Source organism: Sceloporus occidentalis, unplaced genomic scaffold (genome assembly GCF_023333645.1).
Source record: "Sceloporus occidentalis isolate IW3139 unplaced genomic scaffold, rSceOcc1.0.p SCAF_262, whole genome shotgun sequence".
Taxonomy (NCBI): domain Eukaryota; kingdom Metazoa; phylum Chordata; class Lepidosauria; order Squamata; family Phrynosomatidae; genus Sceloporus; species Sceloporus occidentalis.
In genome coordinates, this window is record NW_028317242.1 from 858638 (window position 1) to 930726 (window position 72089).

Below are 72089 nucleotides of genomic sequence, written 5' to 3' on the forward strand. Positions count from 1 at the left end.
ACGCCCTGCTCCCCGCCCATTTTCTCTTAAAATGAGGGTGTTTCCCACTGCCGTCAGCTAGAACACCCACAACGTCAGCGGGAACGCCCCCTGATGTCAGGGGACCTCCCACTGACGTCACAGGACCGCCCGCTGACGTCAGTGTGCAGTCCTGGCCGCGTCCCACAAGGGAAGGCTTCAGGTAGCCGGAGCCCAGAAGTTCCCAGGTATGTCTGCGAGTAGCCCTTAGTCAAAATCTGCAATAGCAGAAAAATGCTGACTCAAACCCATAGAGGACCAGGAAAGGACGATGATTGAAATCAGTCCTGGCACTTTAGGGTTGGTGGCTGATAAATAACATATGTGGCCACCTGCTGGATACATATTTGCAGGGTGCGGCCTTTAATATCCAGCCGGCATCCACACATTAAACGATGGAATATTACTTTTATTATTGATTATTTTTCTATGACGCCCTCATATTCCGCAAAACAAGTAGTGCATATGCATCAGAAGTGTTACCAGAACTGGTAACTCCAAAACACTAGTTGGTGCACAATGTTTTTGCCTCTATAGGCAACTCTGTGGATTGTTTGGGGACAAGTCTTCATTTGTCATTGACTTGAATCATACTGACTGGGCTTCCAATACTGGATAAATTGTATCAACATCTCAGCGATTATACCATAGTGCAAACCCTCAAAAATACAACTGTTCACGAGAAAGATGGGACCACTACTGAGCTTTCATGGGGTGGAGGACACTATAAGAACAAAGTGAAACTACTATGTATCCATGTCTTGGCCACATCAAGGGGACACCTTTGGAGGACCTTGTCATGCCAACTGACCTCCAAGTAGACCACAATGTCCTAGACGTTGAGTTTGCTTTTAATTTGGTTTAAGGTTCTGGAGAAAATAATGTATAACAATAGATTGTAACAAACAGGATGCTGCAAAAATAATGTAGAGAAAGCACCTTTGTATACAGCGCACATACATAATGGATTTATTTTTTATGATTTTTTTTCTTTTACAATGTAAAAAATAAAGAATGTGAAACAGAAAAAAAAAAGATACACGAGTTCACAAATTCAGCTTTAATTCCAAAACAAATATTATGTATCAATGGAAAGGGGCTTGGTCTACATGCCCACCACAAAAATGAAATGCCTTGTCCATTGTGTTCTCCACAGATAAAGATTACATCTTGAAAATAATAGAGCTTTTAAAACTGTTCTCCTTATTACAGCTTGTCTGGGATGGAAAATTACAAGTGGCTTAGTGCTGAAGTAAAGTCAAAGCGATTATTCTATCACACACTTCCAGCTGGGCTAAGATATGTGACTGGCATTCACAATCAAATGGGAAATTCCTGTGTGCAGATCCGTTATCCGAAGCTTTAGCTCTCAGCTTCCCACAATCGAATAATAATAACATTCCATAGCGGCCAAACGATGATAATTAAGAAAAAGAAAAAATTTAAGATGTTCTTTAGCTTATATCAGTTTCACATGTAAGTTATATTCACAAAAACAGCCTTTCCATTGTCTTTCTTTGCCTTTTTGTTTGGGTCTATTTGTTGGCTTTTGATGAAGTGCTAGATTATGTCCTGTTTGTTCTTGTCATGTGTGTTGGAGAACTAGCTAGTGTTGTATTTTATATGATATTACAAATTATTTGGAACTATTATGTTACGTGATTTATAGCAGTAAAAATGTCATCGACGCCTCAGCATTGATTTGTCGTGGCGAGCTCCGGTCGGGTTTTTATTAACCCTTTAGATGTATTAAGGTGCATTAGGCTGCGCATAGTCAGAAGCGTCCATTAAGTTGTCTGATACAAAATAGAAAATGTGGACTCTATTTAAAGGAACACTCCAGGTGTCATTTAAAGCGAACACAGCTGGGATATGCATAAAATTACATTTTTTTCCAGTGCAAATCATTGACTTGGGAGTGTACCAGGGGTTCTAAAATGGGAGTGCTTTCTTGCCAGTGATTGGTTGTTTCAAGCACTTAGAGCTGCAGCTTCTCCTTAAGTTTCTCTTTCTTACAGGTAAGAATGCATACCAAGGTAGTTACAAAGCACTTTAATATACATTATTCATTGTATAGGGCCCCAGGCTGTCCCTTTCAAGTGTGGTATCAGAAGCCCCTCATGTTATATATCATTATACATGTAACTTTCATGGGCATGAGTTAAGTGCCCTTGATGTAGCATGCATTGGAAGCCATGGGCAGGAACTAGTTAAATGTTGGGTAGGTTCTAGATCACACCATACAGGAATGTGCCGGGAACTTTTATTATGTCAGTTAGTACATTATGTCCAATTGCCAAATAGCTGCTTGATAGTGACTTTAAATAGGAAGTAGAAGAACAAACAGTAAAACTATTTTCTTCTGAGTCATTCTACTTTCACACACAAGGGAGTTTTAGGGCAGGTGCGTCTGCAAGGAATCATTTTTGTGCAGGGCTAGGAGTGCGCGTTCCAAGCTTCGCACGCTCAGAGCTGTACAACTGGACCAGGGCCAAGGGTAGGGAGATGACACCAGCCAGACCAACAGAATACAACCGTTTTGACCAGCAAAAGACACGTGGTTCCTAACAAGAATGGACAGAGGTTAACAAGACTATCGCTAGTACCAACATGCCAGCCTACACCCATATGCCTAAGTACATTGTTACCAAGAGTCCAAAAAATAGTTGACCATCTTAACCCCATTGCACCAATTTCCATAGAAGTCTGGTATTGTGACTGCTCCTCTACCAGAATGTCTCAGCTCTGCGTTCCATGAGCGGTGTCTGATACAGAGTAACAGCTCCCTACATACAGTTGGTGACCAACAAAGTTTCTATAATTTAACGTTAAAAAGGCTGAAAATGTGTGATTTACGCAAAAGCCATTAATAAACTTCATATGAGATAATGAAAGAAACCCAAAGCATTCCATTCCATTCGGTAAGCAAGCGAGGTCACCTCTCTACCTGTTCTCTTATTGGCTGCAGCTGGTCAGGACGGCCCATTTTTGCAAAAGAGCTATTGGGGGGGGGGTCGTACAAATTCTAGGATTCGCTAATCGCTTTGTATAACGCATTGTCTGGAAAAGTACTGAAGTCCTCTCTTGCGTTCCATGTTTTTCAACAGCATCTATCGAGCCAGCAGGTCAGCAATTAATTCAACATGCGGTATCAAGGCCATTATTGTATATCAATGAAAAAAAGCACATCTGGCAGATATCTCCGGTTCATTACCACCCTAATCACCGAGCAGGGAGCGAAAGCAATCTGTGTTTCTCATCAGATGGTTTAAAAATCAAAAGCGGGAATATGCTGTATTGGGACGGGGTCCAAACACGTTTTACAAGTCACAACATGTGCCAAGAAAAGCGAGGTCCAAGGCTTCCCAGGCACCATCTATACAGCGATGTACCTGCTTCTTAATCCTCCCAAAATATGGCTGATCCCCTGACACCGGGCCGGCATCTTTCAGTGTTAGTAATGTGCCAGTTTGATAGCAGATAATCAATTGCAAACAGTTGGGTTCTGCACTTAGGGCAGGGTTCCATAATATGGTTTAAAACGTACAGATTGAATATCCTAGAAATAATCACTGAAACACTGGGAAAAAAACATAATAAAAATGTGTGTGGTGTATTCTAATGCATTAGGTTGCCTTTGTGCATTAACTAATGAAGCACAATTCCAAAATCTCAACTGTATCTATGGAGGTTTCACCAACATGTTCGAGGTCTACCTATAGAACTTCAGTCCTTCACCGGCATACACCCTCCAATATGCCAAATGGTCAGAGGTCATACTTACCAAATTTCTGTGACATTAAGTGCATGTTTCACCTAAAACAAAGGCAATGTTGCGATGTAATTGTGCAAGACATTTAGATGAATGATATATTTGATATACACCAAGGAACTGAATAGAAAAACAATAAAAAGGCACGGAACAGAAGCAATTATAGTATAGATGTGTTCATGTGCCCATGTGCATTCTCCCATAAGTACAGCTGGCATAGAGGCCACAGGCAAACAAAGTGAGGGCCATGGGCACCGAGGCCCTAAGCCGCCACACCATGAGTTTTGTACCCCAAGTTCCAAGCAAGATCACAGAAAGGGAACGGCTTAGCAGTTTTGCAGAGTATTTTCCATATAATTGTTCTGCAGGACGAAGGGAGGTTCGGAGGATACAATGTAATCATTTTAAGAATTAAAGTCAGTAATACGGCTTTAAAGGTGATTCATTTTGATTAATTTGTTTAAATAGTTAAATTATTATATTAAAATTAAATAAATGATTGAACACATGTTGAGCGCACAGCATTTCCTTTTAAATTTTATACACTAGGAAACTAAAGTCTAAATGCTGTGATATTCCTATGATTAACCCTGTGTGTTTTGCTGTTTTTTTTACACTGTTTTGAAGTGAGTTGTAGAAAGATAATAAAGTGTTTCATCTCCAATCAACACTAAAGAATTGTAAAATTGTGTCAGATTGTAACACATGTAATTTAGTCTTGGAAACCTGGCTAAATTCTAGAATACCGAGGGACATTCTTAGAGATAATTTACACACAAATACAAATTCTGTTCCAAATAAAACATGGTAATAATTAAGTTACGAGGTGGCTAGCTTACTAAAAGGGCTTTGGCTGTGGACATGAAAACAATACTACAATGTTTGGAAAATATTTATACATTATATATAATATATTATTTAAAATAATATTATATTACATATATATATGTTTTATTGTGAATTCACCTTGGTGTGCTGTATACCCAAAAATTATATTCATTGGGGTGATTCTTTTGCAGAATGTACCATTTGCCATAAGGATATCTATGTGCTCCAAGCATTGATGTTCTGGGTTACTATAGTCTCACAGGAGTGCTGTGTGGCCCTGTCCCCTACCCATCCAGTTCTACCCTCTTCCCAACCATCGTCATACCCTTGTGGACAGGGGCAAAGCGAGATCAGGTGGAAAAAACACAGATGAATCATATTTAAAGAGACAGAAAATGGATCACCTACAAAGCAAAAGGGGTATTACATATGTTATTGTCATGGAACCAGATTTACTGCCCCTCTTTCCATGTGCTGCTACATGGAGTGGAAGCATATTGCATACATGGTTGGCACTCAAATTATTTTGAGACAATCACATGCATTCATACAGCGACATCTCCACATTAATAGATACATGCACGCATCCATCCCATGTATCCCTGCTCCTGTGAATGCTGCACAGTGCAAGCAAATACAAGTGCTGCAGGTAAAAAGCAATTGCCCAAGTGCCCTGCAGCAAATGCACTTTTTTGCCCCACCATTATTCCACCTCTACCTGTGGAGTGCTAGACACACCTCTTTAACCCATCACCTCCCAGCTACCATATGGTACACTTAGAGGAGGAGAGTTCTATAAGATAGAGCAAGGTAGAACACGGTAAAAAATTGATCAGATGCCAGCAAGCAGTCCAGTCCCTATTTTTGTTGGTCTGTTCTGTCTGCATTGTTGGTATGGCTTGGTGAGTGCATGCTGGTAGTACAACCTTAGAGCTAGTTTGTGCCACATGGAGCTCTGGACATGAAGATATCATGATCGCGGGTACTGGGTCAGGAGGGAGACTTTGTGCAGAGACTCTTGAAGCTTCTAAACCCTGCGTAGGACAGGTGGACTTGTCACTTTCTGCTTGTAGACAGCTGTCTGCTACAGTCTTGGTTCTGTGCTTGGGCACCATTTGACTACAAGGTTCAAAATTGATATAGATGAGTCTGGAACAAGATCAACTGGCAGACAGCCGGACACACAGAGCCAGGAACTGGGAGATGGCTGGAGACCGAGACAGGAACTGGCAGACAGCCAGAGATCAAGACAGGAACTGGTAGACGGCCAGAGACTGAGGCAGGCAACTGGCAGATCGCTGGAGACTGAGACGGGCAACTGGCAGAGGGCTCTGAATGAACCACACAGAGGTCTGTGTGAAACCATTACAGTCAGGGCCAAATACAGTGAATACAACAGCAGTATGTACAAACATCAGAAACAGAGTCAGAGGGCAAAGAAACAATGTTCTAGCAATGGTTATCGGGAGCAGCCCCAGTATATAAAGGCCCCTGGTTACTGAATGGGCCACAGGTGTGTCATTAAGAGGTAAGGGTGCCAAGAAAATGTCCCACACAACATTACACCACCCAGAGCCGGCCTTAGGTGTTCTGGCGCCCTGTGCGAACTGCTCCTCTGGCGCCCCCCCTCACTACCCCTCCTCTGCCCCTTCAAACTACCCCCCCTCTGCCCCTTCAAACTACCCCCCCTCTGTCCCTTCAAACTACCCCCCCTGTCCCTTCAAACTACCCCCCCCGCCCCTTCAAACTACCCCCCCTCTGCCCCTTCAAACTACCCCCCCTGCCCCTTCAAACTACCCCCCCCTCTGCCCCTTCAAACTACCCCCCCCCTGCCCCTTCAAACTACCCCTTGAGGAGTCCTGCCGGCATCTCATGTTGAGCGCCGGAATAGTCCAGCGCTCAACATGAGATGCCGGCACCGCGACGGAGTCACAGAGAGTCAGGGGCGTCGAACGGTTGCTGAGAACTTCACGAGCAACCGCTCGGCGCCCCTGCCCGGGTCATAAATGAAAACATTGGGGGTTTTTTTGTTTGTTTTAACTTTATTTAACATCCTCCATGTTAAATAAAGTAAAAAAAAACTTTATTTAACATGGATTTTAAATAAAGTAAAAAAAACAACAACCCCCCCCCGATGTTTTAAGCTAGGTCCAGAGGGGGCGGCAGCGGACCCCACGGCGTCGTCGGACCCCGTGTTGTCGTCGGGCGGCGTCGGCGGACCGGGAGGCGGCGCCCCCTGGAGTGTGGCGCCCTGTGCGGTCGCACAGGTCGCACACCCCAAAGGCCGGCCCTGACACCACCACCACCAGCCTGAACCGTTGATACAAGGCAGGATGGATCCATGCTTTCATGTTGTTTACGCCAAGTTCTGACCCTGCCATCTGAATGTCGCAGCTGGAATCGAGACTCATCAGACCAGACAACGTTCTTCCAGTCTCCCATTGTCCAATTTTGCTGAGCCCGTGAGAATCGTAGCCTCAGTTGCCAGTTCTTAGCTGACACCCAGTGTGGTATTCTGCTGCTGTAGCCATCTGCTTCACGGTTCAACATGTGTGTTCAGAGATGGGATTCTGCATACCTTGGTTGTAACGAGGGGTTATTGGAGTTACTGTTGCCTTTCTGTCATTTTGAACCAGTCTGCCCATTCTCCTCTGACATCAACAAGGCATTTTCGTCCACACAACTGCCGCTCACTGGATATTTTCTCTTTTTCAGACCATTCCCTGTAAACCCTAGAGATGGTTGTGCCTGAATATCTCAGTAGATCAGCAGTTTCTGAAATACTCAGACCAGCCCGTCTGGCACCAACAACCAAAATGCCACGTTCAAAGTCACTTAAATCCCCTTCTTCTTCCCCATTCTGACGTTCGGTTTGAACTTCAGCAAGTTGTCTTGACCAAGTCTACACGCCTAAATGCATTGAGTTGCTGCCATGTGGTTGGCTATTTGTGTTACCAAGGAATTGAGCCGGTGTACCTAATAAAGTGGCCAGTGAGTGTATGGCTTAATCCATAATGTACCTTTCCCTGTTTTAGACTACACAGAAAACTTCTAACATCTTTCCAGCTGCTGTTTTTAAGGAATATATTATAAACATGATTTAAATACAATGGGGTTTTGTGTGTGGATGTCTCCCGCAGCCTTGCTTTTATAAATTGAGTGGTCGCCAAAAAGGAAAATAATCTACGATCCCCAGGTCAACAAAAAAACGCTTGTTGTTAAAACTGCATCTCTAGTCCTAGCGGTCAATGGACCGTGGATCAAAATCATTTGCGGGGGATAAATCTTAGAATAAAGGCATTGTTGCCGTACATGTGTTCTAATCAAATAAAAGCTTAACTCTGTGCTTATGTCATATCGCGCTTTTCCTTTCTAACACTTTTCTAAACTAAAACTGTTCCCAAAAATTTTATAAATGATCCCTGCACTAACGTACTTCTTGACCTAAGTTCTGATTTCCTTATCGAACGGACAAACCATACATTGTGTAAACTATATCCGGTCTTATTAACGATATACCGTGTACTGCTTTACATGGCGGAATCGGGTATTTACGGAGCATACTGTGATGAGGTTGTCTAGAACATAGAACATCATTGTAATATAATATATATCCAAGTATGCCGCCATGTAAATTTAAAAAAGATCTATGACACTTAAGTCCTGTCCATGTAAAATGAGACCCGTCTGTAATTGGGATGCCTATGAGGTCCAAACAATTTTATTTTAATACATTTTATAGAAGTAAATGTGCATGGATTTGAAAGTCCCCTGACTTAAAGGGACACTGCAGCCATGTGCAATTTAATGTATGTGATGGTTAAGGGGTCCCTATAAACTTCTGTGTGGTCCCCGTTGCAAATGCATGGGGGGGAATTCTGCAGAATCTATCCATATAAAATTGCCCCTTACCCTGCCCCCCTCTTTTTGGCATGCGCTTGATATACTCACCACCAGTCAGCTCCAGCACTGGTTCTGCAAGCATAATCGGTTTGTGGAGGTCTAAGGAGACCCCCCCCCATGCTTTCCTGCCCCTGATTGGCTGTGAGAGGAAGCGGTGTGCTTCAGCTCTATTGCTGAAGCTTCTCCCTACAATAGTTTTTTTTTGGCAGGTTGCACATTAAAGTACTTACAAAATACTCGTAGATGCATTCTTTTTTCAGAAGATTGCCTGGAACACTGGCGTATCCTTTTAAAAGACAGTATCTCAACCCCCTTTAAAACTGCAAAAAATTGCTTTCTTTTTAATATGTTATTTACTATATGATAAAATGCCTACTAGTCTTAAATATTTGATGAAAGTTACCTACATATTCACTATTTACAACATATATATATATATATAGCTGGCAGATTTGTTCTGGTAGAACTGATAGAAGTCAAATTCCCTAAAGAGCCACGATGAGGACGGAAACATTGATCTCCCTTTCGCCGGGGCATGTAAAACGGTATGTGAAAGGTTTGTCATGGCAGAAGACCTCTTTTGATGGCTGTTTCTTTCACACCTGGCAACTGGTGGTGGAACTAACAGATGGGTTTTGGCATCAATAATTTACTTAGCCTTTTTTTGAAGAGAAGCCAATTTAATTCAGCGCTGTGGAAAAAAACCTGGACCAGTTCTCTCCACTGCGCTGTTTACTGTATCGTTTAAGGAGAACATCGTATTTTGTGCTTGTATGTTCTTTCCAGACATTTAGATTCGTTCCTTCGTTTTAGCTCCATTGAGGATGGCCTGAAAACCCATTATATATTTAATTTAATCTAGACCATTGGATCAAGCTTTACAAGTAAATAAACCATCTCCAGACAAGTTTCTGTTCCCACAGGTAACCTTTTAAGGTTCCGTTAGCAGAATCATTATGGGAGGTATGATGGCCACAGAAAGGCTGCCCAACCCCTGGGGTTGTAAGAAGTCTACTAGCTGCAGTCAGGCCCGGACTGGCCATCGGGCAAACCGGGCGTTTGCCCGGTGGGGCGGGCCGCAGCAGGGCCGGATTGACTTAGGGGCTGATGGAGCTGCAGCTCCAGGCCCCTACCTTAAAATAGGCCCAGTCAGGACCGAACTGACTGGGCCTATGCGGCCTCTACGGCCGCATTAACGCAGGGCATAAGGGGCACCTGCCCCTTAAGCCCGCCGCAACTGCGTCCGGGTCCGCCACTCTAAGGGGCCGGGAATCCCCCACCAGGGCCGGCCTTAGGGGTCTGCGGCCGCACAGGGCTTCCATTAAAACATCGAGGTTTTTTTTTAAACTTTATTTAACATCCTCCATGTTAAATAAAGTTTTTGTTAAACTTTTTGTTGGCCATTTGGTGAGGTTTTTGACCATTGACTCAAGGTCCATCACAGGTCAGGTCATGTGTTGTGTCAGCGTGCTGAGGCCAGTCCCTATAAAATAAGGGACATTCTCTCTAGACGGACTTGAAACGTTAAGAAACAATAAAGAGAAGACTTGAACAGTCGCAAGCAAGTGCGGAGGAATGACGGAGTTTGGGGTGAACCGGTGCGAGAGAAAACGCCAAAGGATAGAGTAGGAATTCAAATAACAAACCAAGAGGAGTAAAAGGAAAATAAATGAGAGAGAGGAGACAAGGGAACTGAAAAGCAACGAGAGGAGACAGGCTTTGAGGAAAAGAAGAGATAAAAGCATGAATATCTAGGGAAGGGATGAATGAAATATAACTAAGGGAGGGAAAAACAAAACTTATGCAGGGAGGCAAATATTACAAGTGAGAGCTACAGTAAATATTATCTCCAAATGTCACTCATTCGTTACCTGCGTTCAGGAGCACTGACTTCTGGAAAAGGAACCCGGAGATATATAGTATTTGCTTAAAAAATATACATATTACTATTGTCATGTTTTTCAAAACCCAATAAATCGGTTTACCTTTGGGGGTTTACATTGTGATTTACCATTTTATCACCAAATACTATAACATCAAACTTACAAATACGACATCAAATATATTGCACAGTATACACTATGTATACATTTTTATGGCTTCGTTTAACTTATTTTCCTTTTTTATTTTCATAAAGACCAACCAAGAGCAAATTCATCTTATTGTGTTAGAATTTGTTTTATATAGCGCCATCATATACCACAGCACTGTACGGTGGGCTTAAATCCCCCCCCTTTTCTGTCACTCCAAACTCCAGGAAATAAATGTATTTGTTCAAAATCCCCAGGTGTTTCCTTTTCAAATTTCTTAAATGAGAATATATGAAGCTAGTATATTTTGTTTATAGAGATATTTCCTATGATTTTGTCTGACCTGTATTATCATGTAATAAAGAAACATGCATAGTTTATAAAATTGCCAAAATGTCCAAGATTGGATTTGGCATCATTCACAATAGTGTTAAAACAATAAAAATCCTCTGTTTCCCTAAAAAGAAAATAGAAATATTTTTTACGTATCTGTGAAAGAATGAGATTCTAGTTCCTTCCTTCCTCTCTTTATAACATTGATTACAGGGATGCTGACGGCGACTTCGAATACTTATTAGAAATATCCTCCCCCTCACCGCTCACTTGCCGGGGTCTCTACAATTCTACAATTTAGCACAAACAGAACACAGTTTTTTTTATTTACATTTTTTTTTTTACTTTTAAGTTCGGTGTGAAAAACAGAGCAAATATTGTTATTTTATTCTACGATTTATGCCGCTAATTCCTTCCTCCCACATTTCCCATGTCAAGTGAATACCCCATGGTCTCTGTCATGTAGAATGAAAGCTCCTTTTGTAACGTTGAGGCAATTGTTCATTTACAGGCCATGTGAAACAAGGCATTGACTCAAGTTGGCACCTAGATTGCCTGTAGGGTGACCACATCAGCCATGTTTTCCAGGACACGTGTAATGTTTTCTCATTGCTCACCAGCCCAGATAAAAGTGCTGCCCTGCAGTATGGCGGATGTATAACTGACTAACTGGTTCCCTTGCATGATTCTATACATCCCACATACTGCAGGACAGCACTTTTATCTGGGCTGGTCAGCAATATCAAAACATTATTTGTCCTGGAAAAACATGGCCAATACCCACTCAGACACTAACATACTCACTCAGACACAAAAACTTACCAAGACACACTTCACTCACTGCGATGCCTCAGCAGGCACTCACTGCAGCTCCCACAGGGTCACGCAATGACGCTCCTCCAGAAAATGAACGCGATAAAGAGGTAAATCCAGATGTCGGGACTTACATCTTCATCTCTATGGGAACCACCAATGACTTTGGGGCATCAACTGTCACCTGGGTCCCATGGACCTACCAGGACCCATCTAAGGACCGGGCCCTGCTTTTAGAGTGCTGTCGGTTAGAAGGCGATCAATAATCTACCCAACCGGCATGGGACAGGCAAGCTCACTGCGGAGGAGGCAACCCCTAGGCTGAGTGTGCTCTAGGCCAGTGCCTGCCTTGCCTACAGCTAGCACCAGGCCCTGCACGCAGTCAACACCACAAACTATACGGAGTTGAAAAAGAAAAGCAATACAAACATCTTAGTGGCATCATAGTTATAATCTACACCTTCTGAAGTTGGGGGACCCCGGGGCAATTTTCTTACTGGGGGGCCCCTTTGCTTCTAGTTACGCCCCTGCAGTAGATTATCCGCGATCTTTTTTCTTTATATTCACAACACTAAACCTAGACTGGGTGCAGACCTAGAAATATAAAACCAAAATACCAGCTCGATGTTTATTTACCACGCAGAAATCTATTTTGGCACAGCTTTGGCCTTTTTTTTTTTTTTGCGAAAAACAAATATCTTTCTGAGCTTTTTTTGTAGTGTAACTCTGCACAGTTTTCTTGTCCACAAAAAGGCTATTGTCTCTACTAATAACTTTCCAAGTGTGTTTATGCCTGTGAAATATGTAGCAATTATAGAAAACGAACTCCTGCTTTTAAGCATGTGGGTTTGATTAAACCTTAATGTTTTGGCAAAGCGCTCGCGTTTTAATGAGGGGTAGGCAACCTCTGGCGTTCCAAATGCTCTGGACTACAATTCTCATAATGCACAGGCAGCAAAGAGAGGGCTCTGGCAGTGAATACTTTCTGTCTAGAGACAAATTCCACATGATCTCTATGATAAAGGATAAATTATTAGATGCGCCAATTATTTTGTAAAGGAGTTTTGGCCTCTTCGAGAAATAAGTGAAGACAAGAGGGAGGTCAGCTATTTTTCGGGGGAAGTTTCTTTTAATGAGACGTTAGAACCTACAGATTGATAGGCTTCTTTTTTTTCTTTAACTCTTTATGGAAAATACAACTGCTTATGAATATTTTAGGACCAGGGACTGACTTTGGGTGATGAGGCGGCCTTGGCACTTTAAGGCCAACGGCCGCCAGGTGGCCAATGGTTGGATATGAGAGGCTGGATGTTATGTTTTTATGCTGCAGCACCTGGTCTACCAGTAGAGCGACATTTGCCCCCGTGTGCCAGATGGCCACTTTGTGCGAAAACAAAGCCTTGAAGGGTTTGGGAATAATACCTAAATTCTGCATTATTATGTGTGATCTTCGGCTTTTCTGCAGCTGCACGGCCATGGAAACCCATTTCATGAAGCTTCAGACGCACAATGTGCTGACGTTGCTTCCAGAGGCAGTTTGGATCTCTGAAGTCAGAGATGTTACAGAGGGCCGGCAATTTTTACACGCTACGCACATGGAGATACACCTGAAACACCTGAGCTCAATAAATAGGAGCGGCGTTCCCATACTTTTGGTTGTATGGTGGGCTATCATGCTTTGACTATATTTAGAAGAATGCGCAGGGAACTTTATTACGAAAAGTTTGTTTTGACGACTTGGCGGATAAAGCAGAACATATTAGGTGAAATGTGAAAGTCAAAAATAAACTTAAATGACCAAGTCGGGTTTTAATAATTTCAAATATTTTCAAAAACAACGCGATGCTGGAAGAATGCCATCTGAAGTTTCGTATTACAGGAACATATCACAGAACCTTGACAACACGGAACTATTAAAAAGCACACTTTAAGAGTAATAGTATATTTTATCAACGATGTGCGATGGAGCAAAATAGATGTGAATATTTATTATGGAAAGAAAAAAAAAACTGTTGGTCTGGATCCCTTCTGTCTACAGTTGAAAAGGTTAGTACCATCTATTAGTCAAAAATGTAGGTGATGGACCCAACGAAATCAGTTTTGATATACAGCTGAACGTTCTAATTCATCTAAAAAGCCAGGGCCGTACATTTTTTTAATGACTCAATTTGGCTTCTTGGCTGTCAGTGACATATGAACATAGAAACACATAAACTGACAAAAGATCGGAACCATTCAGAACATCTTGGCTGCCCATTAATGAACCATTGACCACATTGGTCTTTACGGGAGTGCAAACTTTAGAACATACATCCTAAGTGTCCCTACCAAACAATTCTACCAGTCACCTTTTGGAAACAAATCCCTCTGTCCCTCTTTAATACCCTGGCAGAAGCTCAGAATGTTTGCTGGTATGAGCTTATCATAGTGTTCTACAGTCCCAAAAAACACAAAGATGGTTATAGAAACACCAAAAAAATGTATTTATAATCCAAAATATAAAAATATACACCTTATCTTCTAAATCCCCCCCAATAACTACCAATTTCACAAAGTCTCAGCGAAGCCCAACCTTATTACAACACCTCTAACCAAACACCATAAAAAGTGTCCTTCTTATATCCAGTTATTGAGACAAAGGAAGCTCAATACATGATAAATGGAGTAGTATGGGCATTGTTGCATCATCCAAGGTGGTCTTGAGAGATCATATACAAAAAACTCATATCCTATGGTGAAGAAACAATAATATGTGTTTTATCATAAAGAGAAGAATACCGCTTTATTGGTGGAAGGAAGGCACAAGAACTCTCCATTACCACTTGAGCCTCAGCCTTTGATAAATTGTATATGGGAGCCATAACGACTACATAGCCTTTTCTCATCTACATCAATGGCTTGCTGTGATGTTTACATTGCAAGTATGCAACTGGGTTATTCTAACTTGATGTCTGGGCTATAAAGGGTTATAAAGTGAAAATGGCTGCACTGTTTCCGTACTCATTCTATGTGAACTACACTGTCCAAGGTGTTATTGAGTGTTGTCCATCATAACCATTTCTATGTCACCATATTCTGGTTAAACTTTGTTGAACTGGTGTTGATGCTAAACCTCCCAACGTTTGAATGGAGATTACAACACAATTAATTAACCCATTAGCACATACTTTTTATAGACTATGGATTGCACAATCCTGCCTGGGGCTGATTGTGTTAATGATGCGCAGGTCGGTGTGTTCCTAATGACTCTAGGTGTGCGATTTCTGTTGTCTGTGATTATAGCAGGAGTGAGTATAACCGGTACCTTTTGACTTCCCGCTGTTACACCCTTCTTTGTGCTGTTTTTAGCAAAACCTGTCTTGCGTTTTTTCTTTACTTTGAATGTTGAATGCAGGCCATGTCATCATTTCACCATTCCTGGCCGGTTTCGAAGAACACCAACTTAACATATTTTTTTAATCTTTAAATATTATTTTGACTACTATTACTTGCTCTTGGCCTGCAATACTGTCTGCTACCAAAGGTCTCTTCTTCAATTCCATGCAATCCATGATACAAGAAGCATCTGTATTGCAATATTTACATTTTATTGAGTGCAGTATGAAATGCTAAGATACTACAGATAATGAGGATCAACTTTTTAAATTTAGAGTTATTAGAGTTTTAGGTTATATACGAATAATGCTAAAATAATAATAATAATCATCATCATAATAATAATAATAATAATTAACAATATGTATGTGGTTACACCTTGAATGGGTTAATAGGATGAAAATGACAAACCTTTTTGGCCCACGTCCAGTGAAAACTTTTATTTTTTTTTTTTTACGTCGGTGGCACTGGTCCAGATCTCAAACAGTTTGGTAGTAATTACTAACAAAGACTGAAAATAAAGAACTAAATCTGATGATATAATTGGATAAATCCACAGGGAGTTCACATCTTGATTATCAAACATACTGTAATTGAGAAAGGCCAAGTGAGTCTAGATGCGTGGAAAGCCAGGACTGATTAAAGTGAATAAACATTGTATCCCTTGAGAAAAGGTTTGGCACACAACCAGGGGCATACCTAGAGTATTTGGCACCTGGGGCGGATCCTATATGTAGCACCCCCCCCCCCCCCCAGACACACTTTAAAACTGCATAGCTTCTACCGTTATATACCGGCGCAGACACTGAAGGTGGTACAGCATTACTGTTATCATTATATACTGAGGCAGACATTGACGGTGGTACATTACTGTCCGTCTCTGGAGGGGTGCCGGGTGCCGGCAAGTTGGCACCCCCTGATGAGCGGCACCCGGAGCGGACCGCCCCCCCCTGCCCCCCTGTCAAATATATCATAAACAACACAGCCACAAACTGTACTAGAAGTTCCAGGGGCATACCTGGAGTATTTGGCCCCAGGGGTGATCCTATATGTAGCACCCCCCACACAATTTTAAAATGTATTTAATAAATTAAATAAGGTTCAATAAATAATATTTACGGAACAGATAAAACTGCTTTCTATAATAACAAAACCCAACATAGGTCCAAAATGACCACTTTATTCTGCGAAGGAAAATGGATTGACATGGAGACTCTGCTTTGGAGTCTCTATTTCTGATAATTGATCAATGACTTCATCAAAGCTATATTCATGTTCACTATATACTAGACATGTGCAAATGGGCCAAAAAACGATTCCGGTAAACTTTTGGTTTGTTTTTGGCCCATTCTTTTTCAGGCAACAAATTACATTCCCTGTCTATTCGGTTCGGATGAAAACTGCGGGGGCATTTTTAATTTGGGAAAGAAATTCGTTGCCCGGTGCCCACATTCACTCTCATTCAATCTCTCTCACACTCTCTCATTCACTCTCTGTCTCATGCTCTCTAAATGTTTCCTTCTCTGCTGACCACTTCCACATCTTCTTGTTCTTCATCTTCTCTCTTCTATCTTCTCTCTTTCATCTTCTCTCTTTTATTTTCTTGCTAATCTATTGGAAGCTACTTACATCTATGTAAAAAAAGACATGGACTGTTATTGTTAACTATGATGTTTATTCATAAAACGTTAAGAGATTTATACTGAGCTGACATTTAATCTCACCAAGTTAATTATGTTCTATGAAGGGATAACTCTGCCCTCACTCCAGCTCATTGTTTAGCGATGGAACCACTCTGACACTTGGCTTCAGTGATTTGGATGACCAAAGAATTGCTTTGTTACAGAGCAGGCATCAGTCACATCTTCCAGACAATGATTTCCATCAGGCTGAGCTACCGATATTACAGCAAATTCTCCTAACCCTCAAAAAGGGCTGTATGAACCAACGGCTGTTACCAGATGGGACCGGTAACCTAATAAAATGGCAAAGATAACTGGTGAGACAACTAATTGGGAAGAATAATCATGCAGATGAGGTCTGATCTCCGGTTACATAGACATGGTGGGTTTCTAATGCACACACATACGTGGTATTTTAGTATGTATTTATATAGAAGAAATTTAAAATGCAGCATTCAGGAAACACATCAGCTTTAAAGCCCCCATTAGCGATGTCTAGTCCTATCTATTAAGAACACTTGGAGTCGATGAGGATCTCTGATATTTATAGGTCAAATCTTCCATCTCCATTGGATTATCAAGCTGTTCTCTTTCGTCTAGTATAACAACGACAAGTGAAGACCAAAGACCCTGTGAGCAAACTCATTATTACTGGTTCATCACAATAAACCTTTAGCATCCACTTTGTTTTTGCACCGTCTAATAAAAGTACCTCCTAAAGTGTGAACCCCAAAGACCCCAGGGCAGTAAAGAAGAGACATCTGCCATCTGGTCCCTGTGGCACCCCATGCATGCTAAGCAAGGGTTAGTCTTGAAAATGGTTAAATTCAGTGTTCCTAAAATCTTGGGCTCTTCTGTATAAACTGCTCTTATTTACATACATAACAATTTTTTAACCCTTTGGGGTTAATCAGAAATGTATATATATATATATATATATATGTGTGTGTGTATATAGGACTAAGTATATAGCGTTAAAATGATAGCAGGGATCTCAAGCCGTTATGAGGAGCGATGGAGACATAACTGATTTTGATTTCTAAATGTAGGCATTGTATTCAGTGCAATGATGCCTGTGAGCTGTTCTCTGCTTGTGTTACTCACTGCTTTCTGACACGCAGGGAGACAGTGGAAATTTCCACTCTCCTGATAAGGCGAGGAGGAGGCGTCTGAGAAAAGCTGATTGCTGTCCTTGTGGCTTAACATTCTGTTCCGCACAATGTAAACGATTCTAGGTCTGAAGTTATATACAGTTACATTGTATTTGGATCGCTGATAGAATTTGGAATGTGCCAAAAGCATTAAAATGATTTAATATAGTTCACAAAAGATGTAGAAAAACAATGATGGGATATTTAGACAGGTTATGAAGGCGAGGGCTTGAAGGGTCGAAGCTGTTTATCCAAATATTATTATACAGAAGGGAAAGTGGGTAGTTTGCATAGTCTTCCAGCAGAGGTGGTCAAGGCAAAATAGTGCTAAGGCTACCCTGGCATAGAGCCCACCGATGGAGCCCATACCAGCTCACCAAGCCATACCAAGAAGAGGACACCAAGCAGCCTAACATGTGGAGTGTTCACTGTAGCCATGCTGACTTTACCAGTAGATGTGGTGATTAAAGGGACTCCTTCTTCGTGTTAATACCCTTTTATAAGGATGTATCTGGGCTTTTTCTTGAAATAGGTTGCCACCTGTAACAGATAAGAGTAAACAGCATCTGCGTGTAAGAGATAAAAAGTCCACATAAAGAGAAGGTGCCGGTTTTATACACGCTTGTATCAAGTCTGATAATTAATAATTAACAGAAAGGAACAGGGCCTGTATCATGCAACAGCACGGACCTTCAATCATGTTACAGTTCTCCGGGCCAGTCAGGGGAGATCAAAGGATCTCTCCAACTGGCCCATGATCCCCACTACCTGGATGGTGCGCCTGTAACTGTCCTGCTAGAACCAGGACTGTTGGGAGGTTAGGGACCCGGGGACCCTGCCGTGCTGGGGAAGCCTCACTAGTGCACCTCTGCTTTCAATGAGATTGCCTTTGGACCCAGTCGATCCTTTGGACCCAGTCGATCCTTTGGACCCATTCGGACCCAGTCGACCCTTTCTACTCAGACACAATGAGACGATGGTGGGTCTGGACGTTGACCGGGGACAATGTCTTCATTTCGCTCTTCATTTCGCATTTTAGGGCTGTAGAACCCTGTGATACCCCCGAGCCCAGCAAACATTTTATACTAGTTCACTGTCGTCGTTGCACTCCCTGCTCGAGGCCGGGGTATCATTGAACGCGGCTCACTTTATGTAAATTCATTTAGAGATATAAGCCAAGTTTTTGTTTTTTTACTACATTGCTAAGCTCGGAGACAGAGGTGTCACTGAGGAAAAATGCAGGAAAATTCCATCCCAGAGCTCTCAGAAGAGGCAAATATTTTGGTGGATGTGCCTCGTCATAAATAGATGTTATTAAAATATTCACCACACTGCAGCTCTGTGACATTGAAACATCCAAGCAAAAACAAACCAATCCTCAACAGGCCCCAGTTAATAAATCTAGGTATTTTTATTACATCTAAAGACTATAATTTGCCTTTTTTGTCTGCTTCAGGGGCCAGTAGACTTTTGTATTTCTTTTTTTTGTCTTTTCTGTATGTTTAATACAGTAAATGAGTAATTTATTTTATTGATGGAAAATGGTGACCTCATATAAATGATGTTTCTGTAACTATGTATTTCCGTGTTTGCGATAAAAAGTGTTGATTATCTTAATATATGTTTATTATAAAAAGTCCTGAAATGGGGATTTTTGCCCTGAATGCCAACCTTGGAATTTGAAAATGAACAAAAATGGAGGTCTACTCTCATACATGGGTGATGTGCAGAGACAGAGTTGGGGTAAGTGGCAGCCAATAGGCGTGCGCGTACCTAGGAACCTCCGAGGGTTTGCTGCCCAGAGAACTCCCTTTTCTGAGCGCATGGCTTGATGAAGGGGCCAGGTTAGCCACGCATTAGGGCGTAACATGACATTGTTTGTCATGCAGTGGCGGGGCTGGAGTGGGAGGGGAATTGGACAGGGAGTGGGTGGGGCTAAATACCGCTTAGCAGTCCCAGAGAAAGAAAAGATTGAACCGGAGGTAATAGGAATTAGTGCTTCACTAGGAGACTCCGGGTCAAACTTATTGAGTTCCCAGGTATGGGCATACATTAGGCTGTAGCTAGCTGTGCCTTGGTATAAGAAAGCTGGAATGTGGGTGTATCTGGCAAGGAATGGTAAGAGCTAAAAAAAACAACAACCCCTCACCCACAGATCCACAAACTGCCCCTGAGTCATGCAGCTTATACCAACCGTATTTCAAAAGGGAAGTATATGATAAGCAAATAGTAAGACACTTAGCATGACAAATGCTTGGAGGGAAAGTTTGACATAAAGGGAAGTACCGACCACATAACAAGTAAACAGCCTTTTATTGCTTTCAGTTTCAAAGCGGGAAATCTTTGATTATTTTTGTAAATTTGCTTCTTTTACCTTTTTTTATCTTAAACATCTCAATCTGTTCTGTAAATACATTAATGTTTATAAAAGTGCCAAACAATGGAGCGAACAATATAGAATCCAAGTGAATGTCCTTTTACTTGCTTAACATTTAGAACATGATCCAGGGCTTAATGTTCTATGTTGTCCGCCTAATTTCATGCCTTTCAGGTACCCATCTTTAAGAGGCAGCTCCTCTTTAGGATCCAAATACCTTTGTCCCTTTTTCAACCCCTGATTGGCCAGTTAGGGAGATTGAATCACTAGCCTGATGTCATTGAGTAAGATCTGAATAAATGAGCTGTGCAGAAAACATAGAAACCAAGAATCTGACGGCAGATCAGACCCATTTGGTCTGTCCGTTTTTACTGCAGGACAAAGCCTGTACATGTACGGGCTCACAATGCATTGTCATCAATGGGTTTAAGGACAACAGTTGTCCTTAAGGGGTTAACAACTAGGTCCTAAGTAAATCCTGGACATAGGGCAGCTGTCACTTTTGCCCCATGATAAAGACAGTCCTTGTGTCAGAAATAACATATTTGTATGCAAATATATCTTGATATAGAGTCTTCAACCATAGGTAAGGACATGAGGGAAGACGAATAATGGAATTAAGGGACCTTTTTATATTTTAGAATGTAAGTGAAGGTTTTATATGACTTATAGTTGTATTGATAGTGTCCCTTTAAACTTTGGGAAAGTCTCTTTATGAGTTAACCAACAGCCAACAATATAAATAGCAATCTCTCTCTCTCTCCGTCTCTCTCTCTGTGTCTCTCTCTCCCTCTCTCTCTGTCTATTTCTTTCTCTCTCTCTCTCTCTGTCTATGTCTCTCTTTCTCTGTCTCTCTCTCCCTCTTTCTCTGTCTCTCTCTTTCTCTCTCTCTCTCTCTCTGCCTCTCTCTCTCTCTCGTTCTGTCTCTCTCTCTGTCTATGTCTCTCTTTCTCTGTCTCTCTCTCTCTATCTCTGTCTCTGTCTCTCTCCCTCTTGCTATATATATATATATATATATATATATATATATATATATATATATATATATATATATATAGGTCACTATCTATTATGCAAACACTGCATTGTGCTTTGTGTGCTTTGTTTATTTTTCATTTTACTGGAAGGAGGCTGAATGTCTCTTGAGTATAAGAATGTGCAGCTAGATATTGAATCTACCTGTTTGCCCTGCGTATAATATATATATATAATATATATATATATATATATATATATATATATATATATATATATATTACAAATGATTTGGAATTTTTTCCGTCACCAATTAAATTGGGCATGGTTAAATTTGATAACATTTTACAAACATATTTTCAGAAAGTTATTAATTTAAAAATGTTATACCATGCTATCTTGGAGAAAAGTATGTGACTATGTTTACACTGAATGGAGAATTACTATCTCCACCTTTTTTGCCCCAAAATGAATCTAACCAATTACGTACCTGTAAGTTATTAAGATACAGAATCACAGAACTAAAATCGCTTTCCCTGTTTGCAATAACAGTTAATAAGTCAGTTCCAGGTAGTCTGTCTTCTTCTAGAAGCAAGGCATAGACACATTGGTCAAACCTCCACAGCACCCATCTTTAGGAAGGATAGTCTGTCTTTGGGACCTCTTTCTTTTCTTGATGTCTCTCTTTTCTAGGAGCTCGGAATGTTTTCTGGGTATGAGGGTATCGCAGTGTTCTACAGCCATCAAAGTCCTAATAATGTGCATAGGGACAGGAGATAATCAGGTTTATTAACTGTGTAAATGGAATTGCTCTTTGGCTAAATGCTTTGGTCCCATAAGCAGCTATCAATAAGTCATACAGATTTAGTAGAGCCCCGGCCTCCTAGCCTTTCTAAAACATAATTGTCCCACTTCGGTCATTTGACATGTTTGACAAGTGCGATATTTGTGGAGTAGGCTGCATGCATGTGCCTTCCAGACTTGGGTCGTTCAAGGAACCCTCGGTGTCAGGAGGAACCTGGTGTTACGTTCTCTACATGCAAATATCAACTTAAGAATGAGGAACAATAGAGCAAAAGGGGTTATTTTAGCTGAGCTAAGAACCCGTATTTTTACCAATTTACCGTATGCCAATAAGTATACCGGTAATTGCTTTGGAGATGTTCAGTTTTAAAAATGACCTATGTGTAGCTAAGGTATGAGGTTCTACAGCCATGAAAGTCCAAATAATGAGCAGGTTATCCGGTTTATAAATGAAACTGTGTAAATAAAATAAATAATTAGCATTATCTAACCTTATTTCACTTCCTCCCCCAAGCTTACAATGACTGCCAGAAGCAATCAACAACAATCAGCAACCTAACAATAGGAGAGAGATAAGGAAGATTAATCATACAGGCCCTGAGAACATAAAATTAAGTTGATTGCTTCCATGGCATATAAAAGGTGGGCTTCCACAACATATAAATTACATATTTTTTATATAAAAACGGTATTATACGGGTTTATTTAGCGCAGAGGTACGCAGCTCCAGTCTGAAAACAGGGCCCAGTTTATATTAATTTATTTAAATTAACTTAATTACTTGTTTTCATGCAAAGCTACAAAAAGAAATCCCGGAGGACTGGAGTTGTACACCCCTGATTTAGTGTACGGAACCAAAAAAAATATTGCCAGGAAAAAGTTACAGACGTGTTTTAATGCTCAAAGAGTACAAGAAGACAAACTAATAATCAATGTACATTTCCACTGATTACTTGTCTCATAGTGACTGTTATCATCTGTGTTATCACCATGTGTCGGCCGAATTGATGTTAAAGATGAACTCTTACCATTTTTTTTATTAATAGTATCAGATTAAAATAGATTTTCAAAAATATTTTCGGGCAGGTGTTTCTTAGCCGTTCATATTTGCTGCCAGCAATAGAATAACTCTGTCTTAATTACCCGCTTGGACATTCTGACCAATGAAAGTCTATGCAGACCTGTATTTAACTCCGACGCTGCCCGGCGGCCAAACTCAGGGCAGCGCCGCCTGTTGCACCGTCCGAGATGTGACTTCATATCCGGGCGATCTACTGTTAAAGGAACCATGACGCACCCTTAAAATGTTTTTGCTTAGAGACCCTAAAAACGTCCTCCCCGCTGATAAACTTTTGCTTAACTATTAAGAAATATCAAATAAATAATATTGTTATGCCGTCCTTATATCCTGAAAGAAAGTAATTTGCCTGGCTTTGTATGAATCAAGTTTCCTTGTTTATTTTGGGCTGAATATAACATGTAAATTTTGTGTGCGTTAAGCGCAAACAACAAAAATTCTTATCTCGCTCAACTTTAAACAGAAACAGTAAAGTATATGACTTGGATGATAAAAAAAATAATTCAGACCACGATCTTTAGCCAGAAAAGGACTGTCTAAATTTACCAGCTCAGTGTGGTGTTTGAGCAGGGAAAGCCACCCAAAATATCACATGACTGACAACAATGGCCGCCTCCAGGGTCTGCAGATAAAGGGAGTTTATTGGGACAAAATTAAATAATACTAAGTATTTTCTAAGTTGAACCCAATCACTGTATCCAGTATTGTAATTAAGGTTCAAAGAAAGATATTTTTATCCTTGCAACTTCCCATGAAGACCTCGCTGCGCCCCCACTTTACGCCTGATCTCCTGTAACATCGTGGGAGTCCCAGCCTTACATCATAAACTATGGCGACTTAATGTAATGTGTGGGGTCGCGTCTATTCAGTCTCCGCTCTGTGTTATGATGGACGTGATCAGATTATCTCTCCTATAATTGCAGTTTGAACCCTTTAATGAAGCACACTTTACTTTATTATCATTATTTCTTTAAATATTTTATAATAATAACGAAGTTGATCATACATTGTGTTATAGTCATTTGCGTAAAAAAAACGATCTTTGTTCAGAAAAGCAAATTACATCATTTGGGGTTTTTTGCAATATTTATCCTCAACCAACATTCCAATGTACATCCCCTTTTCCTGGGAAATGTGACATGTTGGAAATTAACTGTTTAATAGCTTAATCAATACTCATGTTCAGAATTATCTGTGGGTTCTTAAGAGTCAACAAATGCATTTAAGGACCTCACCCTTAAAGCGGTCCCTTTAAATCTTCATGTCCCTTTTGCAAATGCATGGGGGTATTAACCCCCCTCATATGTATTTAACCCTTTGCTTGCCTCCCAGCTATCTTCTGTGCAGGAGATGTGTTCAGCTGAACATATTTTTAACCCATGGTATACTTACTGCCAGTCAGGTCCAGTACCGGTTCGGCAAACACTGCATGCGGGGGGCTATGCAGCGCAGAAAGCACCCTCATCACTAACTTCTATTTAAGGTATTTTTTTAGACCTTTGTATAATGAATATGAAAGTATGCACAGACTATCTAATATGCATTCTTTCTAGTGAACCGTAACGTCATTTGAAAATCCCTTTAAAATGTGTTTTTGGGGGTTTCTGTGCGTGGTTTTTTTTATTATTAATTTCTTGTCCTAAATTCCCCTCCCGCCCTTAAAAAGGCTTTCTCAACAACAATCAGCAACTTAACAATAGGGGAGAAACAACTGAATGATAAGTGGGTGTGGCCAGTGAGGGTGTGTGTGAGCGTGTGTGTGTGCATGAGTGTTGGTGTGAGTGTGCAAGTTTGTGCAAATGTGAGTGTTTTAAAATCTGTACCAGTGCATACGTTAACTGGGGGGGGGGGCATGGGGGAGGGTGCTAAATACTCTGTTTGGCCCTGCATTGATATTATAAAAACAAACGCACAGAAGGACATCTGTTCCTATAAACCTGAGGCCGACATCCGTGAGCATCTCAGTACATCTATAAATAGAGTTAAACGTTAGTGTGGCATTAAAAAAAAAAATGCAAACATTCCCCTGCAGTTATCTCAGAAAGGAGAATTTATAAAACTTTCCATTGCGGTCTGTGTGATAATTAGAATTTTATTACCTGTGATAAATTTCTCTCAGGTTATTGAACCCTTCCCAATAATTTCCGATGCAATGTCCTCTCGCATGGAGTCTAAATCAGTCCTTGCTTACCGAACCCCCCGTGGCATTTTATTTTTTGAAGGTTGGCATTGCCCATCGTTGAGCATCCTTGAAACCAATTGCTTTAAAGGACACCCCTAGAGCTCTTCCCAGCGTAAAGGGGCACGACCATGTCCCGGGCAGCCTCCGGAACAACTAACACACAGTAAAGTAATTCAATATCCATTAATTAAACCTAAAAATAAAATGACTTCACTTTAGTAGAAGCTGTCCAATGATTCTTGGCACTGATTGGCTGCTTGTAGCCCCCAGGAATGATTGAGCTGATTGGCCGTAAGTATTACTATATCTGACGTGTTCAGCTGGGGGGCTGCAGAACCCCCCACGCATGGGATATTGTGAACATTTAACATGCATGTGATGGCTGGAGTGTTTCTTTAAACCTTTATTGGTGTTATATACACGTAGCAGCTGATGTTTATGTCGCTCACTATTACTTAATAGTAAACAATTCTTATCAGTACTTTTTTTTTTTTTTTACCGTGACACTTTATTAGAATCCATACAAGAGTTTGTCCTAGACCAATCAAAGTGGAACGTTTGTGTAATGATGGTGGTCCCGGGGCCTGCGCTGTCAAATCTCTGATCACATCAAGGAGTTAAAAAGTGCATAGAGAACACAATATTTCTCTCAATTAGGTTTTTGCGGAACTTCGGATACATTGATGCTTTCCTGTTACCTTGTAGACATGTTGTGCTTGGTGTAGGTTTTAAAACCATGAATGCATTTTATTCTTCTTTCTGAGCGATCCAAACTGTTTGAAGGAAAAGCCAGGAGCAACGGATGCAAGCGCCCTTCCAAATGCTTGCCTTCTCCGGTTTCCGCAGCATACCTTCTCTTCCTCAGGATCTGGAACATGTATCAACCACAGCTTTGTGATGTACAGTTGTCGGAGTTGCCCACGGGCAGATACTCTGCTGCCCAATCAGGGCCGGCCCAAGACTTAATGCTGCCTGGGGCGAAGTTTAAAATGCCGCCCCCCCCCCCCCCAGCCGACGCCGGGGGGGGGGGGCGGCATTTTAAACTTCGCCAACGCCATTATCTACCCTCCCCCTTTGTACTTACCGTTAAACAGTCCTGCGGCGAGTCTCCCTGCTCTGCCACGGTGCCGGCTTGTAATGCTGAGCGCCGGAAATTGACATCACTTCCGGAGCTCAGCATTACAAGCCGGCACCGAGACCGAGCTAGAGGGCACACAGAGGAGAGAGAGGGGCGCCGAACGGGTAAGCGAAAACCACTCGGCGCCCCTCTCTCTCCTCCGCTTCAAAAAACCCACTCGGCTCCATTGTAGGGCCGGCCCTGTGCCCAATGCTTGGAAACCCTAAAATGTTATATTACCGGCAGGCCGTCCAACGATGCAAAATAATAAATATGGTAGCAAATTGTGAATGAATATAGGTTAAATAAAAGTGAAACCCAAAAGGGAGACAATATCTACATCAGATGTGGATAAGATAAACCGTGTCTTACAAAAAGCGGACCCTATGGACAACCCAAATTTCCAAAGAAAGGCTAATTTTGACAAATTCACGCTTAGCCGAGTGTTGAAAAAGAACCGATTCTGTGAACGTGTTGCTTTCAGGAATATGAATTTATTAAACATATATAAAAAAAAATATATATATATGATCCATCCATTACTACGCCTTCTGTTTCATACAGTATATCATCTCTTCCTGCGGCTGAATTTTGCCTCAATGTCAGCAGGGATAATTCCTGGGCATTCTCTCTCTTCTGTCTTTGGTTCTTGCTTCAGAATCGTCGGTCTGATGACATCAATATCACGAGACAAATGATCCAACACGCTTGGAATGATGGCAGGAGGTGAATAGAAATCTACCAAAAAGTACCTAGAAAAAAAACAAAATAAAAAAATAAACACTTGTTAAAACCAATGTTTACAATACAGGAGGGTAAATTAACTGCATATACTGAATAGGTGCTAATTTGCGGAGTATATAGACGCGCCAACAGCGGGAATAATTGGCAGACGCTGTATTCACCAAGTTAATAGGGACTCGATACTAGAGTATCCGGTGGGTTTGGACGCTGTATTCTGCATATGGCCCCCACTAGGTTAAATATTTTAGCGAACAGCTCAGAATTAAAAATTTTCACCCCAGGGGGTGTTAGTAAAGCCTGCTTTTCGATCATCTCAGAGACTTTAGGAATAAACTAAACTTGGGTTTAGGGGTAAACGCAGCGAGGCATGTGGGCGACGGATCGGTTGTGAAACGTAGTTGCGTAGATAGGACAGAAGAAGTGGTGATTTATTAAACATGATACATCTAGGAAGGGATGGAGGGGTCTATTTGTGTTTCAGTTACTTCGTTTCACTATACATTACGAAGGGCTGGTGAGAGGTCTTCTCATGCATTATATTATGCATTATACAGGGCCAGCTCAGCCCCTCACACTGGGGAAACATGCAGGTGTCAGCCCTTCGTAATGAATAGTGAAGCGAGCGAATAGAAGCCCCGACTCTCCTCCAGGCTTTCCCCATTAGAAAATAAACCCCAAAGATTAACTACAAACCACCTTAAAGATGCAAACGGACTGACAGCCAAAGCATCCGTGTACTACAGGTTTATATACATTTTTTGGGCAACGAGTCTACCTTAATGCAGGGATTGCTGGACTGCCTGGGTTTAAGCAGCAACGATAAACTACATTAGCTCGGAGCGAAGAGCGGGAGACGACGGCGTAACAGTTTCTATTGCCAAAGACGCAATGAACTGATTGGCACAGCGGCGTCGGTAAGGAGCCACCTGAGACTAAGCAGTGGGTGGAAGGTTATGATTTGGGGACAAGTGATTCATCTCCAAAGAATCCGGGTGGCATCGTTAGTGTAGATTGCTATAATTGGCCGTATACTGGAATGCATAAACGTCCAACTCTCATCAACCTCAGGCAGGAATCAAGGTCCTTTCTGATGCTCTAGAATTAGATATTTTAACTATGTAACATAAGAATATATATATATATATATATATATATATATATATATATACACACACACAGATATATAAATAAAAGATATGTTGCTTTTATCTATTAAAGCATAAACGTCATAGCTCGGTACGGTTATATATAGAGTTACGTGTTATATTTTACAATGTTGACAACAGGTATCATTTTGTCCGGGGGCTTGTTAGAAGCCGGATACACAGACCCCCCGTGGACCTGTATGATACCCCGTAGCACTCTTATTAAAAAGGGACTGACTTTTATATGAAAGGCCAATAAAAAACCCGGCTTCCCAGAGCGCCTGCCATTTCACACGAGGCTCACATTCTAAATCCACGGCGCTGGGTCTCTGGCTTTATGGTTATCAGGCTGTAACACCTTCGTTTATCAGAAGCTTTACCCTCGCGCAGGCTGCTCCTCACACACAAAAGGCAGTGGAAATTTCCACTTTGCGGACGGCAGGAGGAGGGGTGGGAGAGCGAGCAGTTGCAGGGTTCTTGTGCGGCTGCACGTTTCCTTCTGCGTGTGCGGTTTATAGCAATTCTCTGGGTATAATAATACGACTCATTTGTATATTGCCGCAGGTGTATTAAACAAATATATCCACTTGACTGAATGACAGACAGACAGAAACGTACTTTCCAGCACCATAATACCAGTATAAGACTGAATATATAAAGCGGGATCTATATATTCCCACACACAGTAGACACAATAGCTGACTGTTCTATGTAGGACATATATATCTGGGTAATCCAGGCATTTTCCTGATGATCTAAAATGTACATTCTTAGTTATATTTGTTATTTTTTAGTTATATATATAAAAAATAGTGGAAAAAAACAATTTTTTTATTTTTTTTTTTAAATCGTATATTGGTACTTAAAGGGTTAAAGTCACTTGCCTATATTTATACTGATATAAATGCGTACCAAGTGTCTGATACGCTCTTACAAACAGTCTCTCCCCCCCCCCCCCCGATTTCCTTTGAGATAACCCTCCACTATTTATAGGCTAGGAAAGGACGAGCCTGCGAGGGCTAGCATGATGGGAGTAGCAGTTCCCAGACATATGGATGAGGATGCATTCTATTTTAATAGGCAGCCTGAGCATCTATAAAACATAAATACATTTTTTTTTTTTTTAAATAAAAAAAATGCAGTCATAGTGGATATTCTGCCAGACATGCCTTGTTCAATACCCAAAAAGGTCATTTTTGTGGTTTGTGGCGTTGGCCAGGCTGTAAGCGGTGAATTCCCGGATATTTTCACAGAGCGATATACGTATAATGTGATCTCTTTCACGCAGTAAAATTCCATTCGGAGCGCGGGGCCTGGAGACCGTCAGCGACCGAGCACAACAGCTCTTTACAAGCGAGCGCTTAGTCGTACGCGAGCCGTAACGTTACACGCGGTGAACCAGCGTTATTTGCCGATTATCGCACTGATCCGGCAACGCGTTAATAGCGGGTTAATAGCGCTGTGATGGTGTCGGTTGTGCAAATACGTTTATTTACTAATAGAACGGAGAAAAGTGCTCATAAAGTATCGCCCTTCACGGCGACCTATATAATAAGCCAAGATCCGCGTTCAGTAACAAGCGCGCTGTTAATCGTGTCAGATACAAATGTAGTAATCCTGTCCGCGGGGAAGGGCTTTACTATCTGCTTTTAAATATAGGTGTGACGGGTGCCTATTACTCTCTAATTAGAGAGGAACCGTCACATCAGAGGCCGCAGCCGGATAGCAGTTGTGTTTCTGTAGTTATTTCTCGCTCTGAGATCCACCGATAGCATTTTAAACGTATATAGATGTACAAAATAAAGAGTTATGATATGTCCTTTACCCTTAGAATGGAACATTATAACAGGCCCGGACTGTTGCCCGGTGGGACGCCGGCCAACAGCACCACGCGCTCTCCCGATCCACCACCCCAGCGCTATCGCGAGCCTTTTTGACTCATCAGCATTGGCTTAAAGAGGCAACCAACACAACCTGATAATACCACAAATATTATTATCTGATGAATTAAATCATCCATTTACTGTAATATAAGAATTCCCCTACTTCTATTCAACCCAGGGTGCCAAAAAGGCTTAAATTAGACTAGCTTTATTTTACCGTTTTGGAAATTCTAAAAGTGATCACAGAAAGCAGGGAAAAAACAACAATGGGGTTATTGACCAAAGACCTGTGGAGACTTTTCAGCTTTTTATTATGAAGGGCTGACCCTGTATAATGTATAATCCAACGGGTGAGATAGGGGACAGCCAACTCTTCCTGCAGCAGAAGCTCACTGGGGTCGGCCCTTCTTAATGACGAGTTACAAAAAAATAAACATATTTCTTTAAGACATACTCCACCGGTGTTATAAGCCTAGCTCCAGCGTCCAGGACATGTGGACATATAGTACCCAAGCCGTGCATATACTGTTCATGGGTACTATTGGCTTGTTTGGTACTTCCGATTCACAGCATTTTTCTACCCGCATTTCGCACGTGTGTATACTATATGCATGCTGCGTCATTAAATCCAGTACATTTTTTTTTAAAGTTATCATGGAAGCTAAAACTTGTGGCTGCATGTGGCAGAACTAGCATTACCTAATCATTTTCCTGATATTCTCGCACTCCAACCTTAAAAATAGGCTGCCTGAACCAATCAACAACAATCAGCAACTTAGGGAGAGATAACAGGGAGGAATAATCATACAGATGCTGAGAATAGAAAGTTAAGACGGCTGTTTCCGTGGTATGCAATTAAAGGGGTTATTTTATTTTGCAGTATTTACTATTATTATATTAAATGAATATGTAAATAATATCACCATACCTGGGAACTTGTGCGCTCCAGCTACCCCTTCGGCCAGGGCTGCCACTTACGTCAGTGGGCGGTCCCGCTGGCATCGCGGGAAACACCCCCATTTAAAGGGGAAGTGAGCGGGGAGTGGGGCAAGTCAGGATAACATGGTTTTATTTCATATGCATCACATTCAATTTTTATTTCAAGCAGCATCATCTTTGCAGTAATTAACCCCCTCGCTGACTCAGACTTTAAATTGTCCCCACTGAGTAGGGGTATCATAAAAAACGTTGGGTAACGTAAGCTTTTACAATTTCCGAGTGACTTCTGAGATGATAGATGCTGAAATGATATTTCCATATTAAAAGCACGGACCCACCACACATCACAAACAACTATTTATCTTTAACCCTTCGTTTTACACCTCTGTGCCAGCCGTACGTACCATCCTTGTCTGTGGCTCTGGTTGTGCTTGGAGATCTTGTACGGAAGGGCTTTCTCTCCCAGGTTTTCCAGATTGCGCACAATCGCTCCCCGCTCCATGAGAGCCTCTATCGTGCGTTTCAGGGTGGCTGCTGTTTCGGGCTACAAAAAAAAAAAAAAAAGAGAACATAAAATGAGAAGCTGGGTTAGAGACTTTTTTTTTTTTTTTACTGTATTCCATTCCACACGGGAAAGGTTAAAGGGAATTCATAGTCAAGATAGGTTTGGCGTTTCCTATAACTAAAGATGCGGTGCCTACCGTAATTGCTACTTGGGCACGTTGCTTGGTTGCAGTGAGCCATTTAACATATAAACGGCAGCTTCACATTAATGTTACACCAGCTGTGCTCCTAAAACAGCCTAATATTTTGTTCTTTACCTTCCTCACGTACTCAAAGATTTGGTCTCCCCTTGCTGTGAGGCTAAATAAGAATATTTCTACAGTCGTACCAAGCGTTAGGAAGGACAGTCCTTCTTTCCTCCTCTTTTCTAGGAGCTCGGAACGTTTGCTGGGTATGAGGGTATCACAGGGTTCTACAGCCCTCAAAGTAACAATAATGTGTATAGAAAACTGCAAAAAAAAAAATATTTAAAATAATAATAATATACATTATACTTCTAAATGCATTACTCCGTTAGATATTCACATTTCATCAAACGCCTACTTTGCTCTAACATCTGAAAGCATGTAAGGTCATCTCAGTGACCATAAAGAAGCATTCTAATATTTTTCATTAACATAATGGCATGAGACACTAGTTTTACCAGGCCACAGTAGCCTTCATTGGAGAATGACTTAAGGCAAGTGGGCCCTCAGATGACTCTAAAAAAGGACTCTGGGCCACTAGATGAGTCTTTATCGGGACATCAAAGTCCCCCAACCCAGCCGAGTCCACAAGAATACTACCTCCCGTTACTAGATACATAATGAATGGACAGTCTTGAGCAACCACAAGAGAAATGTGACAAGCATATACATCAGCTGTTGGTGTCATCTGAGGTTATGGAAAAAAGGACACAATGAAGCTGTGTGTTGGGACGATGGTCGGTTTACCATGCTGGTATTAATGGAGAGGCCCGAGAGAAGACCGTCATTGTAAGACAAGCAGTGGTGACGCTCCTTTTAAAAAGTATTAAAAAAAAAAAAAACTAGAAAGATCAACCCTTCCAAAAACAACGTGATGAACATTCTGATAAAACAGGTTAAAAATGTGTCCTAACCAGCTTCTGTCACAAGGTAGTATCTCCACGTTCTAGAATTCGACAGGTAGAAAGATAAATCACATGATCAGTTAAGGGCATTGGGAAGAAGAAATCAGAGATCACGTCTTTAAAGGGTCCCTTTTTCCAGTGGGCCAAGTGGATGTCCACCATCTAATGCAAAACCAATTCTTACTGTGGGGGGGGGGGATGGGTAAATTTGGGGCAATGCACTGGAGCCACACAGGGTCAGCCCATCTAATTTTGTGCTCTTTTTATTAATAGTTCATTTGTAAGGGGGTTAATAATCACATTAAAGTGTCGTGGGCATATGTGCTTGGCCCCACCACCAAGTTAACCAGATCCTAAAATGTGGTGCCACTGCATTAAAGATTAACCATTTGATTGCCAAGCAATGTGGCATCTCATCTAGAATTCTGTTTCAGGGGTAAACAAAACGACTTAGTGGCTAAAAATATATAACTATATATAGTTTCCTCAAGAGTTGTGCTGCTCACCTTCCCATGCTGAGGAATAATACGATTTGCCTTGATGTCCTAAAATAAAATAATAATACTAAAAAACACCATTGCTAAAAAAAAATTAAAAGTATGGAATACTAGGCAACTGGGTCCGGTGGATTACTGCTCTTGTTTAAAATTTGGCAACATAATGATGATGCCCTATACGGTCTAGATATACATTCACTCACAGAAGAAACAACGTTGCATGCACCGATTCACTTTGGTCAACCTTGTAGGAAGCCCAACGTCTCTTTTATCGGTTATCACACCAAAAATCCTGCCTTTCTTGTTTTTCTCGCACTGTCGCAGAACGTTATCAGGAAACCGCGGCTAACGGTTGGTACTTCAGATGGTTTCTCCTCTGTTCTCACAGATCACCGACATTCTGTCCCAAGACATTTGTTTGTGCTCTTAAGCCACTTAATCGTTTCTTTGTCCCAAGGCACTGGTTCGATGCCAAGACTTGGCACAGAAGCCAGGTTATGAGTCAACAAAATTGGTACAGAAGGGACTTGTGACATACAAAGTCATACGGATATGCACAGGTGTTTTGAGTAATAAAACTCTGTACCCACCTTTTGTTCTGAAGAAAAGGGGGGGGGAAATAATTTCTTAGGAGCAGAGAGACACCCACTACGGATAGGAGCGTAGAGAAAGTTTAGCTATATGGCGGCATATCAGAGATGAGAGTTAGGATGAGCACAGAAGATAAAGGAGAGATTTTGAAGGTGATACATTGTTTCATAGGAAGCCAAGGAGGTAACAGAGCATTCTGAGAACAGATTGTAGAGGACATATATGTGAAGCAGGAAGACTAATGAGATTTAGTCTAGTTTTGGTTACAGCGTGGGAGAGAAATGAGCAGATTCTATAACGTTTCCCTCAGGAAAACAAAACTGGGAATTTTCCCCATTCATCAAGTAGAGTGTTTGTGAGGTCAGGCACTGATGTTGGACGAGATGCCCGGCTCGCGATCTCCGTTCCAGTTCATCCCAAAGGTGGGGTTGAGGTCAGGGCTCTGAGCGGCCGGTCAAGTTCTTCTGCACCAAACGCTTCCAACCATGCCTTTATGGAACTTGCTTCGTGCACCGCTATATGGACAAAAGTATTGGGACGCACCTTTTAATTATTGAAATCAGAATTTGGACCCCTTCCTTTCAGTGAAGGGAAACCTTAACGCTTCAGGATACCAAGACATTTTGGACAAAGCTCTGCTTCCAACTTTGTGGGAACAGCAGGGGGAACTTATCTATTCCAGCATGACTGCGCCCCAACGCACCAAGCAAGGTCCATAAAGACATGGTTGGTTCGATGAATAATCAGGACACACAAGATTTAACAGGGGAATAAACCCTGAGTTGATGAAAGGACAGACACAGAAGAACTCTTCTAAGGAAAATTTAGGCTACCGCTTAATGCCCCAAGGGAATGGAACAGGATGGAAATGGCCATCTGGCACACTGGGCAAACGCACAGCTGCAGATTGGGTGCCGCATAGGATGGATATACCCTGCCACCTCGTCAGCACAGCAATTAGTGTTCACTGTGGCCATCTATAGATTAATTTCAGGGGTACATACCAATGTAGAAGCTTAACCTATTCGTCTCCCAGGAGGCACTGTGGTCAATTTTGTTCTTTTTTGTTTGTTTTTAAATTTCTTCCTTCCGTCACATCGTCACCCGAGCCCCACTGCTCTGCGATAGCGCTCCCGCTAACCACTTGAGAAGGTTTTCCCATCATATTGACTGCAGTAACATGTTTATGAGGAAAGAGCACTCTAAAAATAACGAGGATCTTTGGGGATGACCTGGGGAATTATGAGAGGTCTGAGTTTAAACTATTTAACATCTGTTTAAAAACTTCCTAAAATTACATCTAAGCCTCCGACCCTCTGGTTCTAACATTTCTCCTCCTTTGAAATATGTATTTAAATCCCTTTATGTATTTAAATGTTTCTATCACTTCTCCTCTTCTCTTTCCTCCTGGCTATACATATTAACATGCTAGCCATTTGGATTTTAAAAAAAAAGGCATTTTAATTATATGTACCGTGATTATGACTGACCCCGTTTATTCATAAAAACCACACTGCACAGAATCCGGGTGTTTATCGTACCTTTATTATTACACCTCGATTAGAGCGATGGAATCTGGAAAGAGGCGGAAGGCTGAGAGCTCATGATAAGCAACAAGAAAAACCTATAATGTTGCTTTAGAACATTACTAGCAGTTTTGTTGCAAAATAAGAAGCACTCGGGTATAATTTTTTTTTTTTAAATTGTTTTCCCCAAGACGCAAAAAATACCCATTTAACCCCCACCCACCCAAAATGCTGGGCTCAGGCAGGCGGCTCCAAGTCCGGAGACACCGTCATTACGGTCCTAAATGTCATGCCAGGCGTAGGTCTGGTATATACACGAGATATTTACTGGAGAAGCAAAGCTCTATAACCCATTAGAGCAACCAATCCAGTGTTATATTTGATGTGTGCTGAGGCTCTTAAAAGAAAAAAGGAGAAAACGTAAGAGCCGACTGACCAGAGCCCACCCTGAGTTCTCACTCTTGAAATCCATCCTGAACTTGGAGAACCTGGAGATGACTCTTATGGTCAGAAGTGCCACCTAAATAGGTTCTGCAGCAGCTGCAAGCCAAGTTATAGCCCAGTATATACAATATATCCTGCCTCAATTCCCCTAAACATTGTAATAGATTGTAAGCTCCCAAGGGCAGGGCTCTCTTCTCTTTTAATACAATAATGTCTTATGTTATTTTTAGGTCAGCTACATTTAATTTCTCTAAAAGCACACGCAGACATTTCTGCTTTTATTTTTATTTTAGGTACGACTTTTACATAAATCGGAAATTGCCCAAACTATCCAATTTGAAATTTGTCTTTTTTGAAAATATATATATATATATATACACATATATATATATATATATATATATATATATATATATATATACACACATATATACACACACACACACACACGATCAGGGCTTCTGTCCTCGAGTTGTTAGAGTTCAGCAAAGGAAGCAGACTATATGAACAAGCCAAGCTTTGGAATGAAATGGATAATGATGATAGTGGGAGGGTTCACTTTAATTTGGCACTTAGGAAAAACAGAGTTTACTCAGCAACATCATTAACAATACAAATTTACAGATCGACGACAAAAAAAAAATAATATATATATAGTACTAAAAATACAAAGCAATACAAAAAAAAATACACCATCACACAAACTTGAATTTCATGTTTCCAGAGTAATGTGCCTTTTAAAAATACACCCTGTACAAATAATACAGAATCTGCTTGTGCTGTTCAGGCACTTTTTAAAGGCAAAAATACAGGTAAGAACGCATTTTCCTACCGGAGAACTCTTAACATATGGATGCTTATGAATGATTCATCGAAATTGGTGATTAATAGAGGACTGTTTGGGCTAAATAGGAACAGCTCAACCCCTGAACGGTCCGCCCAAAACATTTTCACCAGCACATTTACCGTTACTTAGCTCATTAAGTATCCGACAATGCGCAATCTTGGCGCTAAATAGTATACGCATCCCTATGTCAGGGCTTCTCAGCCAGAGGGTTCCTCAAGTCTTCAGTTGGTAGATCCTTCTTTATACAAACAAATGTGCCTTTAACCCCTTAAGGAAATGGGATGTCCCTAAACCCATTGAAAACAATGCATATTAAGGGGTTAAATAAATTTGTTTGGATTCAATCCAGTTATATGAGATAGGCAGAAACTGTATACAGCACAACGTATCATGACCCTGAGGGAGTTGTAAGATGAAATGCGTTGGGTTTTTTTTTGGGGGGGGGGCTGTGAGGACACCATAGCTTGCTCACGAGTTCTCGGGAAGCTGGAATCAAGGCATCAATAGACACGGACTACCGCAGACCTGCTTTATATGTGCATTTATCATCATTAAACAGCCTGGATCCACATTGTTTCTGAATCTGTTATTTAAAGTGGAATTCATCGTTTTAGTCAAGGAGTCCAATGCGTTGCTCAAGATGTAATTCTAGAGCCCTGTTTGTGTGTCTATTAAAGTTTTTTTATATATTATTTATTTATTATTGTTATAGCGTTTATCTTTTCAGATTTTATATTGCAATTGATATATTACTGCAATCTATTGCTATAAAATCACAGTTCATTCATAATTTCAATCAGATTTTAAATGCGCGTTATTGGGCGTTTCATGGGTTTGGGTGTCATTCTTGCGCAGGGTTATTTTTGTTTTGTATGCAGTAGTTTGTGCATTATTGTGCCTGTGCTGCAGGTGTCAACACTTTTCATTGGCCATTCCTTCATTTTTGTTTGTTATCTCAGTAGATCCCTCATTAATATCCCAGTGCACTTCATTATTTTGTAGCTCCTTCGTCTCTAGCCCTTGTGGTTTGGGTATCTTTTTTTTTTATTATACACATAAACCCAAAAAGAAACCAAGACTACAACGTGACAGATAAATACATATCTGCAAGCGTTTAAGTCTTGGCTTCGTGCGTAGGGATTTTGGACACTAGCTGCTAACCTCTCTCTTTATTATATATATATATATATATATATATATATATATATATATATATATATATATAAATGTGTTTTTTTAATGAAACATGAAACAAAATAAGAATATTTTAAGCTTTTTTTCCGCCCCTTTTTCATTTTGGATTTTGGATAAACGGCACTTTTTTGTGTTGTAGGCGCGTATTTCGCGCTCCTTGGTTCCAGCCACCCAACTACATTGGTGATCTCTTGGCACACATCATTCTCATCACTCTCTTTAATGTATGAAGACAGATCTGCACACTTTACGCATTGAAATTCATAAGCCTGATGTCCAATGTTAAAATGTAAAGGATTTACTTAAAAGCTTCTTTTTCTTTTAAGATCATTTACATTTCTTCAAAGGTCTAAGGTGCTTTGTTGAAGTCTGATACGCTTCCCGCTTTGTACCGTATCTCTTCCGTTTCCCTTTTCAAAAGAGTTCCAGGGAATCGAAGGAAGACGTTTTTTGTTCTATGCCATCACCCCTAGCCTGTTTCTCTTCATTCGCAAGAAGCGCTTACAATAATTACTATGTATTATGGGTCTTATTTACTTATCTTGCTAAATGTACATAACATAGGAGAACAGGAATTCAGAAACCTTCACGGTTCCTTACCATAGAAGACTTGGATAAAAGGTAAAATGTATTTGGGTGAAAAGAGCGTTGTTATAAGTTGAATAATAATAGTAATCCTGGAAAATACAGTCACTGTGCCGACTAACAATCTAAACTCAGAAGCAAAACAAAAACAAATCAATATAATGGAAGAAATATATATTTTTAAGTGGACCAATCACATTAACAAAACCCTATATTTCAACGTTTATTATACGTAGCAAACCTACATAGTAAAACAATAGAATGTTAATGGATTTAAAACCTATTTGTTCCTCTTCCTCTATTTAAGCACTTTTTTTACTTTCCCTTTAACTATTTTTCTCGTAATTCAAATGGTTTTCCTCCATTTCTGAAGGAAGCGAACGAGGACAACAGGGTCCATTCCCTAAAGGAAGGGATGGCAGGAGAATTGTTGTTTCAACTCCCTAACTACACAATACATTATGAAGGGCCAAACCCAGTGAGCTCCGCATGCAAGAAGGCCAAGTCGGTCATGCGCAATGCATAGTTCCATTAGAAAAACATTAAGAAATATGATGGATTTATATGAGCTTCATACAGATCAATCCAAGTTATACTCAAAGCCGAGGCTTACTGGGGTTGGTCTTTTGTTCATGTAAAGGTCAAGAACGACAGCTCTTCTGCCAAAAAACCCACTAGTGAATAAACCCCACGGACTAAAAAAGTGAAATAGGAAAGCTGAACTCCGGCGAATTATCTTAAACAATTAAACAAAAAAACAAAAACAATATATAGAATGTTTAGATATTTACACTTTTAACCCAGAATGAAAAGAAAATTGGTCAATAAAAAAAAAAAAATTAACAAAAAAATTATTTTTTATGATCTCTTTACAAAGGGGATAGTAAGGCTTTAAGTTGAATTTATTTTCTGGAGTTTTTTTTTGGCTACTAATTACTAACAAAGTCATCCATTGACAGAGACAAAGCTTTAAGTTTATCAGATAAAAATATTACACAGGCACAGCTTGATTTTGTAGAACCGACTATCAATACCAGTAACGGCATCATTATTACAGCAGGCGTCTCGTTTATTAAATTTCCCCCAACACATGGGACAATAATAGAGTTTTATCTTAAGAAATATCTAAAAATCGGGCTACGACTTTCAGAAGCATATTTTTTGTCTTATTACATATAAAACAATAATTATGTTAGTATCCAAAAACAAAACTATGATGATGACAGTTTAAGGCAAAGTTTGAGATTGAAGAATAAAATACAAAATATTAAAACAAAAAATGAACTTTTGGCATGCCGTATACTTCACCATTTGGACCAAGTAAGGAAATTGCTTTGATACATTTTACTTCCTACCAGTAAAACGTTCCATTAAAAATAATAAATTACATATTTGGTAGAAATAAAAAAAAAGATAGGACAGTTTTCTTAAGGGATTTCCCTAGATTTAAGTGCTTTACGTTCTCTAATTGCCTTGACAGAAAAAACAAAAACGTAAACAATGCCTTGCAAGAGTAAAAAGTCAAAATCTTGTTCTTGCGTCACAGGCTTTGCTTTCATTATATAGTCATGAAATCTTCTACTGTAGAAGACGTTGCAATCACACCGAAAAATAAACGAACATGAACAGTCCGACGGAGCATACGCAAAACAATCCAGTGTTGAGAATCAATTTCATGACGGGCGTCTCTTCCAACATTTTTAAACAGAGCGCTTCGGCTTCCTCCTCTGCTTTGATGGATTTTTTGGCGTCGACAGCCTCGCCTTTGTACACGCAGAACCAACGGAAAATCTTGGAACACTTGCTATTGTTCACCTCATCCTCTTCAGTAGGGGTTTGGCCCATCAGAGCCGCTTGTCCGTTAGAATAACAATCCACCGGTGTCTCCGCTTCAGAGACACTTAGGGAGCTCAATGGGTTATTGTCGTCTTTGTAAGTCACCAGTAGAGTTACGTCCTCGTTTTGGACATTTTTAAGGTGCTCATCCGACTTCCCGTTTGGTACCTGTTTAATGTTATCATCAGTGCAATGGATAATGGTTTTCTCCTGTTCTATATAGGAATCTTCCTTGGGGCTCTTTTCTTTGAAAGCTTTGTTTTTAAGGGCCCAAAACGTGGTGGTCCTGATCTGCTCTTTGGTTGGAGGCGATGTTAGGAGACTGACGACGACGGCGATGACGGTAGTTATCCAGAACAAGCCAGTGGCTATGTACATATAATGGACATTTTTAATGAAGCTTGGTCTGTTATCAGGCTGGTCGCACTCCGGGACACGATAAACGAAAGCCAGAATTAGACGGGTGCCTCCCAAAACAAAACCCACCATGCCTCCATAAAATGCACCTTGCTCATTGCATCGTTTCCAAAATACGCCCAGGAGAAATAACGCAGCGACCGGAGGAGTCAGGTAGTCCGCGACCTCTTGGATATACAAGTACATTTGACCTCCTTGCATTTCAATAATGATCGGCACCCAAGCAATGCTGATGACAACCATAAAAGCCACAAAGACCCTTCCAACCATCACAAGTTCGCGAGATGTTGCAGTCTTTCGCATAAATTTGTATATGTCAAGGGTAAAGATGGTGCTTGCACTATTAAATATCGAGTCCAAATCGCTCATCAGAGCTGCGATCATGACGGCCATCATGAGTCCTCTCAAACCTACGGGTAGAACTTTCATAACCAAGCGGGGATAAGCAATGTTAGAACATCCAGCTCTGCTTCCACAGACCTCCATACAGTGCTCGGGGTTTATGCAAGCGATGTCATCAGCAAACAGTATTCTTGAAATCATGCCCGGAATGACTATAATGAACATTGGCAAAATCTTTAGAAACCCCGCCATGAGAGTTGCTCCCTTAGCGTGCGCGATGTTCTTTGCAGCCAAAACCCTCTGTACTATTACTTGGTCGGCGCACCAATACCAAACAGAGGCAGGAGTCTGACCGAGCATAAATCCAGGCCAAGGAATGTCCTCGTCGGAGGCCTCTCGTAACATCCTGAGGGCATCTGGCTTTGGTGTGACGTGGCAAACGTATGAGCTGGTAAAATTATGGGTGAGCAGAATGGATGTGACATTTGGTGTCGCCAACATGTATCTTCTTTTAACCTCTTCAAATCCACCGACTTTGACGAAGCTGACAATGCTCAGAGTGAGGGCTCCGGCGATCATGAGGAAAGCTTGGAGAGTGTCCGTGTATATTACAGCCACAAGTCCACCCGTGACAGTAAGGACCGCCGTCATTCCGATAAGCAAGATGACAGACAGGTAAAGGTTCCATCCGAGGGATTCTTGGATAAACAATGCCCCTGAATACAAGTCAACAGAGAGTTTGGTAAAGATGTACAAAATCAAAGATAATATGGCGAAGTACACTTGGATCCTGTGTCCTCCATATCGTCTGGATAAATATTCAGGCATAGTGTATACTCCAGAGCGTATATAAACTGGAATGAAGACCCATCCGAGGAGTTGCAAAAGCAACAATGCATTCAGTTCCCATGCGCCCACTGCAAATCCGCTTGCTGCTCCTGACCCCGAGAGTCCAATAAAGTGCTCGCTACCAATATTGCTCACAAACAGCGAGGCGCCAACAGCTGCCCAGGTCATAGACCGACCGGCTAGGAAATATCCACTTACAGTACTTCGGTTGGACTTCCACATGGCAAAAAATCCCAAGCATAACACCAGCACAAAATACAACGCCACTATGGCAATGTCCGCCGCTTCCAATAAAGCTCTCATGGTTACCGGATGCCGTACTTGGCCACGTTTAAAAAAAAAAATCCTTCTAAAAACCACCAGTCTCACTTTAATACAGCGTAAAGACGTTTTAAAGGGCTTTGTCCTTTGGTTTGCTCTCTTGATGTCAGTCCCGGCTATATCCCAGTGCTTAGCATGCACTTTATAAATGCAATATATATAGTTATATATATATTTTTTTTTTTATTATTTTTTTTTTAAATCGACAATGTCCAAGGCCAACGGCTTTTAACCATGTAGTGAGGCCTATGGTTAGGAGCCCTGCAAGGTAGCAAAAACAAAAGACAAAGATACAATTAGATCAGGAAGCCACCAGAAATAGTCAACATCGTCGGAATACATACAAGGCTGGACACAGCTAACATTAGCACCTGGTAACATGGGAGAAGCTACGCGTGGAACATTGTAATCACACGCCGTCTTTGGTCATGACATATTACAGGATAATGTTACACAGAACATAAAATTATATATATATATATATATATATATATATATATATATTATATATATATATATACATACATACACAGCAATATAATCAACATACTTTTTACACAATGGAACTTTTTTTTAAAAATGCGAGAAAAAAAATAAAAATTATTATTTTTTTTAAATGCATGAGAATTTATTGCAAATCTTAAAGGGAGACAGAATAAGAATTTGCGTTTCTGGATGCAGCGGTGCGGCACATTGTGAAAACTCACATCCAATAAAGAAGAATCAATGATTTAAAGCAGGGCTGGACAAACAGCCAGGTAGATGAATGATGGAGACGGATACATTTGTCCAGCCCTGCTCGAAAGTAAAGATTCAAGAATGAAGATAAAATAAAACAAGAAAAAAAAAAAAAAAAGTTATATAAAAATAATAATGAGCAATAGCTCAGAAACCAGTTGATTGGACTACTAATCCCATTATCTGTACACATTGTGGATAATGGGAATAGTAGCCCTTGAAGCAGCTAGTGTATGGAAGGTAGTAAATGCTACTCCATCCGGCACACAGAAGGAAGGTTTAGTTATGTAAACGATAGATTCAGAGATCCGAACGTAGAATGTGATCTATACGTGTCTCTAACGCAGCCCATCACATTTAATAATACATCCTATGGGAAAACTATCTATAAGTGATCAGCAAGTTTCAACAAAGGCCATCAACCTGTCGCTATAAGAAGAAGAAGAAGCATGCGTGTCCAAACGATGCCAACCCCTAATTTTCATTTCAATAATATTTTTGAGATGCTCGCTGTATATATGTGCGCCGTATTCAATATGTACAGAAAATATATATAATATGTTTTTATATTTTACCAGTATTATGCAGGGTAAGAAAACAGTCCATATAAAAGGTGTAACACAAATAATATCTCTCTTTAGGTTTAAAAACAAAGCCAAAACTTTTAGGAATGTTTTCGGTTTCTATGGCAACACCAGTGCTTGTCTTGTGTGTAAAGTGATTATTAAGCGTTCCCAATAAAAATGATGAAATAAGGCAAACATTTTACATGGTTGAAGTACGTCAGCAAGGGGTTTTATTCCCACTTAACAGTACGAGGAAGGATCCGGTAGAGGTCCTCTTATTCACCTGCCCCCGACCCCGCTCACAGGTGTAAGTGCTGCTGTGTCCGGTCCCCATCGGCCTCACTTCAACACCCGAAACCTCCTGGATCGCGGGAGCGGGGTCTTGACACGCCCCACTCCCCGCCCATTTACCCTTTAAATAGGGGTGTTTCCCCACGATGTCAGCGGTCCCGCAAAGGTTAGGCTCCGGGTAGCCGGCGCCCACAAGTTCCCAAGTATGCACCAACATGAGCTGGTAAGACACAACGTAGAAGGAAAGTAGGTCTACGTCACTTTCCAGTGTCATTTATACCTCCAGATCGTAAGCTTGCGAGCCGAGCCCTCGTTCTCTAAGGTATCGGTTCGTCTTAGTCTGTCGGTTCTAGTTTTATCAGATCCTTTAAACGTAGGGACTGTTAGAATCCCCGTATAAATAAAATAAACAATAATAAAATAAAAAAAATTAAAAAAAATCTTGCGTATAATCCCTGCACGCCCAATGTTCCATTTGTATAGAATTAGATCTTTCGGGAAAGACTGCTACCCTGATCACGCCATCCCCCATAATGCACCACACAACTCGCTCGCCCCACGCAGCCATAAAGTATCCTATGCTGTTTATTCCTTCAAAACGGCTCCCAAATCACCGCTCTACTCGTCCGCACTGCAAGTATTTTCAGTTTAAAGGGGCATTAATAAGACCGACTACAATATATTTATTAAATATAAACGCACCGTATAGATATATTATTTTTTTTTTAATAATCCTGGAGACAACATTTTTAAACTACCCTGTGAACATCCGGGCACTTTGGGCACTTTCCAGAACCTCCTCTCCATTTCCTGTTTTCTGCACCAATTCTACAACCTCATGAATATTTAAACAGCCCTTAATCGAGTAAATAAGCGTGGCTGAGACCCGTCTGTACATTACGTTTGTCTCAATCCGGCTGAGAGTGATTAGTAGGGCATCAGTGGGTCATTTTCATAAATTGGGCCCACATAAAGGATAGGAAACTTCAGGGGTGGAATTTATATACATTATACATACATACACACCTTCAGCTTGTTGTTGTTTTTTTTTTTAAACCCTCATAATCTGTATTTACCGAGTAAGCCCTCTTTTCGACTCTTTATTAAGAAAATAGTGAGGATTAGGAGCTACTCCTGCAGGGGGAACTTATTGCAAAAACGAGTGCCAACATCATATTGGATTTCACCTGCCAGCCCGGCTTTATATACGGTTTTTATTTGTTTTTTTCCGCCAAAGTCAGACGCGCGGCCGGCAGCTTCATATTCTACCTCGATTTAATGACATTTAATGTTTGTACCAACCACACCAGATGCAGACATCAGCATCACAATCACTCCGGTCGAGCCTGTAATATGATCCTAAGTGTGTAGTCAAGAAGGATAAGTCATTTGGAACGGGCAGCATATTTTAAAGCCCCAGTCCGCAGCACTATGTTTCCAGATGGCCCAAATTACTTTACTGAGAGGGTGGTAGATAAGTGGAACAGCTGCCCAGCAGAAGCGGTCGAGGTTAAAATGGCGAGGAAACGTAAACATGCACGGGATCGGCTGCTGAATCTAAGATGAGACCAACGACTGGTTAATAATCGTAAAACACACTTATGGTGAAAGCCTCGACTTCCCTATGCAAGTAAAATGATGTTGTGATGCTATTCCCCAGAAAGGGGCCTACTAGGCCCCAGAGCCTAGACATGAGTAACCCCAAGGGCCCAGTTCCTGGGACCCATGTGCAGGTACTGGTTGCACCGGCTCTGCCGGTGTTCTTTATATTACTGCAGATGTCAAGCGAACAGCGTTTACCAAAAACATAATCGGGTAGCCTTGGAGACGTTATTAAGAGCTTCTGAAGTTTAGAATAACCCGACGCAGGTCCAGTATACATTACTGCAGTGCTGATGACAATACCACGGTGACTGGCAAAGCATGATAGGGGTGGGAGTTAAAAACAGCTGTCACAGTGGAACTGTTGCTTTAACAGCCGAGCTGGTCACAACGCCCTTTCCCGTTCGGGAGCTACACCAGCGCAACGTCACTTCCATCCCAACAACCGCGGACAGCACGACGCAGTCCTAACAAAACCCAATAGGAACGCAGCGTCGCAAGAACAAAGATGGTTTTAGGACACCCTTATAGTCATCGAGGCGGGAATTAAACGACTCTTGTTGGAGCTTAATTTAGGGGAGAAGCAAACATTTCTATCCTTTTAAAAAAAAATCAATACTGCCAGCCATGTGACGTAAAACACACAACGGACTATAAACCGCACCGACAGCCCGAGGACACTAGGGGGAGCACAACATGCCTTGGTTATAATATATACCCACCTGCGGAACATACATACATACATATATATATATATATATATATATATATATATATACATATATATATATGTAGCGGTTATAATAAAATCTTACATTGTGCAGATTTTAACCATTTCATGGTAAGTCTTGTGGAAATCTTCGTGGCATTCTGTCCATCACAGAAGCTGTCCATGCGCGCCCGGTTATCTGTATTATATCCCTCCCTTATCAATAATAGGTTGTGCAATATACTGAGGTCATGTATTAAAAGAAGAAATAAAATATTGCTGCAAAGTTTTTAAAGTGGTACTATCACCATAGCAACCAACACGTTTCGTGCTTTGACAGTCGATTGCTATGGCAATAAGCCAAAATTTGCACTGGAATCACTTTTGATACACAGTTAGCGTCACGTCGGAGGAGGAGGTCACAGTTCGGTGTATTAATAAACCTCTATTTGTTTCCTACAACATTAAACATTTTAAAAAATATTTATTTTTGGAATAAAAAAAAAAAAATTTTAAGATACAATGTATGTTACATAATGCTTTTGTGGTTAAAATGTTGCATTTATTAACTGTTTGTGTAACTCAGACGGTCCAGAGGAGATAAATATAATTTGATAAAATTATTATTGTGGGGCGATATAAGGAAGGGCAGAAAGATGAATGTTATGTCAAGTTGTAGGGGCGCCGGGACCACCTTCTGCATGAGTACGGAGGGGTCTTTTTAGGGTGAAATACGAATGGATCCAGCTTTTTATTCTATACGTACCACAGCGGGCGAGCAAATTGCCCGCTGGTACTCGCGTAGTTAAACGGGAAGCCTGCCTTTCGTATAGGATAATAGAAATTTGGCGTCTACGCACTTCATTCATTCGCTTCCACCGCACTCGCCAGCCCAAAAACACAGACATTACAGAAGGCAAAAGCAAATCTAACGAGATCATCGCACGCACCAGAACCACACAAAAACGCTGAATTTATTCAAAGGGGAAAAGAATGCAAAACAGACGACAAACCTGCGACTGTCACACAAATGTAAATAACATTTAAGAGGAAGCGTTTGGTGGAAGCCGCGCGTTCATACACAACGTTTAACGTATGAAAATGGGGACACACAACACACAGAGACAAACATACACACACACAGAGACAAACATACACTACACAGACACACACATAGAGACAAACATACACTACACACACAGAGACAAACATACACGACACACACAAACACACACAGAGAGACAAACATACACGACACACACACACACACACACAACCAGGGTATGGGGAGCAGCGGCAGGTTCGAAATGTGGAACAACCAGATGGAACGCACCAATAGTTTCCATGGTGACTGCTCCACTTTGCACACAACTGCCCTTAATACATATGACCTTTTATCTCCAGGGGAGGAAAAAATAATCAATGTGTTGAGAGAGGGGTGATAAGACACCTACAGGGGGCATTGTGGCTACCAGTGTGGGGCAGAATTAACCTGCGCAATGCATTGGCCATATGATTGCCCATGTGTTTAACCGTGAATGGGCACCGAGCAGCCGCCACTTACCTCTAAAGCCCACCGAGCACTGGCGCTGAGCCCCTTTAACCCATGAAGGGCAGCTATGATCAGCGGGCAGCACGTTTTCTGTAAAGGAAGGGAGGGATTGTGTGGGATGTCACTTACCCTCTGCATGGCCTTAAGAATCAGAGACAGCTCGTATCTGGGCATTTCCTCGGCGGCTGCGACTGATGGGAGTGGAATCTAAGCAGCGGCAGCAGGCGGAAGACTCGGTCCGGACTGGGATCTGCGTTCAAGGTGCTGGCTCTGCCCAGACTCAAGTGAATAAATCCGGAGTGTGGGCTTAAAGGACAGACGGCGAGCTGACAGGGACACGCCTTCCTCCGCCTCTTCCTCTCTAAGCCCGGCCTCCCTCCAGATCTGGGGCACGCCCACCCACACCATGTAAGGACATAAGAAAAAAAAAAGAATGCGTTCCCGTGTTATCAAAATATACCTCCTATTATACCCAGAATATACCCCGAATATATCCCTTTATATATCTCCGGATATACCCCTAATATACCCTCTATTATACCCCGAATATATCTCTTAATATGTCCCCGGATATACCTCTAATATACCCCTTAATAAATCCCCGGATTTATCCCTTGATATGTCCTCGGATATACCACTGAATATACCCCTTAATATATCCCTGAATATACCCCCCCAATATACCCTAGGATATACCCCTGAATATACTCCTAAATTTACCCCCTGATATTACCCCTTAATATCCCCCAGGATATACTCCGTAAATACCCCCCCCAATATACCCCTGAATATACTCCCCTAATATACCGCTGAATATACCCCTGAATATACTCCTTAATGTAACCCAAATATACCCCCTAATAAACCCCTGGCGATACCTCTGAATATACCCTTGAATATGCCCCTCTTGTCGTTGCAGCTGGCGGGGTGCTGTATCTGCCGGTTTCATTATTGCTGTAGCCCTGCGAGAAGCAGAATAAATGGCGACTCCTTTCCTTTCAATGGGATTCTATTTAGCTGTTTTGCATGTATTTTCTTCTGTAAGAAAGTTTTACTTTACTCAGAGGGTGGTAGATAAATGGAAAAGCCACCCAGCAGAAGTGGTAGAGGCCAATACACTGAGGGGATTCCAACATGCACGGGGTAGGCATACGGCTCCTGAATCTTAAGATGCGACCCACGACTGTTAAAGGTCTGAGCCGGCAGCGACTGGGCGTCCAGACGGGCTGAAGGGGTCTGATCTTTCGGCAAATTCTGTTTCTATTTACAATATTTTGTGTTTCAATTATGAAGACATCTGGAAAAAGGAAAAATGTTTCGTTTAAACTGGGATAAAAAGTGTAGTTTTGGGTTTGTTTTTATTTATGCATGCCCTGTAGCCAGCACACGGACACAGTCACTGAAATCACCATATTATATTAACTTTTACACGATGCGGCCGGTAGCCGTACGAATTCCACAGCCGCATGGATACATCATGGATAATGGAAAACCCTACCCTGGGGTAAGATCCTGGGGTAAATAATAACTTGCAATGTATAGATCTCAAGCACAACGTATACACGCGATATGACCTCAATTCACCATTGGGCAGAGAAGGTCCCTTTAAGGTGAAGCCGTGGGGTTGTTTAAGGTTAATGTGTCACTCTCACGATAGAGAACTTCTGAAACTCAGGCAGGTTAATAAAAGCTGTTTGCCGATAATGATGGCGGATGTCAGACTGACCTTAGAAAAAGTAATCGAGAGGTCATAGAGGTCATGCCCGGTGCGGGAATTAACACCATCCAACCCAAACCGCTCCAGAAAAGTATTAGCAGAGTTATACGATCTGCCCCGGGCAGCATATACTCCAGGTACGCCCCTGACTGATATATCTGACTCACAAGCTGATACGAGCAGCAAATATCCCCGCTATTAGAACAGTCATAGAACTGTGATCAGTATTTTAGCATATTTCTGCTTGTACGTACCGCTGTAACCGTATGATCACTTCCCACATGTTAAAAAATGTAACTCCTACTCGCAAACGTGACTTTTATGAAGCACCCAAACATCATGCTTTTCCGAGATGCTAAGAGACAAAAATATCTTCCCTAAAAAAAATATCTTTCCAGAAAATCAAACCTGAAAATCAAAAATCCAATTTTACACCAATCAGCAGTAAACTTTACAAACAAGCAGACTGGTGACATTACAGGGGGCAAACCAAATTCTGCACTCCTTTTTTCCACCTCTGCACTTCTGCCCTTCTTATCCTAAATGCTCCATCGCACTGCTTTTCTCTCTCCACCGTCTAGTATTCTTTCACCTCCTTTTTCCTCCTCTTATTTCCCCATACCTCCAATTTTCCTCTATTCTGTCTGCTGGCTGCCTTCTTTCCTCCATTCTAGATTTTTACTCCTGCCTATCATTCTCCTCCCTTTGACCTTCATTCTTCCTCTTTCATGTCTATCTCACTTTTATCTTTTTTTATTTTGCTTGTTACTTTTCTTCCCCCATTTCTTTTCCTACCTCTATTGTTCCTTTGCCCGATACACACTTTCCTTTTCTTCCCCATTTTCCTTATCAATCACTATCATATTCCATTCAATCGCCTGCACTTTGCCATACACGTTTTCTCTCCATTCCACTATTCTTCTTGTCTGTGGTAATTTTCCCTCTGCTCCACTATTCTTCCTGCTTGGTATTCTGTCAATATTCTCTCTTTTCTGTTGGTTTTTGTAGTGTCTCTCCTTTCCTCTCCTCTTGTTTTTTTTTTTCCTCTCCTTTTTCTCTCTCATTTCTTTTACACTCTGTTTACTATCTATTTTACCTTACAAAGTTGGATTTGCACATCTCTTGCTTCCCTAACTTTAGAGCAATAGGGAGTTGGTCAATCGCCACCCCATGCATGCCAATGATAGGGCGCGATCCAAGTCCGACCCCAGGCCCACTCACTATGCTGTGCATGAAACAGGCCACTCACTTCTGGATTTCATAGGAGAGGTTTAGAAAACTTTGCCCAATCGTCTCCCCTCCCGATCCAGCTCTAGTCAGAGATTATAACCTCATGTGCTGTGGAAAATTTAGGAAACGTGAAAAACAAGTAGAAATTGGGTTGGCAGGAGAAAGTGATTTCTGTATTAATTATCACGATGAAGTCAACTGAGATACAACCAAAGATAACCAGGCCACCAGTCCATCAATAGTACATACATGCCTGAGAATGGAAATAATTTTGTTTTGGGGTCTCTGTAAGCCCCCCTTGAGGTACAAAAAAAGGGGTGAGCAACCCAGCAGGTTAATCCAGGCATCCTATGCACATTATGGATATGAGTGGGCAATTTATTTTAACATACTGTCCCCCATGCAAATACATTTGCCCCTTCCTCCAGCTCCAGCGCTTGCTTAGCGACCGCTCCTGGTTCCGATATACGCATGTGCGGAAGATGCTCCTATTAACTTTGCCTTTTACTGAGTGGCTACTTCAAGCAGCCAATCGGTGGCCTGGCTCACCAGACCACAGAGGACGTGTTCTGCTGCAGCTCCGGAGCTGCAGATTCCCCCACAAGGTAACTGTTTTTATTATTGTAACCTTTCACAGAATGAATATTAAAGTTCTTAAAATTCTTCTTTGGAGAGGCAGCTTTAAAGTTTAAACTGTACCTTTAACCGTTTATATTAAAGAAAAAAAATATCGTTCCTCCTATTTATTAACTAAAACCAGATAAATACATCCCATGATGATTTTTTTGAGTTTACTATAATCCATATATTTCAAAAGTCCTTCCAAAAAGTTCTTAAACAAATTAATGGCTACAATTTAATCAAGAGAATTTTAGTAACATTTTAGTGGAAAGGATTCAGCTGCAGCTTTAATGAGAGTACTTTTCCATCAAATATACTGAAAAAGTAAAAGGCTTTTTTTATGGACAATGGAAAAAAACTTCATGTAACATTATGGGTAAAGTACGGTCCATCTCCTTCCCATGAACCCTTCCCCATGGACGGCGGTCAGCGAGGAAGAAGTTGTATCAATAAGCAATCTTTTTGGAAGAAACAATGAATGTTACCTGATATCAAATGTTCTATAAATGCTCCTCGTATCAAGAACTTTAAATGTGAACTTCCAGTGACCGATAGAATTATTTCAACGTCTCTTGTTAATCCCTCGGTAACTCTGTATTATAGTTCTCATATAATGATTCCCAGATCCCTCTTGCATACATGTTGAGGTCATCTGACAAACTGGGCAAATGTCCAATGGGCCGGTTCCAGATAAATCCCCCCCCATGCATTTGTATGGGGGATACCACAAAAATGTGTGGACCTCTCAGCGATCATATGCATCAAAAATGGATTTGATGGCTGTGTCCTTTTAACCATTACGATGGGGAATTATATGACGGAGAGCACTCATGGAGTATGGATGCTCAGATGACAAAGTATACTTAGATGCTCTCAACGTCCCGGCCCTTTCAATGTTCATGTCCGTTTTGCAAATGCATGGGGGGATTCTGCAACCCCCTCCCAATAAGCAGTTGCCCCTTTCTACATCCCCAGCTAAATGCCCTGCGGGAGATGTGTTTGGCTGAACACAGCTCCCTCCACGTTATACTCTCACCTATAGTCAGGTCCAGCGCTCATGGTTCAGGCCCCCGTGGACATGTGTGGAACTTGCTGCCATTGATTTCAGGGGGGGGGGTTCCCGTCACTGATCAAATCATGAAGAGGGCGGCTGTCGTTTGGGAAGAATGCGTATAGGGTTGGGGTTACTCACAGAGTAACCCCAATTCTGTTAGAGTGGGGCACATTAGACTGTCCCTTTAATAATAAAATGTTTTGGAAAATATTCACATAAATAATAGTTATTTTTTTTAGTTGACATTACCTGAATTCATGCCATGGCGTAGATACCGTACCATAGACAGATGAAACAAATTTTCATGAGTTTAAAATTTGTTTTCTAAAATAAGGAATTTTGGGGGGCGATGTATACATATAAACAAGGGTGCTGTTGTTTAAAGGGACACTCCACTGTCCCAGGAAGGATCTTCACCTCTTATTGAGAACAAATAATATTGTTCTAAGATTTTTCTATTTTTCTGGGTAGAGAGTAAGCAGTCCTTGGCACTGGAACGATAGGGGAACTTTCCAGTCGGCATCTTATGCAAAATGATCATCGGGAATCACAATATGAGACGATAGAATTATGATGTTTAAATCACAGAAGGACAAATGGAAATATACAGGAAGGGGGATTCGGTAATATTAAGATAGGATTGTAAGACTTGAAGGTTCTCATTGCTGTACGCATCGGGTGTGGGACAGGTTAGTTAACCAAGGCTCATTACAGAGATACCCCAACTGGCAACCCAAAGCCACTCAACGTATCTCCACTCAGCTAACAAACAGAAACTCATCTAGTCATAAAGAGATGAGTTGCTTTTGAGTCACTTTGTTGAGTTGGACGACGTGAGTTGGTCAGTCAAGGTGGTGGTTTGGTTGGGTAGCCCTAGTCAGTTTAATAAGAGTTCTGGGTCAACTCACCTCTTCCTGAGGGGTCATGTTGCTCTCGTTGAGTGGACGCACCCAACTTATAACATGACCTATTGTACTTGAGATTTCAGTCAAATTTACCTTAACAACCAAAGTGTTCGTTTTCAGCCAACTGTTGAGTTGGCTTTTAAATCTCAAGGTCAACACTGGTGGATTCTTCTCGTCAGTTCACCCCATAGGTTTTCTATGGGCTTCAAGTCAGGGGACTGGGATGGTCATGGTAGGACCATGATTTTATGGTCAATAAGCCATTTTTGTGGTGATTTTGATGTATGTTTTTGGATCGCTGTCTTGCTGGAAGATCTAACCAAAGCCCATTTTAAGCCGTATATACTTGTGGTACACTTTATACATTGCCATACAATATGGAGTAGAAAAGGATGAGAAAATAATGTACATGTTTTCCGGTGAACTCAGGTATAAGGCAGTATGATTGTCGTGTAGTTTGGAGTTTGGACTAAGATCAACTAAGACGCAAAAAAAATGACTAATACAGAGCAGTCTGTTATAAAAATGTATTATGGCTTAAAAAAATTATTTTTTAATAATAATTTCATTTGGATAACCGGCTAGCATTTAGTATTTTTCCTTCCAGTCTTCCAGAAAATTCCAGATAAGGGTCCCTTTTCGGTCTCAGCTAGAAGCAGGTTTATTCTTGGGTCCTTACAGGAGGGGATCATTATATTGTGAAAAAGCAATATTTGATGCTCACAAATACCAACACGGTGTTACATATGATTTGGGTTTTGCAAAAATATTCCTTATAAAAGGTTAGTAAAAAAAAATTGGGGGAAGATAACTTCTTATTTCGATCGTCTGACAAGCCCTCTCTTTGCACAAAAGTTTAATCCTACCTGCCTTGCACTATGTTTCTCCCCGGCACATAAACTTAACTGTTCAGATGCTGGGTAAGAAAATTGCCATTTAAAAACGCACGCAAACATCACCGTTCAGACCAATGGTACAGAGGGATCAGAGAGACGAAAATTATAGGGGTAATGCCAAACGTGAAATGTGAATTTATTTATTTGTGCTTTGAGAAGGGTTATGGATAATTTGTTTAATTTTCAAATTGTTGCAAATGGTGTAACATATTCTAGAAACTTGATATTTAATTTTAAGTTGTAGAAATATGATAGCTGGAATATACTTCAGTAAATTTAGAGAAAGTCCAGAGAGGAATATCATGTTTTGCTGACTCAAATCACGCTTTCTGTGATAATGAGCAAAAATAAAGAAAATCCATCTGAGACCTCTTTTACTTTTACCTTTTTTTTTTCTTTTTTTAGCCGGAACTGTATTTACGCTTCTGGGCATAAAACAAAAATACCGGTCGCAAAAAAAAACTATATGGATAAAAAAATCAGATATTGCCAAAGCCCAAATTTCCCATAGTCTCGCAGCCTAAAGTGATAAAAGACATAAACAGGACTCGGAAGTTTGCCTACTTATACACAAGCCTCCACTGCACAGTTGGGTAATTGGCTGTTGTTGGACTGTAGCTAACATTATCCATATGCAGACAGACTGGGACTCTATAGCTCCCTTCATCACTATTAACTCTTCAGTACCCACAAACTGGAAGATCACTTCATTTACCCCCAAGGTCAAACTAAACTAACTTTACGGCATTGCCAAAAAAACAAAACTATATCTCCCAACATTTTTGGTGCCCGCTTTACCCAATGAGCCACCTCACGGCACTCAGCCAGGCAATTTGTTGGCACTTCCAGGTGAAAGCATCCACTTAAAAGCTATTGAGCTGGCAGCAGAGCGCCAAATCACCTGAACGGACGCGTGTGTCAACTTCAAAGAGAAATTTAGCTCAACTGCCAACCTTTAGTAAATAGTATTTTCTTCTCTATAAATCGCCATGGTTACATGTGGAAATATAAAACACTCACTATGGGCCTGATCTGAACCTATATGGTAGACAAGGATGCAAAGTGGGAACATCTGTCAATACGTGTTATACGTGTAATAAACCCAAATGCGTTTTATGATGTAAACAGAAGTGGAATAAGAGACTTCAGAGCAGATTATCCCCAAAAAATTATTGGCCTTAACACACCTTTGTTCCGGGGGATGACGATCGTCCTCTCCTATTTAAACAAATAAGGCAAATCGGGGAATAGACATCCAAAGAAACATTAAAAATGCATTTCTGAATTCCACTAATTGACAAAAAGTATGTGGACATCCCTCAGAATTATTGAGTGCTTCAATCGCACCCATTGCCAACAGGTGCATAAAACCAGCACATCTCCATAGATAAAAATTGGCCATAGACTGGGTCGTACCGAAGGGCTCAATGACTTTAAATACGGCGCTGCCATAAGATGCCGCCTTTGCCATTTTGGTTTGGGCCCCTTAGTTCCAGTGAAGGGTAATGTTAATGCTACAGAATACAAAGACATTTTGGACAATGCTCTGCTTCCAACTTTGTGGCTCCAGTTTGGGGAAGGCCCATTCCTGTTCCAGCATGACTGCCGCAGCACACAAAGCAAGGCCCATAATGTAACGTTTGGGAGAAGGCAGAAGCAGCCAAGTGTGACACAATCGAGGAAGGAGCAGGGGAAGCGGCACTGGATCTGGTACCCGCGGCTAGCGGGTACTCAGGTGAGTAACTCCGCTGGGAATCACGGATGGGGATCCCGACACATAAAAACATGGTTGGATGAGTTTGGTGCAGAAGAACTTGACCGGCCGCACAGAGCCCTGTGAACCTCATCGAACACCTTTGGGAGGAACCAGAACTGAGGTTGTGAGGCAGGCGTCTCGTCCAACATCAGTGTCTGACCTCACAAACACTCTACTGGATGAATGGGCAAAAATCCCCACAGAAACTCCCTAAAATCTTATGGAAATCCTTCCCAGAAGAGCAGAAGCTGTTATAGCCCCAAAAGGGGGACCAACTCCATATTAATGCCCATACTTTGGATGAGATAGTGTATGTAGGTTGTTTATGACTGGTCTGAGAATTTTGTGTCTATGTTGATGCCACAGTTTTTGTTAACAATAACACATGAGAAATTAAACCAAGTGACACTGATTTGAACTATGTATTCTGAATGGCTTTTTAGTTAATCGGATAATAGATGATAAGTCCACGGTGTCAGTTGCAGAAAAACACAGGAAAATTCCATAACTTTTATAAATATGTTTTCAATTCTTCTTCAAGTCTCCTTTTATATGAACCACTAATGTTTAAGCAGAATTTCTGCTTTCATCCAAACTTGACTTTCATTACGGGAGGTCCTAAACCCCTAGTACCCATGATTGGGTGTAGTTTAGTAGGATCAGGGTATTAACGTCTGTGTTAAATCGTGCCTTTGTTATTTGTACCATAAGATGTGTAAATATGTTTTTTACTTTTTAAGGGTTTTTGGGTAAAAATAGAAAATATATATAGATAAATAGATAGATCTATCACCTGTATCCGTTTATACAAAAAAAGTGATTTTCAGCTTTTTCTGTCGATAACTGGGACTCCTTCTGTGGCATCAGCAGATCCGTATAAGGGTATTATGGGGTTTATTAACTAAAGGGAGCGTTTACTCACTCACCATGTGCTTATGCTTACTGTTAGCTGCACCAGGGCCGGCCTTAGGGGTGTGCGACCTGTGCGACCGCACAGGGCGCCATGGTTGCAGGGGCGCCTGACCGGGACTTAGATTAAAGCATCGTTTTTTTTGGGGGGGGGGGGTTAAAACTTTATTTAACATCATTCATGTTAAATAAAGTTTAAAAAAAAAAACGATGCTTAAATCTAAGTCCCGGTCAGGGGCGCCGAGCGGTTGCTCGTGAAGTTCTCGGCAACCGCTCGGCGCCCCTTACTCTCCGTGACTCCGTCGCTGTGCCGGCATCTCATGTTGAGCGCCGGACTATTCCGGCTCTCAACATGAAATGCCGGCACCGCAGCAGAGAGAGAAGACGGATGCCTCCCGCTCTCACCGTAGGACTCCGGCAACAAGGTAAGGGGGGGGGGGGGTGTAGTTTGAAGGGTGTAGTTTGAAGGGGCAGAGGGGGGGTGTAGTTTGAAGGGGCAGAGGGGGGGGGTGTAGTTTGAAGGGGCAGAGGGGGGGTGTAGTTTGAAGGGGCAGGGGGGGTGTAGTTTGAAGGGGCAGAGGGGGGGGTGTAGTTTGAAGGGACAGGGGGGGTGTAGTTTGAATGGGCAGGGGGGGTAGTTTGAAGGGGCAGAGGGGAGGGGTAGTTTGAGGGGCGGTAGTTTGAAGGGGCATGGGGGGGTAGTTTGAAGGGGGAGTAGTGAGGGGGGGCGCCAGAGGAGTAGTCCGCACAGGGCGCCACAACGCCTAAGGCCGGCTCTGAGCTGCACTGTATGATATCTACGTCTGGCTAACTGTATGATGATGAGGACTCTGCTATAACACCTGCGCGTCCATAATGGGGATTAAAGCGCAAAACCTCTACAGTGCCAAAGGTTACTTTACTATCCCATCGTCCCTAATATCCCATCAAGCACCCCAACCAGCACCAAATGGGAATGAATCACTGGGATTGGGGAAATGTACTATTATTTTTTATTTCTCCGCAGTTGTAATATTATTAACGTCCTCGTTACTTATTTATCTACGTTCCTCAACATAATCTCTGTAAAGGTGAAAAAATGCACCTGCCTCATATAGATGTCGAGCTGCAAATGTATCTACAGCATACCAAGCATGTATGGCTCATAAAAAAAAACTTTTCCTGAAACTATTTCCCAAAAGAGCAGGAATATATAGTGCAAAATATTTTGAAACTTGTAAATAAAAACCATTTTGCCTCTCGTTCTTTTCGTTAGCCTTACTCTGGAGCCTTCTTCTTTGCCCAAAACTCCCTTGGCTCGGTGAGGTCACTGTGGAAATGCCATAAAACAAGGTAACAGACCAGACTGTCTCTATACAGCAACGCAGATTGGTTCAAATATCATTAAATTTCATTTCCAGAAGTCATAATCCCTTTTTGGATTCGGGATACTCGATGAAAGACATTAATACACGCCATATTACAGTTTTTTTTATTTCTTTTTTAATGCAGTTATGGGCATCTTGTTATTTTTTCTTGTCTATTATTGAAGGGCTAACACTTTCAGTTCCATGGAACAAACACCAAGTTCTGGGTAAGGCTGGCAATGTTCCACCCAGGCGTCAATCGCGCCTTTGGTTGCCAACATGTATAAAATGCCCCTTTTCAGCACAAATACACCAAATGGCACTGCACTGATAGTCCGGTATATGAGCCCAGAATTACTCCATTTGGAGTCCTTCCATGGGATAATAATGCAGCTCCTGAATCGAAGACGAGATCAATTACGTCAGGACTAGATGTTTCTTAGTATTCTAGAACTCCTAATGTAATACATTTAATACCGTATAAAACAAACAGACAAAAATCATTTTTTTGCCAGCCAAGGTGGCAGACCCCCCCCCCCTACTCTCCATCTCCATGCCAGGCCTTTCCCAAATGTACTGCAGATTCAGCCATCTTTATGCCAGGTCTGGATCACATTTGCGGCGGATTAAACTCAGGGCTAATGAAACAAAAAGGGTTAAACTGTCAGCTCCTCGATGGTGTTGTAATGGCTGCAGCACGCTTTTATAGTAAAAGGAATTTTTTTAATCTCGAAATTGTTTTTTTGGAAATGTTGAGCCCAAAAATAATAAAAAGCATGTGGTGTTGTTTAATCCTGGGTTGGCGTCTCCACGCTGCTGGAGGGTAATGGTAGCAGGAGTACCCCACTGGACCCCTGCTGGGATCGGACGCAAATGGAGGATTAAACAACATAATTCTTCTCGTTTACTGACTTTGTCGCTGGCTGAAACGCGTATTTTATATTAAAGAAAAACAGTGTTTGTTGCTTTCTGTTTTCGTGTAGCAGGAAGAATGTAACTGTAGTAGTTCGTAAAGGTATTAGCATATATGCTCTTGGTTTAAACTCAGGTATATTGAAATGATTATTACGGGATGTGAGCTTGTTCTCTACTGGGAAATGACCGTAGGGGTTCACATATAATAAAGAAACTCACCAGTGTGGGCTAATAGTCAACTGCCAGCTTATATCAGATCTACAAGTGTGGAGGGGTAAGAGCTGGGGCCAAGTGGGTTCAAGCTCATCCTCTCCTTGGTATTTTACTTTCCTCGTGCTACTTTCCTCGTGCTGCTGAATTGGTTTGGTTGAGGTAGATGTCCGAACCTGTGTGTGAGCATGGATGTCTAACTGTGGGGGGGGGGGCATGGATGTGCAATTATGTGTGTGAGCATGGATGTGTTGGGGGTATCGCAGTGAGTGAAGTGCTAATATTACACACATTACATTGAGCGTGGGATGATGGGTGTATGGGGAGATGGCTGCGGAGATGTAAGAAGAGAGGTAAAGTTGAGAGCTGGAGTGGGATGGAGAGGAAAAGAGATCAGAAGAAGAGATCCGGAGGGTCCGTGGTGTTTGTAGATATTCAGCTAATCACTTTTTTAGGAAACGCCTCTTTATGTTCCAGAACAATATATTTAATTAAGCCAGTCATGCGTGAATCAGCATCAGAACTTGTTATCCCAAGGATTAAGCATCTGGAATGTTAAAATCATTATCCTTGTGGATGTGCTTAAGTATTATTTGAGTCACAGAAAAACATTGTCTTGTTTTTACCCTGCATACAGAATCTCCTATCATTACCCATGTACCAGGGATTAGCAGAGCTGGTAAACTTAATAACTTGTATCATTACAATCACAGCTAGAGATCGGAAATGTTTCAAACGCCCGGTTAGATAATCACTATATATACAGTGTCTTTGCTACATTATAGCCGCAATATTCCTGCAGGATGGAATTTACTGCTGAAGCCTTAGAGACATCAAAGCTTCAGGATGGTCCCACCATCAATCAATCAATCATCGATGAAGCGCAGTTAACTGCGAAACACACCTGGGTGGAAGGACTCTTAATGTCACCTCAGCGGTCTGTCTACAGAAACGGCCTTTGGACGTCAATACATCTTTCATTTGCTTATGTGCCATTGGAGTGAAGAGCCCATGTCTTGGTGCGTTCCATGACATAAAGACAAGGAATGAGAATGTGACACGTCAGATGGATCTACCCATACTTTCATATTCCATGATAATTGCTCTATGTGAACAGTTTATACTTAACCAACAGCATAGGATTCCCAAAGATTCAGGGGGTCATTCGTGTTCCTTGTGTTCCACTCATTTGTATCAAGCCATCTATGGGTGTGAACGATGGTCCCAAATCATTTGAGGAGCCCATTTCCATAGAACGCTTCTACGGGTTCAGTCGGAAAAGTAAAGCAAATTTATCACCATTAACTAAGATTGCACGGTCTAACTTAAATAAAAATATACGTTTTAGTCAAGAGAGAAGTTACTGGTACACAACATTCCTAATGTGCTGGAGACATGTGGACCAGTAGAGTATTTTACCACGAAAACCCCCAAGATGGAGACCATAAAGTCAAATAGGATAATCTTAGCATCCCCAGTTATCCTCTTTGACTCCATCAGATGTGTTTAATAGCGCTCACAGATGCGGTGGGCAAGATGTTCAGCAAGTAAACCAAAGAAATGACTTTTTCATCTAAAGTTTTAATGGCGTACAATCATTAAAAATAAAAGCGTGTTCATTTTCTATGGCAATGACCTATTAGCGCCTGCTTTTGTGTCATGTGACAAATAAACATCCCCCCCCCCAAAAAAAACTGTGAATAAGTTAAAATTTGAGATGATCATTTCTTGGAACAGTTCAAGGAATAATGTTTGGAACGGTACATTTTGTTACTAAAGTGTTAAAGTACACAGAACGGTATTTCTCGGTTAATTATTACATCTTATGGTTAATACAATGTAACGGTTAATAAAATGTGCCACGTTTGGCATTATTTTATCCCCCCACACTCTATCAATCATAGGGTTAAACACTGCCCGTTGTTGTGGGACGTCATCTCTCTGCTTTTTGTCTAAACGCAGTCACTGTGCCTCAGTCAGGAAGCCTGTCCAAGATATCGGAGCCTAAACTTGGCCATAAACAGGGTTGATTTATTACGGTTCAGGCTTTCAGATAGTTCCGTGTGCCAGATGACTTAATATGCTGAAATAATGTGGCATATTATACCCACTGTAACCGTAAAACTAACTACTTTTGGACAAACAACACAATACCCTTGCTGAACATAACATTAAAAAGAGGAGCAGAAGTATGTGGATCACATGTGGAACCATGGACATTAATATGGAGCCCCAAGGCTGTTATAGCTCTGCTCTTCTGGGAAGGATTTCCTCAAAATTTTGGGGGGGTTCTGTGGGAATTTTTGCCTATTCATCCAGTAGAGTGTTTGTGAGGTCAGACACTGATGTTGGACGAGACGCCCGGATCCCAATCTACTTTCCAGTTCATCCTAGAGATGCCCAGTGGGGTACAATGCTCGGCCGTAGAGGTTCCGGACGCACAGAACTTGTGCCGATGGTGCTTCCAGAGGCAGTTTGGAACGGCTGAATTCTACATGGTACACGCTTCGGCACTCGACGGCACTCGACGGCACTCGACAGTCTGCCTCTTCACGGCTGAGCTGTTGTTACTCCTAGACACACCGGAATAATAGCACTTACAACGGATGGGAGCAGATCTAGTGGGGTAGAAGTTTGATGAACCAACTTCTGATCTTATGACAGCCATGGGGGTAGGAACCCCTAAAAATCTGGGGGGCGGCAGCATTTTCCCCCCATCAGATCCCCACTTTCTCCCCATCTCTCACACTATCTACCCCCTCTCCCCCTTCTCACACTATCTACCCCTCTCCCCCTTTCTTACTATCGACCCCCTCCCTACCCTCCCTTCTCACACTATCTACCCCGTCCCTACCCTCCCTTCTCACACTATCTACCCTCTCCCTACCCCCTTCTCACTAGCTACCCTCTCCCTGCCCTCCCTTCTCACTAGCTACCCTCTCCCATCGCCCCCTTCTCACTAGCTACCCTCTCCCTACCGCCCCCTTCTCACTAGCTACCCTCTCCCTACCGCCCCTTCACACTAGCTATCCTCTCCCTACCGCCCCCTTCACACTAGCTACACTCTCCCTACCCCCTTCTCACCAGCTACCCTCTTCCTAACCCCCTTCTCACTAGCTACCCTCTCCCTACACCCCCTTCTCACTAGCTACCCTCTCCCTACACCCCCTTCTCACTGTCTACCCCAGGGGTGTCCATGTTTTTTCTGCAGTGGGCCACTTCATCAGAATTGTATACGTGCGCGGGCCGCACTCATTTTTCACTGTGAGAAAATATGCAGATTAAAATAAAGTAAATTGTACAAAACCTTTACTTTTCCTCTCACTGATTTCTGGGCCTAGAAAGTTTTGTGACTATAAATTCAGGACTCAGGATAATTAAAAATGAAATTGTTCTATTTATTCTAGGGATGCACCAAAATGAAAATTCTGGACCAAAACATTCACGGTTCACTTAGCCAAAACCGAAAATGACCCCCCACCTTTAAAAATAATAATAAAAACTCACATTTTTAATAAAAGTAGGTAACACACCACAATTGGACAAACAAAATTAGCAATATGACTTGGCATGATAGGAGTGTGATTGCTAACAGCAATCACACTCCTATCATACCCAGGCAGCCAGTACATGCTGGTACAGGGTGGCTGTAAGTGATGTGCAGACCCCATATTGCTGGCAGCATCAATACACAAGGGGGGCAGCTAGCTAGGTTTCAGCATGTACTGGCTGACTTGGCATGATATGAGTGTGATTGCTAACAGCTAACAGCAATCACAGTCCCATCGTGCCTAGGTTCCAGCACTTACACATCCAACCAGTAAATGCTGGAACCTAGGCATGATGGGACTGTGATTGCTATTAGCAATCATACTCCTATCATGCCAAATCAGCCAGTACATGCTGGTACAGGGTGGCTGTAAGTGATGTGCAGACCCCATACTGCTGGCAGCATCAATACACAAGGGAGGCAGCTAGCTAGGTTTCAGCATGTACTGGCTGACTTGGCATGATAGGAGTGTGATTGCTAACAGCAATCACAGTCCCATCATGCCTAGGTTCCAGCACTTACACATTCATGCTATCACACACACACACACACACACACACACACACACTCATTCATTCATTTATTCATTCATTCACAGATTCATTCCCTCAATCACGCATACTGATTCAAACACCCTCCCCACCCCCTTATCTGCACTGCAGCTCCCTCGATGCCGCTCACAGACAGAGAGGAAGCAGGATGTGATGTCACGTGAACTCTGCTGGGTTCCGCTTCCTCTGTGCAGTACAGCAGACCCTCCCACAGGTAAGTAGCAGGGCTCGAGGTGCGGACCGCGTAAGATCGGTTGCCCTGGCTGCCGATCTTACGCGGGCCGCACCTCGAGATCTTGCGGGCCGCATTTGCGGCGTTTCTATTGGGGGGCCCTGGGGGGGATTTCTTCATTATCGGTCCCCCCCGCATGAGTTACTGGGGGGGATCTGTCCCCCCCGGTTCTTACACCCATGATGACAGAAGCACGATGAGAGTTACTGAGACCTTCAGTACGACCCGTTCTTCTGCCAATGTCTGTCTACGGAGACGGCTGCCTATGTGCCGATTATACACCTATTAGCAAAACACCTAAACTCAATTATTAGGAGGGATCTCCACATACTCTTTGCCAATTAGCGTAATTCAGAAATCCATTTTTAATGCCTCTATTTGCCTTATTATTCTGAATACGAGAGGATCATCGTCATCCCTGGGAAAAGGGGGGGGTTTTGTGGCCAATCATTTTTAGATAACCTGCTCTGAAGTCTCCTGAGAATCTTATTCCACTTCTGTTTTACACCAAAAAACACATTTGGGTTCATTGCACATTCTTTTGGCCGTATAGCGTATATTTCTCCTCAGTTTCTTTGAACAAACCTCCAAAATGCAAAAATATGGAGACCGGAACATCGTGTCTTATGAAGCTTTTTAATTAACAAAATTGGGTTCCAAAAACCTAGAAATTTTCCTGTTTGGTCCCCTTTAAATCACACCTGCTACTTTCTGTTACATTCAAAACAAACCCAGCTCAGGGTTATGCTATCAGTACAGCTGTAAGTGCAGAGGTCGCTTTACGCTTTAAAAACAAAGCAAAACATCTCCTGACGTGCCTTCCCGCAATGATGAAATATCAATATGGATTGAAACTTTGTCTTATGTTGATGATGTAATAATAAGACGTGGTGACAACGGCCGACAGGGTCCAAACCGTGGCCTCCAAAGATGATGGACTTTTGTAGCCAAGCATTCTGATTTTGCCTTATTATTATTTATTGTTTTATATATCGCCATCAGATTCCGCAGCGCTGTACAAAGGGTAGACAGGAGATAACAACTGGTAAATATAACATTACAAGATGACATAAAGAAACAGGTGAGGAGGGCACTGCGCACAGGAGCTTACAATCTAGAGGTTCTATGGATGGTATAGTAATGGGGTCTCTTAATTTACCAATTAATCAATCAATCTACACATGTGAACAGGGGTCTAAACAGCGTTCCTCGAGCCAGCACTGGAGCCATCCTGCGAGGCATTTATTTATTTATTATTATTGTTTTATGTGGCTCCATCATATTCTGTAGCGCTGTACAATGGGTAGACAGGACATAACAAGTAGTATATAACATAACAACATTTGACTTACAGAAACAACAGGTAAGGAGGGCCCTGCTCAAAGAGTTTACAATCTAGAGCATTTAGCAGGGAAAGGGGCAAATGCTCACCCCGTGCAAAGCAGAGAACATGGAAATTTAAAGGGACCTCTCAGGCATCATATACGTTAAAGTGCATATAATGGCTGGAGTGTCTCTTCAAAGGTGCTGTTCCACCAACTGTGCAAATTTTTTAAAAGCTGAATGGATCTGACGTCATATTCAGGTCCGGGGGCAACCCACACGTGCTCAGGGGGCCCTTTAAGTTTTCAAGTTTTGGTTATTTTTAAGAATTATTAGTATTTTCCACGATTACATTAATAATATCAAAAGGAACAAAGAAATAATCTGTAACTGAAACATTTAGAACCCACCCAGGAAATAAGTTAACCCTGTCCGGTCCTTTATACGATATTTCTAACTGAAAAAAGAGATTGCCCAACACAAAGAATCTGCTACCCAGAAATAAAAGAAGGGTGCCAATTATAAGACGACCCCCCAAAATCTGAATATTAATTTAGGAGAAAAAGAAAAAGCCTGAATATAAGACGACCCTATAGGAAAAAAGTTTTACAAGTAAATGTTAATTTATGTAAACTATGTGAACAATTGTTTGTTAATAAAAGCTATGATTAAGAAAAATATTTTGTTTGTATTTCCTTTTTTTACAACCTGCCCCCCCCAGTTATGCACATCTGCCCCCACGCTTGCCACTCTGCCCCAGAAATGCCTTATACCCCCTATATGCCACTGTGCCCCATGATATGCCTTTTAACCCTCTAAATGCCACTGTGCCCCATGATACACCTTTTAACCCTCTATATGCCACTGTGCCCCATGACATGCCTTTTGACCCCCTATGTGCCACTCTGCCTCCAGAATTGCCTTATACCCCTATACGCCACTCTGGCATTTAGGGGGTTAAAGGGCATATTATGCGACAGAGTGGCATATAGGGAGGTTTAAGGCATTTCAGGAGGCAGAGTGGCGTATAGAGGGTTAAAAGGCATTTCTGGAGGCAGAGTGGCATTAAGGGGGTTAAAAGGCATTTCACAGAGCACTCTGCCTCCATAAATACCTTATGCCCCCCATTTAACACTCCCTCCTCCTCCCTCCTCCAAACTTACCCGTGCTTCTGAGTCCCCAGTGCTTAGTCCAGGCAGCGTGTAGAGCTCTACGCGATTCGCATAGACAAGTTCCGCTGTAGAGCTCTACACACTGTCCGGACTAAGCACCGGGGACTCAGATGCACCGGTAAATTGGGGGGGGGGGGGCATAACACAGGAGGATCCAGGTGCCCTGCATCGCTGGGGGGGATCTGGATCTTAGTCTCATAGTCAGACCTATTTGAGGTCTGATTATAAGACGACACCGATTATAAAACGAGGGGTATTTTTCAGAGCATTTGCTCTGAAAAAAACCTTGTCTTATAATCGAGCAAATACGGTATTTATGTCTGGCAGTAATATTCTATGACAGTCCATTCTTTTAATTTCAGATTTAAGGCAAGCGTTGGCTCCTCTCTCCTTTCCCGTCGTTGTGTTCCATGCGGAAGAGACATTTCATGGGACTCTACCAGCAATTTCTGGCTGCTAATGAACAGAAAAGTAGATTTGTACGGAGACTACATAATATAATAATTACTACTATAATTGCTGTCATTGTATATGAGCTGGGAGACATTTTTATTTCATAACCTGTATAATCCCAGAATGTATAATACGTTATTTGCAGAGTCAGCATTATATATAAGAAAATGAAGCAGATGCTCGAGACCCTGACCGACCTATAGTACCCCCCAAAAGAAAAACACTTAATTATTATTATTATTATTACGTTTTATATATTAAAGTTATAGAGCGCCAACAGATCCCAAAGCACTGTTAAAAAAGGGGGTTTGGGGTTTCCCCCCCTCAAAGATTTCAGTTTGTTTTGCAATTGAATAGATCACATTATAGGTCACATTAAAGGTGGGAAAAGCTCTGACATGATTTATCTTTGTCTCCTTCTTTAACATCACAAGAACCTGGCATTTTAAGAGGGGTGTGTAGACTTTTTGTGTGTATCCACTGCACCAAAAGTAACAGCCGACGAAAGAGTCAATACAGCCGATTTCGCAAACCGTAGTAGTCCGTCAAACAGCGGGATCCAGGCGCTTGTGATATCGCTCTGCACTCCAATACTACCATAAGCGTGTTAATCAATGACCTTGATAAAGGCTTCTCCGGCACGTCCGTGTTTAAACGCCTCCATGCAGTCAGCAGGTGTCTCCAAAAAAAAATGTTAATTTCAGAGGTTTTTTTCCAGCCTGCGGCTCCCTGGTCCTCCGTCCCCACTTACTCATCTATAATAGATGCTCGGCGAGAGGAAAATTCCACTGCTGCTGCAAGTGTCCCCCCCCCCCCCCCCCCCCCGCACGTTCACATAACGTAACAGGGTCAAAATGTCAAATAGCTTCAAAACATTTAAAAAGGGAGCCGTCGCATTCACAGTTTTAGACGCATTGAATCTGACGGCAGATCAGACCCATTCAGTGCATATATTCAGCCCATTTTTCTTGCTGTAAAGACCTTAATCAGTTGTTGGTCTCGTCTTAGATGTAGGATAGTTTATGCCTATCCCATGAATGTTTAAATTCCCTCACTGTATTACCCTCTACCACTTCTAATGGGAGGCCGTTCCATGTATCTACCACCCTATCGGTAAAGTAAAACTTCCTTACATTACATCGAAACCTCTGACCCTCCCGTTTTAGATTATGATCTCCTGCAAACCATTCACCATTTTAGTGCTCCCTTCTTGTGAACTCTTTCCAGACTGTCGATGTCCTCCTGGGGATGGGGTCTCTAGAACTTTACACATTCTAGGTCTTTAACTAAATCCATTCATTAAAACTACCTATAGCTGGAGCTTTTTGTTTTTAAATTGGTGTTGGGTCTGCATGGTTAATTCTTCGCATGAAGTTATCGCTCCTCCGTTGACGATGTTGACTAGGAAGCAGCCTTTGTAAGGAGAAGGGGAAATTAGTTGATGTGCTACTTCTGCCACATTTTGCCACATATCTCACCTTCTCTAAGGTAAGACAGACCTTTACCTTTAAACGAAGTACCTTCAAAACCAACACAAACTATACGTCGCTTTAACAAATTAAGTTGGTCCGTCACAGCAAATGTTCAATTTTAAGTAAAAAAAATAGTTTCACTCAAGGACAGAAAAGTCTTCGTTTTCTAATGCAGTCATTATAGTGCAAGCAACAATTTTATTTTCACAAAAGATATTGATTTCAAATTGAAATACTCATCAGAAATTGTCGAGTTTGTTTGCCCATAAAAAAAAAAAAATATATAGAGGCAACTATTTGAAAACTACAGAAACTAATAAGACAAATCCCTCCAAAAGGATTTCACGACTACTTGGGCTTCATCTTCAAGAAATAAACGGGGGAAAAATGGTGTCCTTTTGGCGTCATCGTTGGAATTCATTCAATGGATCAAAACAAATCTGTGTTGAGTGAACCTTGAGCCTCCACATAGCAAGATGGGAAAATCAATTGACGGGCAGCCGTGTGATCTTTGTCCCTTTGGCGTGACCAGGGAATCACCGTTTTTGTACAATTCCACGGGGCGTTCAATACCCTCGGGTTTGAAATATGAAAAGTAAATGTTTGTTATCGCTGTACGTTTATAACGTGATCACAGAAACAACGATTCATCCCAGCCTCTCGAGAAAAGGTTTATTAACTGTATATCTTTAAGGGTACTTTTTGAGAAGTGAAAATGATTCCCGTGTGAATATTTGTACAGCAAGAGCAATTTTATCCAATGTAAGAAAGTGTCAGTTACGGCAACGGTCCCGGTTTTCATGGGCCAGTCCTGATGTTCAGGTGCTGTCACGCTGTCTGGGGTAACTACCAGCCCGCACTGTAGATAATTCACGTAAAATGCATTGGGTCCATAAGTGGGGCTGGACACAGAAACTAAGGCTCGGCTTTGAACTTGGGGCTTGAGTCTGAGAAAGAATGTTCAGATATATGAAACAAACGATCAAGCGCATACTCAGCGAATACCATTCAAAAAACAAAAAGGCATAAATATTGGGGATTCCATCACACTATATGGCTATATAGACTGCTTAGCCCCCCACCCCGTTAACGTACCCCAAAGTTTGGTGAGTCCTGTCTAGTTTTCCAAGACCATATTACTTACCAAGGAGCAGAATCAGTGGGACTTCACTGGGTTTTAACTCCAAAGAGACTTTCAAGCAGTTTAAAGCCTTCTCTGGACACCATTAATGAGGCTCCTGTGGGGCCGGAGAGGCGGCTCAACCCTAAGGTTTGGTCAGAACCATACACAGCACAAAAAATATACAAAATAGAGGAGCGCACAACCTAGAAGATATAAAAGAAGGTAAAAAAGGCACACACACATACACAAGGCTACATATACAGCCATATAGTGTGACGGAATCCCCAATATTTATGCCTTAGATTGATTTTTAGGTTGTGCGCTCCTCCATTTTGTACAGATTTAATATATGCACGGACAGATAATAAAGGCGTGTGACGTTCTACCCCTCCATTCCCAAATAGAATGATTCTGATCAAATGTATCCATGAAGTTACCAGTCAGTGTAACTGGTTACCAGATAGGATAGACCTCCACACCAAAAACTGTTACATTGTGGTGCCTTTGCACTAATAGGTGAGGAACAATGCAATGAGGCGCCATTTTATATTGTTTTCCGGTAAAATGGGATGAAAGCACTGCGCGTCTCTCACTCCCACACCTCTGCCGACCATTTTGCAAAATTACAATGTTTATTGATCAGCAAGACCAGAGAGGCGATCACAATGCAGCCCGGGCACTTTACGCCTGCGGTCGCCTTATGGGGTGGATGCAGGCAATGGATGGGGTGCCGATGGACAGTCCAGGTCCGTTAATCGGTAAGTAGAGTAGAATTTGTTTCTGAATGCCAATGATCCACAAAACTCTCTTCGTCAAAGGGGGACATCATCAGGATTTTTCACAGCATTGTCCACTCTAGCTCATTCTCCCCAAATGTTTCATACTTGTAATGAATCCCAAATCAAAAAACAATTAACACCAACAGCTTTGGATTCTGAAAAAGCAGAACCGAAGATTTTGGCAGTCTACGCAAATGAAAGCAATTATACGAAAAATAGATTACATTTTCATTTTTGGGTACGGCGCTGCCAGCCAGATGCTTGTCCCCTAGACATGTATCCTTATTGCATAACGGGAAATGCTGAGAGTCATTATATTGCAATCGTCATTTTGCAACTTTGACTGTGATCATTCGATATTGTTTTTATTGATTGTTTTTCATAGTACTTGAAGCAACTGTCATTGTATTGCAGGAAAAAGAAGATTTCAACCACAATATGGAAAGAACGTTGGCTGCCTTCCATAACGGCTGATTGTGGAATATTACTGGTGAGTGGCGACTGGGCTACCGTAATTAGAAACAGGAAACCATTAAGCAATGTAAGCTTTAACAATATATCACATATATTTAGCTATAGAATCCATAAATAATTGTAAGGAATCCAAAGAAATCACTATGGAAAGATATGTAATAAAGCTGGGCCAGGCTCATAAGCTTCTGGAGCTGAGCTGCTTAAAACATCTGGTATCTTGCTCCTTGCTTCTTGCAATCAGGTGGGCGAGTTGTCTTAAACTTGCACGTGGCTTGGCCCAACTCTTGTAACCCCGAGGCTGCACAGCCTATCACATGCTAGACATAGCGTGGGTTAAGGCAAAGCTCCAATGGTCATGCAGGTGCTAGGGTCTGATTGGACCTTCCTATTCAGCTCCAACAAGTGATACCGGTGACTGCAGCAGTGATTTGGTGGGTGGGGGTTGAGGGGCTGTAAGATAGTGTTGTGGGTTAGGGGGGTTTAAAGGGTCCGAGGTACCGGAGGTATTGTTTAGTGAGGGGGGTTTAGGGACTGCCAGATAATGTGATGTAATCTGTCAGTGTTGTGTGAGGAGGCTTGAGGGGCTGCCAGATGGTGTTTTATGGGGTTAGGGGGTGATGGATAGCGTGGTGTAATCTGATAGATAGTGTTGTGTGAGGATGGCCTGCAGAATAGTGTTGCATAACGGGGAGTGCAGGATAGTGTTATGTGGGACAAAGTTGAGAACTACTAAATAGTGTTGCATATGAAGAGGTTTAGGGAATAATGTATTCTGGCCTAGGACGACTAGGCTTCGGGAGGCAGGTCCAGGAGGCGGCAGACCTTTTTCCACAAAGCAGGGGGCTTATCGTCCACTAAACAATGGTACTGTTAAAAGGGAGATCACTGATCTTCCCAGCCGGCCCTCTACTGAGTCGGCACAGCCTCCATAGTTCACTTCCGCACACAGCAGTACATCGTTAAAAAAATCAGAGCGCCAGGTTATGACATCATATCCCATCGCTCAGCTGTATGGAAGGAACAAAGACGGCTGGTGGATAGATCCAGCATTGGGTTTAGGGGCTGCCAGATAATATTGTCTGAGGGGGGGGGGGAGGCTGCCAGATAATGTTGTAGGAGGGAGGTTTGAGGGACTGCCAGATAGTGTTGTATTCGGGGGTTAGGGACTGCCACTTTATCATTTCCACAGAACACTAGCACAAGCAGAACTGCCACCTGTCACTCAAATCACATGCATGGACACCTCTTAAAACCAGCCACGCTTCATGGGCTCAGAGGTCTGTCTATCAGGTGTATGTAGAAGGTCCTCACCCTAAATTATAAGATAACAGTTAAGCTATGTATTAGGTATTAAAACTAAGAACAATACTATTCACAGAGGGCCAAAGATATTACGGTTCCCTCGCACTGATATCCAGGAGAAGACTAAATGACTTTTGTTGCTGTCCTGCGTTGGAGAAATTACAAACTATTCTCTCATTAACGTTTATCGTATCCTTTGTGAACAGAGCGTTTGATTGCAAGTGGTAGGAAAGCTCCGTCATATTTTCATGACTCATGGAATACGTGACTGGGGTGTCCTGAATCTCCTTGTTGCTAGGTAACAGTGCACATGTCACCTCGCGTCTCCAGACTTTCTTACCTGTTGAGTTGCATTGCCTTGCACCGAGGAGGAAAAATGCCACGCAAAT

The 72089-nt window shown here is 41.7% G+C and overlaps 2 protein-coding genes across 2 annotated transcripts; both read right to left on the reverse strand.

The window, feature by feature from the left end:
* Nucleotides 1-27006: 27006 nt before the first annotated feature.
* Nucleotides 27007-33699, reverse strand: LOC149275856 (small ribosomal subunit protein bS6m-like). The gene is made up of 3 exons (XM_089504246.1): nt 33694-33699; nt 31554-31693; nt 27007-27190 (listed from the first exon to the last, which is right to left on the reverse strand). The coding sequence occupies exons 1-3, from the start codon at nt 33697-33699 to the stop codon at nt 27007-27009; spliced, it is 330 nt and encodes a 109-aa protein (XP_089360372.1).
* A 6387-nt stretch (nt 33700-40086) lies between these two features.
* On the reverse strand, nt 40087-42234 carry LOC149275857 (sodium/myo-inositol cotransporter-like). The gene has a single exon (XM_089504225.1). It carries the CDS (start codon nt 42232-42234, stop codon nt 40087-40089), a length of 2148 nt encoding a protein of 715 aa, XP_089360351.1.
* Between the last annotated feature and the right edge of the window lie 29855 nt (nt 42235-72089).

Coding starts and splice junctions, on each gene's coding strand:
- LOC149275856 (XM_089504246.1), bottom strand. Junction 27,191..31,553: donor CAGAGCCACAGACAAGGATG/GTACGTACGGCT, acceptor TTTTTTTTCTAG/GTACTTTTTGGTAGATTTCT.
- LOC149275857 (XM_089504225.1), bottom strand. CDS start 42,234: ATGAGAGCTTTATTGGAAGCGGCGGACATTGCCATAGTGGCGTTGTAT.